The sequence below is a fragment of the Ursus maritimus genome, unplaced genomic scaffold, assembly GCF_017311325.1.
Source record: "Ursus maritimus isolate PB19 unplaced genomic scaffold, ASM1731132v1 scaffold_17, whole genome shotgun sequence".
NCBI classification, from domain to species: domain Eukaryota; kingdom Metazoa; phylum Chordata; class Mammalia; order Carnivora; family Ursidae; genus Ursus; species Ursus maritimus.
In genome coordinates this window covers 28,664,689-28,734,869 of record NW_024424119.1, presented here as the reverse complement: position 1 = coordinate 28,734,869, position 70,181 = coordinate 28,664,689, and the positions used below count along the sequence as shown (strand labels likewise).

At 48.4% G+C, this 70,181-nt stretch overlaps 1 protein-coding gene and 1 non-coding gene across 2 annotated transcripts; one reads left to right on the top strand and one right to left on the bottom strand.

Moving 5' to 3' along the window:
- Nucleotides 1-31,043: 31,043 nt before the first annotated feature.
- On the bottom strand, nt 31,044-67,503 carry GALNT12 (polypeptide N-acetylgalactosaminyltransferase 12). Its single transcript, XM_008708017.2, has 10 exons — nt 67,098-67,503; nt 55,115-55,284; nt 50,505-50,694; nt 47,123-47,308; nt 44,309-44,426; nt 42,757-42,933; nt 40,535-40,666; nt 34,559-34,672; nt 33,460-33,606; nt 31,044-31,470 (listed from the first exon to the last, which is right to left on the bottom strand). The coding sequence occupies exons 1-10, from the start codon at nt 67,466-67,468 to the stop codon at nt 31,333-31,335; spliced, it is 1,743 nt and encodes a 580-aa protein (XP_008706239.2). The 5' UTR covers nt 67,469-67,503; the 3' UTR covers nt 31,044-31,332.
- On the top strand, nt 37,646-37,748 carry LOC121103187. The gene has a single exon (XR_005835342.1). It is a non-coding gene; the product is annotated as a U6 spliceosomal RNA (small nuclear RNA).
- Nucleotides 67,504-70,181: the final 2,678 nt, after the last annotated feature.

Sequence of the window (70,181 nt, the reverse complement as noted above, 5' to 3'; positions counted from 1 at the left end):
CTGATTTATAATGAATCATACCTCACTTAGTAGGTCCTTAGCAGAAGTTTAACAAAGGTTTGTTATAGTGGGGGACATCTAAACAGACAGCGTACATAGAACCAGAGATGTCTGACCCTGTGAATCCAATCTGAAGAATGTAACCTCACTGAAGGCACACATTGCTTTTTAGCATAAAACTGTGGCGAGTGATCTTTACACATGGGTGGTGATCCTTCCCTTGTTATGTATTGGCACAGGCAAAATCTCTGGGTGGACTGGGAGGCCTAAGGATCAAAGACACTTGGCCAAATGTGTCTTGGAGGCCTCCCATGGTCAGCAAATGTGAGTCTGAGGCCTGTGGCTCCCTATTACCGCCAACTGTTAAGTCCTGTCATTCCTCCAACCCTCAGTCCCCGCCTCTGTGAAATGGGCACATTAATGCCTGCTTGCTCTACAGTCTCATGGAATTCTCAGGAAAGACCAAATGACCTACTTTGTGTGGAAAAGCCTTGTAAGGTTTAGAGCCCAATTGTGATGCAAAGGGTTATTATTACTAATAATAAACAAGAAGAATGTGTGACAATGACCAGAACTTCCTGTTGAGACAACAACTCCATGAAACCATTAAGAGAGGTAGGATGTTTGTCAATTCTACAATGAGAGTTATGCGCTGGTATTGTCTCAACATCTCCAGGGAATAAAGGGTTTGACAGCAATAAAGAATGAACCACTTTGTCCTAAAGATTCTTGTTCTCTTTAGAATCATTTCAATAGCTTTCTATGCCTCCCCCAGGCTTTTCCTGCCTATTCTGCCATGACTGATGAGAACTGAGCATTATTCAGTTAATTTTTTCCTTAAAAGAATTTGTCTCTCCTTGTGCTAATACTCTCATAATTCAAGTCTGTAAATACGCCCCCGCCCCCTCTACCCCAGGCAGCCTCAGGCACAATGCTGGGGCCCTGCAGAGCTTCATTTCCTCAATGACCTCACAAGCTGCTTCTACTTACCAAGAAGAGGGAAATGCGTGCCTGACACCAAACCAGTCAGCCAGAACCTCTTCATTCCCTTCTATCAGCTCAGGAGGAGAGGCCTTCTTGGGGATACCAGTTGGCATTTTTAATCTGCTAAAGAAAACCCAAGCCTTCTGGGGGATACACACTGCCCTCAGAAATGCAACAGAAGGATTCTTTCTTGTTGGTCTAATGATGCCTGGTGGTGATTTTGATGACCTTTGGGATGTCGCTTTCATGTCCTGACTTCATACACAACAGCCGACTACCCCTCTCCCCCATATCCTGTCACAAAGAGCCTGTGGGTTCTGGTCCCACATGGTTAATGTGGGAAATAAAGGCAGAAGGAAATGTAGATAAAAGTAAATGTCCTTATAACCTGCAGCCCTTGAAGCAGGCAGAGTATAATGTTCCTCCAGGAAGCTCCCAACTGTCTTAATGTTACTGCCTTGCTAGAGGGAAAACAACCTTGGTTTGACAGAAGCAGGGCCTCTGGTATCCTGTGAGTCTTCTTTAGCAGATGAAAATCCTTTTGAAACTTCCCTTATCTTTACTTCTCCCAACCCCAAAGTATATAATCAGCTGCCCCTCACAATCCCGGAGCAGCATCTCCTTCTGCACATGGGTCTTGTCCCAGTGCTTTAATAAAACCACCTTTTTGCACCGAAGACATGTCAAGAATTCTTTCTTGGCCATCAGCTCTGGACCTCACCCCACCAACACCAACATTCAAAATCTACATCATAGTAATCCAAAGCTTTTTCTTGAACTTCTTCCAAATTGACACATTTAAACTCCTACAATAATGGGGAAAGTCTGCATCACCACCAAAAACCCGAAAAGGGTTCCCTCCAGCTAGCATTTTACAGGACTTCTAAAATTTTAATGGGCCTGCAAATCATCTGGGTATCTTATTAAAATGCAGCTTCTGGCGGTGCCTGGGTGGCTCAGTCAGTTAAGTGTCTACCTTCAGCTCAGGTCATATCTCGCAGGGTCCTGCGATCAAGTCCCACATCAGGCTCTCTGCTCAGCAGGGATTCTGCTTCTCCCTCTCTTTCTGTGTTCTCTCTCTCAAATTAATAAATAAAATCTTAAAAAAAAAAAAAAAAAGCAGATTCTGATTCAGTAGTCCTGGGATGGGGCCAAGAATTTGCATTTCTAACAAACTCCTGGATGATGCTCATACCTCTGGGCCCCGGACCACGCTTTGAAGAGCCAGAAATCAGAAGACAAAATCTGAACAGCTCTCTCAGAACTCAGAGGAAGTGGTTAAAGAGATACACATGGTGAAAGAAAAGTTGAAAAGGGAGCCAAGAGCTACAATGGAGCTTCTACATGTAGAAAAGAACAGAGGAGTTAGAGAAAAAGGACGGAAGTTGCACGTATGCTTCCACTGCAGAAAAGCTCATTTGTCTAATTCAGCGTATTACTCTCGCAAAGCAGAAAGACCACACGATTATTTTGATAGATGACCAAAATCATTTGAGAATATTCGACACTCCATTCTCTTCCTCCTCCTCCTCCTCCTCACTGCCATCAGGTGAGAGCAGAATATTTTCTTAAAGTGACAAATGTACTCTAGGTAAAAACAAGGCCAGCGGGATGCTTTCTGGGGAGATCCTAGAGCTGCTCCCATTCCCATCAGTAACCAAAGAGATGGCCATGCCCATCCGTGTGATTAACCCTGTCCTGTAAATCCTAATCCAGACAGCCAGATACGAGACTGAAATTAGGGGTGATATTAGTGGGGGGTGATGTTCAACTTCACGTCATCATGGCTTGAACAAAATAGAAGTGTCTTCCACTCTTGCCTGAATTGGAGGGAGCAGAGCAGGCTGGTGTAGCCACAATCCCATGACTCCGGAGACCCAGGCCTTCCTGGTTCTCTGTTCAGTCTTCACAGAAGAGCCTCTCCTGCAGCAGCTCTGTGCTGGCTGGCACACATATTTGATATCGCAGAGCTCGTGAATATTTAGTGCTTCCTTGGTCCTTCCAGCTCACAGATGCTCTGCTTACTTTATCTAGAATGTCTCACACAGCTACTTGCTTCTATTGTTCTCTAAGACAGAACATAAATTTTTAAATAATATAGCAATACACGTGACATGAAAGCTATTACCCTAACCGATAAAGCTAAACAAAAACAATGAACATGTAATAGTAACTCGGCATTTTTTAAATGAGTGATAATATAAACTGATCCTAACAAATATGAAATTGTGTCATCAAAGGGCAAGAAAGTTAACAGAAAGCCGTGCTAGCAGCTGAAAAGAAGACAGACAGCTCCATGCAGAAAAGAAAGGTCAGAAATAGTCCTGACTATTTATAGAAAGTAGTAGATGCTTAGGCTATTGTTTTCAAATCAATGAGAAAAAGACGCATTGTGATACAATTTGCTAACTACATGGAAAAGAATAAAATTAGGTGCCTACCTCGCACCATTTACAGATTCCAGATGAATGAAAGCTATAAATGTAAAAATGAGGGTGCCTGGGTGGCTCAGCTTGTTAAGTGTCTGCCTTTGGATTAGGTCATGATTCCGGAGACCAGAGATCAAGTCCCGCCTGGGGCTCCCTGCTCAGCGGGGAGCCTGCTTCTCCCTCTGCCCTTCACCCTGCTCCTGCTCTCTCTCACTCTCTCTCTCTCAAATAAATAAATAAAATCTTTAAAAAAATGTAAAAATGAAACCATGAAAATATGAGGAAAGCTGTATGTCTTTAAATATTAATCTTGGTTGGAAAATGACTTTTAAACCTGCCAGCAAAGACAGAAGAAACAATGAAAATGCCAATCAATTTGATTCTTGATTTTCTTTTTTTTTTTTTTTAAGATTTTATTTTTAAGTTATCTCCACACGCATTGTGGGGCTTGAACTCATGACCCTGAGATGAAGAGTGCATGTTCCACCCACTGAATCAGCCAGGCACCCCAATTCTTTTTTTTTTTTTAAGATTTTATTTATATATTCAAGACAGAGAGAGAGCTTAAGCAGGGGGAAGGGCAGAGGGAGAGGCAGAAGCAGACTCCCCACTGAGCAGGAAGCCCTATAAGGGGCTCCATCCCAGGACCCTGAGATCATGACCTGAGCTGAAGGCAGATGCTTAACCGACTGAGTCACCCAGGTGTCCCTATTCTTAATTTTAAAGGTCTGTGTGGGGGCGCCTGGGTAGCGCAGTCGTTAAGCGTCTGCCTTCGGCTCAGGGCGTGATCCTGGCGTTCCGGGATCAAGTCCCACATCGGGCTCCTCGGCTGGGAGCCTGCTTCTTCCTCTCCCTCTCCCCTGCTGTGTTCCCTCTCTCACTGGCTGTCTCCCTCTCTGTTAAATAAATAAATAAAATCTTTAAAATAAATAAATAAAGGTCTGTGTGATTCTTGTAAAAGGCCAAAATTGAACTGGAGTAAGGATAAAAAGGATCTGAAACAGGCCTAGCTAGACTAGCCTCGTTCTTCATCAGGTCCATGAAGAAGCATTAGTAGGTCACACCAAATGGACACTACGGTTTTGCCTGTAGGCTAGCTGAAAGTTGACACACATATATAATTTTTAATTGTTAAAGTATATGATCAATATTGGTGAACCTTGAAAACAGTATTCTAAATGAAAGTCAGACCTGACGGGCCACGTGTCATGGGATTCTTTTTTGATGAAAATTCCAGAATAAACAAAACCACAGAGACAGAAAGTAGATTAGTGGTTGCCAAGCCTGAGAAAAGCGGGGGATGGGGCGTGATGCTAATGTATATGGGGCGTCTTTTGGGGATGATGAAAACGTTCTGGAATTACTGGTGATGATTACATAACTTTGTGAATATACTAAAAACTATGAATTGTACACTTTAAAAGGGCACATTTTATGGTATGAGAATCGTATCTCAATAAAAAAGAAAAGAAAAGAAAAAAGAAAAAGAAAGCGTATGCTACAGTTCACTACCAAGATTGGATTTAGTTCTTCTCAACTGGTCCTGTGGCCTCTGTAACACAGTGAGTTGAAAGAACTCCCTCAGGTTCATTAAGACTTGGTGCCTGAGCAAGGCTCACAGAAGGGAGCTTTTTGGCCTGATGGCCAGGGTGGGCTAGCTGGGGACATGCCTTCTCACTCAATGATGCAGGCCTCATACAGGATGAGTCAATCCATAAACCCACTACCAGGTTAGATCTAGCCATGCATCCTCTGAACAACTCAAAAAACTCTGCTTTTAGTTTACAAATCAGAGTAAGTATGTCTGAACTTCCACCGGGTGGGTTTGGCCATCTGTGGTTTCAGAGCATTTCTGAGCTTTTGGTTCCAAAACCATGGCCTTGAACTCATGAGGATTGGGATTCTCTCCCAGAACTCCATCCACATCACTTTCCAGCAACTCTGTGTCAGTGAGCCTTTTGTCCATCGGATATTGTGTAAGTTACAGACATGGCTTATCAGAGCCGGAAGGAAACTCAGACATAATCAGTCTGACTACCCTAACTCCTGCCTCCTACAATCACATCTAATGGATGAGGTCCAGAAAGGAGAAGGAGCCATCCACAGTTTACCCCCACAAATAAGTGAAGAAACTGGAATTAAATTAAATTTCTGTGTCCCAGTCCCCAAAGCCCATGTGGTTGTATATCCAATTATTTCTGTTGCAATATTGGCCTTAGTAACTCCAGTCGCAATTAAACAGTCTCCCACACAGTGAAAAGCAAATGGAATGGCAGAAGCCCAGCATCAGCACAAGGGTTTTAACCCTTTCAGGATGCTCCTGACAATATAGCGATTTGAAAGCCCAGGCTCAGGACAGGCCCCTTAGGCAGACACTGTGAGAACACATACCTTCTCCAAATTTCCTAGGATTCAATAAAATTATCCTTGTTCATAGCTACAGATGGAATTAATAGGAGGGACCCAAGTACCTGCAAAGCAAATCTGATAGTCTCATTAAATCCTACAGCAGAAAGGAAGCATCTGTCCTCCTCATCTCCCGTCAATGAAGCAGTTTCTCCTACTATGCCAGATACCCATTCATTCATCCATTCCACCAACAAACACTTGCTAAACATCAACAGCATGCCTGGCCCTGTGTTGGACACTGAGGAAATGGATCAAGCAGAATCCTGCCTTCAGGGAACTCCCAATCTATTGGGAGATGCTCCTTATATGACCAGCCCTGACACAAGGGAAAGATAAGTCAGAGACTTTACACAAAGCACCATGGAGAGACAGGAGACGTCATGATTCTGGCTTATGGGTCTTTCCAATGTTGATGACATTAAAGCTGCATCTTGAAAGTCTTCAAATGGCAGAGTGGGGGGAAAGCTCTTATGGCACAGGGAACAGATGAGCAAAGGCACAAAGCATGAGGAACATGGCATGTTCAGGAAAAGGGAGGAGACCGGGGTCCCTGGAGCTGTGTTATGTTGACCTGTTCCCCATGTTTCTCCATAACTAAAATATGGGTTTCTTGGGGCCAGCTAGGGACTGTGTATTATCCCCTTCCGAATCTTCATCACCTAGCACAGTGCCTAGCACCTAGTCAGAACTCAGCAAACTCCAAGTGAACGAATAAGAGAAAAGAAGAGTTAACATGCATTAGGCACTAACTCCATGGGAGGCATTGTAATAAGTGCTTTACATACATGAAATAAACCTTATGGATTTGGTATTATTATTATTATTATTCCTGTTGTTATAAACACCGCCCCCCCACCTTTAACAGAGGAGATGATGAAGACACAGAGGATTCCAACGACTGGCAAGAGGACTATCTGGTCTTCAGACCCAGGTCTCTGCCAGATGAATGTCCTCTCCTGCTTCGGGTCTGTCTCGCCACAGCCCTAGGGGCTAAGGCTACGTCTAGTTCCTGGACTTTGCTCTCTTAAATGCTGCTGTCTCACTGTAGTGGGGATGAATGCTGGGAGAGGGAGGCAGGAGCCAGGTTGTATTGAACCTTGGCTGCTAGGCATGGGGTCCTGGCCTGGACCTTAGAGACGGTGGAAGGTTCAACACAGGCCAGCACATATGCCCAATCCTTTTAGTACCTAGCATGAGCCTTGCCATGGACTCTGAAGCCAGCACAGATTTCCTAGGAAGAGGGAAATGGAACCCTAAATTCCTTTGTTCTGTGTCAACACAGTACAACCAGTTATCTGAGAAGTGGTGAGTGGGACAAAAGCCCCCATGGGTTAAGGCTTTCTCCGTGTGATAGTCTCAAACATCTGGCTCTTTCCTATGCTCTAAATTTAGAACAACTAGATACCGACTTCCTCTTAATCAAGATAAGCCCAGGGCCGAGAATCCAGACAATTGTGCTAGGTCATTTAATTGCCTTCCTTTTGGAAACCTTGAGCCAGCCATAGGGAAATTCTTCAGCCAAGGCAAAGAATAAAGGTCAACACCATGTCGTATCCTGATGCCTTTTACAGACCCCAGGAGCCACAGGAGAAATCAATTCCAGTCAAAGGAGTAGTGAATTTTTTTTTTTTTTTTTTTTTGAGCAGAGCCAATATTTTAAGATTCTCCAGGTCATGGAAAAATATACACTAAGAACATGAAAACAACACTCAGTGTTTTCAACAGCACAAAACTTACTTCTCATTGTTGTCTAAATAAAACCAGGCCAACTCCATCAGGGGGCTGTGTTCCGTAACCCACCATAAAATGATGTGTTATGAAATATTAATGGAAAAAATAGTATTACAAGTTATTTCTACTTTTCCTGGCTGTCCACAATTTTGTTATTAACCATGCTTTCTTTCTTAAAGGTTTTGTTTGTTTTTTTTCTGACTATGAAAGTAATAGATACTCGTTATTGAAATTCGGGCAAATAGAGAGAAAAAAAAAGAAATAAAAATCACCGCAACCCACTATTAACAAGTGATTTTTCAAACAAAAATTGAGGTCAGGACGCCTGGGTAGCGCAGTCGTTAAGTGTCTGCCTTCGGCTCAGGGCGTGATCCCAGTGTTCCGGGATCGAGTCCCACGTCGGGCTCCTCTGCTGGGAGCCTGCTTCTTCCTCTCCCACTCCCCTGCTTGTGTTCCCTCTCTCGCTGGCTGTCTCTCTGTCACATAAATAAATAAAATCTTAAAAAAACAATTGAGGTCACCCTGTATATAAAATCTGGTTTCTTTTTCATTCATCATTTATAAGAAGCTAACGTATATACCCAGTCTTCTTCAAATACGCCATTTTGATCAGTTACATGAGATTGCTCAGGGCAGAAGTGCCGTAATTAATTTAACTAATTACCAGCCAAGGGATACTCAGGTTGCTGCCAGTCTTTTGATTTTAGAAATAAATGTGTAAATGTTCTTATACAAATGTCTTTATCCTTATCTCTAAGGGTTTCTTTAGGAGGTAGAATTACTAAACCACGGGGTATGAAAAACTTAAGGTCCTTGATAAATATTGCCAAACTGCCTTCCATTTGTGCGACAAATATCCCACTGAGTGCCTACGTGCCAAGCGTGGTTCTGATGCCGTGATGGGAGACAAACTTTCTGTCCTCTGGAGCTATATCCTAGTGATAGTACCAACTTAGCCCCCCCCCCCAGCCATATACGAGCACGCCTGGCTCCTCAGCCCCTCACCCATGTGATGATCTGATCCTGAGTAAAGCTGGGGTCATCTGAGAGTCTACAAATGTTCTTTTTTTAGCGATGGATGGAATCTGCTAGTTTTTGGTTAACATGCTCTTCCATCTAGATAGCGATCATCTCCATTTGTATGTGTGAATTGTGTGCTCACGTTCATTTTTGTATGAAGATGTTTGCCTCCCGCCATCGGCCAAAGCTTGTCCTACATTTTAGATGTTCATTTGTGCCTGCCATCTTGTACAAATACTCTTCACCTGCATTCTGGATATTTATGGTGCTAATTTTCATTCATTTGGCAAATCCTGAGCACCTACCAGCATGGGGGATGGAGAGGTGGACAGAAACAGACATAGTCTCCGTGGGGAAGACAAAGCTGCTTCATGAGAGAATAAGGTGCAGGACTGAGGGCTGGCACGCAAGGGTCCCTCTTATGACTGAGGGCATGAGGCTTGGGGACAACTCCTGAGGAGCAGAAGCTGAGACGGGGAAGTATGCAGGGAGCGCTCTTCGGGAAAAACCTCCAGGGAGTGAGGGAAGAGGAAAGGGAAGAGGAAGCACTGGCAGGAGAATGCATTCTCCCACGAAGTCTCTCTTGGTCCTGATCCCTGCCGGTTCCGTAGCATAACTTGCACAACAGAGATTCTCTCCCTGAGGCCAGGGTGGGTGGTCTCTTGTGAACCCAGTCACCAAGGCAGACACTGGCCATGAGATGCTTCTGAAGGGAGGGGAACGTGGCCTCCCGGGTAGGTAGCTGCCCAGAAGAGGCAGCTACGAGTGTCAGCAGTCAAGCCTGCTGCAGCTGGAGATGGGTGCGGGGCGCCTGGCAAGGGGGATCTGGGTGGGGCACCCTGGTGTGTTCCACATGTGTCAGAGGGGCTGAAAGGCTGGGGTGGCAGGAGGGGTGTGAGGGGGGCAACACGACCAGCATTGCAGTTTGCAGAGATCAGTTTGGCCTCACGTGGAGAACAGTCAATGGGCAGGGAGAGAGGGCAGAGACAGGCTGCAGGATGCAGTGAGTTTGGGCTGTGCACAATACCCGACCCCCCCACCTCCGCTGGAGTCACTGGGCCCATGATTAGCATGCCAAAGCCTCTGAGAAACCCATAGTATGGAAATTTCACTTTGCTCAAACCCCCAATTCTCAAGAAATCCCAGAGGAAGAGAGGAACAGAAAGAAAGGCACGACGATACAAAGGGTCAACCCCAATGTAAGAAGAGACCGGGGCCTGGACTCCAGTAGTCCAGAACTGTGGGGAAGTGGGTGTGGTGACAGCATATCTAGGAATTCAAGACCACAGGACTTAAGTGAAGATTGGATATGGAACGAGAGGGAGGGAAATGTCAAGGACGACTCCTATGTTTCTAATTTGAGCGTCTGGATGGTGACGCATCACTCTTGGAGAAGGATCGGGTCTGAAATCAAGTGGTGGGGGGAGGACCATGCGTTTGCAAATAGATGTTACCCTTAATATTTTGAGTTAGTAAACACCAGCAAAATGTGGCACATGGGCAGTGTCCTGGATGAAAGACCTGGGTTTTCCATCTAGCTCTACCAACAAGTGACTCCATAACCCTGAGCAGGTCCCTTCACCCCCCTGAGCCTCAGTTTCCCCACCTGAAAAATGGAGATGATAAGTCCTATACTAACTACCTCATCTTGCTGTCATTTTGATCAAATAAAATAACAGAAATAAAAATACCTCCTAAATTGTAGAAAGCAACCCAAACACAAGAGTGGTGTTACGATTACTACTAGCAGTCTTTAGAGGTCACCCCAGCCGTTAACACCCCAAGGAATCAAGTCCGAGCAAACCATGAGGTCAACAGAGCCAGAAACATAAATCTAGGAGGTGGCTATGTTATAAAACTAATTACACAGAGTGACTTAGAATCATCCCAATATTTTTTCAGGCAGGAAACAATTTTCTTCTCTGTCATGAACGTCTCTCCCTCTCTCAGTCTCACTCAACCAGGCCTTTCAAACAGGGTTACCCCCACCCCATCAAAACCTGCTGTCAAGGAATCACCCCCAACTGGCATTCAAGAGATAGTGCCAGTAAACCCCAAGGCGTGTTCCCTCGGGATGCTTGCCCCTCTTCAGCAGAGAAGCAAATTCTTTGACAAAGGCAGGATTCTGAATGGCAGCATGGGGCCCCGCCGGGCAGCACACACAGATGTTCTGAGAGTGCGGGAAGCTGGCCACAAAGGACAACCGCTGGAGGAGTCCCCTTCTATGACACACCTGGAGCAATCAGATTCGCAGAGACAGAAGTCGAAGGGGGGATGTCAGGGCGGGGAATGGGAAGAATGGAGGGTCAGTGTTTAACGGGGACAGGGTTCTAGAGAAGGATGGTGGTGATGGTTGCACAGTAATGTGAATGTACCTCATACCGCTGAGCTGTGCACTTAAAAATGGTTAGGACGGTAAATTTCATGTGTATTTTACCATAATAATAATAGTGTACTGAGGAGATTCAGGGTCACATCATTATAAAGTTGTCAAACCCGTAGAATGTGCAATAGCAAGAGAGAAGCCTCATGGGAACTATGGACTTTGGGTGGTGATGCCCCCATGGAGGTCTCTCGGTTGTAAAAAATGTCGCACTGCAGTGCAGGATAGTGGGGGAGGCTGGGCATGCGTGGAGGCAGGAGGTCTCTGGGAAATCTCTAGACCTTCTGCTCAATTGGCTCTGAATCTAAAACTGCTCTAAAAAATAAAAAGTATTTTTAAAATAATAACAAAGAGGTACTGAGGAGGTTTGTCCTAGTACTCAAGCAGTCGTGAGGCAGAGGGAGCCCATTCCCACACACGCACGCCCTCGTCCATACACGCACACAGCCTGCCCAGCCTTCTCCCTCAGCCGGGCGAGGAGAGCTGGTCGCAGTCATTTGGACTCCTTTGGGGTTCACTCTGCAACTTTCAATATTCAAAGGAATCTTTGTTCTCACTGGGAGCCGTTTCTCACCCCATTTAGCACTTACATAAGACATGCTTTGGATCTGATGTATGGGGGGAAAAACATTACCCATTTTACTCATTTTGAATAAACTAAAAATAACGATCCTCCCCATTTCCTGGAGCCAATAAAGACTGCTTGGAAAGAACGGAGGAAAGAAAGACATGGAATACGAAAAAGAACCCAAGTCTGGGCATACAGAAGCCTGGGTTCAAAACGTGGCTGTGCCCCTCCTCTGTTGTGTGACTCGGGCACATCCCTGCCCCTCTCCGGGCCTCGGACACCTCATCTACCAAGCGAGGGGGTTGTGCTGGAACCTCTGGCCTTTGAGGTTCCTTCGGTTCTGACATCCTCTCTTCTGTGAAAAGTAAGACGGGCACTTGAGGCATCTTATTTTGCTAGCCATCCAGTAGATGAATCATTTTTATTATTCAGAACTTTTCCAAATTAATTTTGACATGATCCTGTGTGGTAAGAAACAGCTAATGTCATCTCTCCTCCCATTCCTGTTCTAGTGTCTAGAAATAGTCATTAATACTCACAGTCTCCACTTCCTCGACTCCTGCTACCCACCCTGCAGTCCAGCTTCTGACTCCACAGTCCTTTGTAACTGTTCTTGTCAAGGTCACCACAACCTCCTGTGGTGGAATCAACAGGCATGTGTCCCAGTCCTTCGCTTCCTCCCTCGACTTCTCAGAAACATTTCACCATAAGGGTCCATCCTCTCTTTCTTGAGATACTCTCCTCCCTGGCGCCGAGAGGGAAAATGACTTTGCCCTCCCAGGGCCCTGAGTGCCAACGCCAGGGTTGGTACCCATGATGTTAGTGCCAAAGCCTGGGCCTCAGTGGGGTAGGTACCACATCAGCATCCGTAGGGATTTGCTTTCCCACTGGGATCATTTTACCACCAGATTCTAGATTGTCTAGATCGATCATTCATTCATTCATTCATTCATCAATTACTCATCAAGAGCCAACTCTTTACCAGCCACTGTATAATGCAATGGGGGTAGAGCAAGACCAGCACGACCCCCTCTCAGCATTTATAACACAGTGGAAGAGTCAGGCATTAAACAGCTAAGTACACGGGACATGTATAATTCTAAACATGAGGACTTCTCTGAAGGAAAATGGGAGGTGCTGTGAGAGATGGGAACAAGGGGGACCAACAGGATGTAGGCAAGTGCCACTGGGAGAGAGTGACATTGACAGAAAAAGCTGGCAGAAAGAGTAAAGAGGGTAGGAGTACTCCAGGCAGAGGAAATAGCACATCCCCCCCCCACTGGGGTCTATTTGGGGGTGGCCTCTTGAAAGGGGGACCCAGGGGACTTGGCCTTGTCATGTACCAACAGCCTCCTCCTTTTACTTAGATGGAGGTTTTTGGAGTGGTTTGGGGAAACAGATGAAGACTCTGGAGGACTCAAACCTCCATCCCCACCCCCACCCCTTGGTACTGCCGCTGGGGCCAGGTGTAAAGGAGGCTGCGGCTGGACCATTTCAGGGCCTACAAGGGGCCAGAGTGGCTGAGAGAGCAGAACAATGGGCAGGGGGTCAGGCAGGGCTGGATCCCACAAGGCTCAGAGGACACCCTAAGGAGGCATCCAGTTGGTGCTTCAGAAAAGATACTCTGCTGATCTGTGGAGACTGGGGGAGGAGGCAGTGGACACAGAAGGGTAACTGTGGAGGCCAGTTCTTTTATCCTAATCCTGCTTATTTCCAACAGGTATAGAATCAGCAATTTTTTTAAAGATATTATTTATTTATTTGAGAGACAGAATGAGCAAGGGGGAAGAGCAGAGGGAGAGGGAGAAGCAGACTCCCCACCCAGCAGGGGCTGGATCTCAGGACCCTGGGATTACGACCTGAGCCGAAAGCAGACACTTAACCCACTGAGCCACCCAGGTGCCTCAGAATCAGCAATATTTTGCCACAAAGGAAGGAATAAAACCCTTTTCCTCACTTCCTTGCGGAGGCAAGCACTCGTATCTTTCAGAAGCCCACAGGGCCCTGGGGCTGGGCTGGTCCCCTGCTCAGCGCACAGCTAAGGAAGCCGAGGCTAGCCAGCTGCAGGACGCCCAGGCGGGACCGTGCAGCCAGCAAGCAGCGCAGGCACAACTGCAACTTCGTCTGCCTGTCTCCAAAGTCCTCACCTTGCCCATGCATCACCTTCAGATGCCACCAGGGCCAGCTGGCCTTGCCTTACCGACGAGGAAGTGGACACTCGAGGGCTGGAACCCGACCCCTAGAAGCCTGCCGCTGCTGCTTCCCGGGCTCCAAGCTGCCTCCTTTTGGGTGGCAGAAGAGAAAGTGTCCCCGGAATAAAGGCCATAACCACACGGCTGTGAACGAAACAGCGTCCCAAACAGCTGCCTGTGGCGGGAGCACACGAGGCCCACGCGAGGACGGCCGCCTTCCCGGAGCAGCTGGTGTGGGCGCTGCCGCCGCCCCCTCCGCCAGGAACCGAAAACCCGGGAGCGCGCGCTGCGCAGGAGCCCGTGGGAACCGTCCTGCGCTCTCCTCTCGGAGGCCAGCCCGGCGGATTAGCTCTGCGCCAAGTGCGGCCACCAGGGGCTCACCGCGCGTCCCCGCGGCGGGGGCCGCCACCTCTCGCCCCGGGGAGACCGCGTCGCCCCGGAGCCACGTTCCGCCCCCTGGAAGTCGGCCGCGTGTTGGGGGAATTTGGACAGATGTTGCTCTCCCCGGTTTCCTGTGGACATGCAGCGAGCCCAGCAGGCATCTCGCTCAGGGGAGGAGATGAGCTATGTGAGGAAAACGAAGGAAATAAATACAGGAGGCGTTTGTTTGCAAAGCAGTTGTCCCTCCCTTGCTGGGGGCTCCTCGGAAGGAAGTTCAGCCCCGGCAGGGCACTGGGCAGCGAGCCCCTGGCCAGCCCCAGCTTCCAGCCCCGGCCTCGGGCGCCCAGAGCGGGGGCCTGGCTCCGCACACGCGGTGCTGGCAGCTTCGGAGCCTTTCCGGAGGCCGCTCCTCCGTTGGCAGTGCCCTCCCCTACCTTCTCTGTCTGGAGAACCTCTACTCAACCCTCAGGCGCCAGCCGGGCTCCCCGCCTCCGACCTCGCCAGGCCCCAGCGGTGGCTCCTCCTCTTCCACCCTTCACCCTGGAAACATCCCCGCAGCGGCCATCTTGTTGCGCTACGTGGGTGTGGAAGCCGAGTCGTCATTGCACCTGTCTCCCCCCACGGGAGCCTTCGGCAGGTGCTCCTCCTCAACCCTGTCGTATCCACAGGGCCAAGCAGAGGGCCTGGTGCAGAAGCATCTTGGAGGCTAGATGGGGGGAGAGAGAAGTGGAAGGACGGAAAGAAAGCCAAAGGAAGAAGAAAGGAGAAAATATGGATTTCTTCAGGATATTTGCAAATCCCTAACGCTTCCTGATCGACTTGAGCCAACACCTGCCTCTCAGAACAAACACAGCTCCCGCCATGCCTCCAGAAATCCCTCCATGCGGCTGGACTAAGGCTGAGCTGAGCACCACAAACCTAGAGGCTTCAAGGAGACAGGAGAGCCTGCCTCACTCACGTGAAAGTCGTGCTGAGCATGGAGAGGCTGCTCTTTGAAGTCCTCAAGGGCCCAAGCCCCTCCGTCTTGTGGCTCCGCCGTTCCAGGGGTGTTGTCCTCATACCGGTGGTCAAGGCAGTGCACCAGCCCGGCCCCAGTCGTGGGAGGGGCACAGGGCGAGGAAGGCCCGCTCCTGCCTCGCAGAGCGTGGCTGGATCTTGCCGCTCCCCCCGCTGCCCGGGGCCACGCCCAGCGCAAGGGAGGCTGGGGTTTGTGGTCTTGAGCGAGCCTCTGTGTGCCACGGTGAAAGTTCTATTTCAACGTCAGGGAGGGGAAATGGATTTTGGAAACAACCAGAAATCTTTTCCAAGATAAGGACTGACAGAAAGGGGTTTTTTTTACACATTTCAAAAAATGCCGCACCATGTTCATTGTATGTTTGTCCATCCGGACAAACCTGGGAAGAAACTGAAGCTTAGGCACAGACATGCCTTTGGGAGAGGACACAATGAGCCCTGAAGGAATGGCACAGAAACCCGAATACCTGGTCTAGTATGGCATTTCAGTTTGAAACCGCCCGAATACTAGAAAGAAGACAAGGAAGTTATGGCTGGGCAGTTGTTTATAAGAAGATCTGGGGGTCTGAAGTGAACCCCACTTCAGTGTATCCACTGTTATATGTCTGTCCCCAGAGCTACCTTAATTGAGGCTAATGTCCAGAACAAATGGCTGAGTGGTCCTCCTTCCCCGAGCTGGTCAAACCGTACCTGGAATGCTGTGTTCTGGAGGCCAGCCCTTAACGGGAACACTGAGTAACAGAAAGATGTCTGGGGACTAGATAGGCTGGGAAGGGTCTGGACACCCTGTCCTGTGAAGAAAGAATCACAGCTGAACACCATGGAGAAGGACAAAATCTGGGGGATGTAATTCCTTATCTTCTCATCTCTGTCACAGTGAGGACTAAGTGATCTCTTCTGGGTGGCTCTGAGGAGCAGGACTAGGACCAGTGGGAGAAAGTCACTGGGAGGCAGAGCCAGTGTAAAGAAAAGGAGGCAAAGAGAGTGGAGCAATGATGCTGGTGTGGCAGGTGTGGTAGGTGTGGCCAATGTGGCAGGTGTGGCTGGTGTGGCCAATGTGGCAGGTGTGGCTGGTGTGGCCGGTGTGGCAAGTGTGGCCGATGTGGTAGGTGTGGCAGGAGGTGAGCTCTCACTGTCAGAGAGCTCTCAACCAGGGATGGAGATGCTGCAGAAAGGATTCTTCTAGGACAGAAGTTTCTACCTGGAAGCTCTGGAGGCAGGTGTAGTCAGGTGTGTGGGGCCACAGCTTCCTTGAGATTCTCTAGTCTGTGACCCAAGCAAGATTCAGTGGGCTGGACCACGGGGCACCTCCAGGGTCCCTGCCACTCTAAGATCCCCCCGCCCTCATGTAGGTGCACAAACATCCCCCGTGAGGAGGGATAAAGAAGAATTCAGTGACAGAAGGAAATAGGGGCTCTCTAGGACTGAAGATGGCACTGTGAGTCCCCCTCCCCCGCCAGGAGATGCCATGAAATCCAACTACGCAAACCTCCACTTGGCAAACTTGGAGCAGACATTCTACCCACCCAGGGCAGTTCCATGCTACGCTCGGCTGATGGCACAGGGGTGAGAGACAGCACCAAGAAGAGGGAAGGAGACCCCAAAGACAGGCTCTGGCAACCTCACGATTTCACACCCACTCTGCCCAGAGCCACCGGCAGCAGTCAGAGCCAGGTCATTCTTTACATGACCCAACAGAGCCTGGGGAGTGGTTAAACACTGTCCCGGTCAGATCTGCTTTTAGAAAGACCACACTGCCAAGTGGGGAGAAGAGGAATTGAGACGGGAAGTCTGGAGAGGCCACTTGATGGGCAATGCTGTGGGTCAGGGAAGAGAGGATATGGGTTCGAACTGAGACAACAGACATGGGGAGGGCAGGGAGGAAACTGGCCTGGGAGATGGCCGGCAGGACTGAGGGCCTTTCAGTACTCCCTGGCTGTGGGGAGTGAGCCTGGAGGTGACCCCCGTTTTTCTGGCTTAAGTGGCTGAATAAACAGTACTGCCATTCAGGGAGACAGGTGTAGCAGAACACTTGGTTACAACGGGCTGACCTTGGTGACAATCAAACTGACCTTTACGAAAAGGAATAGGGGAGTGTGCTGGCTCCCGCAACTGAGCAGTGTGAGGGTGGATTTCACTCACTTCAGTCACACCTGGATCCAGAGCCCAACCCATATCATCAGTATATGCGCTCCCCTTCTCTTGCCTCGGGTACTCTGTGCTGACTCCTCCTGATGCCTCTTCTTGAACTGTCACAGGACGGCCACCAGCCTCATGGTCACAAGATGGCTGCCAAGACCTCTCTGGGCTATATCGTTCTAGGTTTAAATCAAATAGAAATAAACACCCGTGTCGTAGCATCTCCGTGAAAGTGCTGAGATTCACTCTGGTTGGACCAGCTTAGGTCACATGCTCACCCCTCTACCAGTCCCTGTGGTTGTGCTCATTGGCTTAGACCTGGTCCATGAGCTCTCGTAGAGCCATGTGAACCACAGAGACCAAGAGGGGAAGGAGTGGATCCCAAAGAAACACTGTGGCTCTTGCCAGAGTAAAGGGAAACAAATGCCAAGGAGACACACCACACCTCCCAGCTTCGCGGACAGCGCGGTTAGAATAGCAGGCTGGAGGAAGACAAGACCCGAGTCCGAGCTCGAATGAGTTGTGTAGCAGCACTGGCACAACCAGAGGGAAATGCTCAGCAGGCAGCAGGGTGGTGGAAAACCCGGGCCGCAGAGACCTGCACGTTGCCGGTGTGTAGGGGGTGAGAGACAAGCTTAAGAGGGCCAATAATGCTGTGGACTGTGCAGTCATTCTGGACTCCCTGCCTCGGGAGCAGCAAGTCCAGCCGAGTGAGAGCCTCTTCCTCCCTTTTCGCGCCAGGATTTGGCCGTGGAGCAGCCCCTGCCATCCTCCCCTGAGCAACACCCCAGCTCTGTCTTCCGACACTAGATTGCTTTGCACCTTCCTCTCCCTTCGTTGTTATCAGGACATGAATATATCTGACAGTGATATGAGCCACTGGTGCTGCAAAGGAACAAGGTCCACGTCAGGCCTTGGTGCCGGCCACGACGAGACAGAGCCAGGGTCCTTCAGGGCTGATGGGTGCGTGCTGGGAATCACAGGCCAACACCCCACTAAGAGTCAGAGACACAACTCCAAAGGCAGACAGTGTTGGTGACTTCTCTTGCCTCCCTTCAGCTGGCAGGTCTGTTGCTCTGGACCTTTCTCCTTCTCCTTGAATGAAGACAAACAGAATGCTTGTGGGGGAAGGGGGGCAGCCATCTTGCAACCACAGTGTGACAAGAACCTACAGAAAGACGGAATGAGCCTCCTTCCCTCATGGCACCGTGAAGCCTCCGTATCAGCCCTGAAATGCCTAACTCTGGACATTCTCTTACGTAAGAAAAATAAAGCCTTTAATTTTGTCACGTCACTGTTTTTCAGCTTGCAGCTGAATACAAATCCTAACTAATAGACCCAAGTCACTGTTGGCATGAAAGCCATGCCTGTGTTTGAGGTCTCCCCGGGAGAACAGGAAGGACTGCGAGAGGGGCCCACGGGATCCTGGGAAACGTGGCTCAAGAAGGCGGAGAGAAAGCCCATAGAAGTGATTGAGATGAGCCTTGGGTGGGTGGGGAACTAAGAATCATGGTGGTGTGGCCAGAACCACCAAGGGGAGAATTCCGACGGGAGACAGGGCTAGAGCAGGCCAAACGTGGTGGTGAGAGGCAGGGACACGTGGAGGAGTTTTCAAGGGATTTCACATATGAGAGGCCCTTGACCTTGGCAGGAGAGGTTCAGTGCAGGGCTGGGGACAGAAGCCAAACCACACAGTGTGATAGATTCCCAGCCCTCTCAGCTCACTCGTGGGGGATGGGTGTTTAGGGAAGGATGATGCAATGTGAGGAAGTGGCTCCTCGGCCAGATGCTGTCCTGTCCTGCCTGCAAAGACCATTTCCCCTCCTTGCCTCCAGGACGAAGTCTAAAGTCAGCTTAGCATCCAAGCCCGCCGAGAGAGGGACCCAGCCAGCACGTGGCTCGCCCTCCCAGCCTCCCTTCCCCAGGTTCCGCCAACACTACCACCCACTCTTGCTGGCCCTGCTACCCTCCCTTCGGACCACCTTCCCCTGCCAATCCATGGCCTGCTTAGCCTTTCAAGATGGCACAGAAGTCACCCTTCTATGATGACGACGATGAGCTCAATCCCTTTTTTTTAGGCTCCTTCCATCTCTCTGTGTCCATCTTGAATCATAATTGCCTGGGTCCAAGTGAGTTTTGCTCCCTGGGGTGGGGGGGACAGTGTCTGGTTGTCTGGTACGTGTGGAAGCCAGCAGCCTTGGTGAGTGGTCCTGGGCCGGTGACAGTATGCCTCCCAGGGAGTTCCCAGGTTCAAGGGGAATATGTGGGCATTCTCAGGTCCACATCTGTCCCTTCCACTCCCACACAGCTGGCTTTGGAGAGCTCGGGCAGGAAGCGGAACAATCAGCAGAGAAGCACGAGGCCCTTCTTCCCTTCTCCTCTGGAGATGTCCCAGAGGGCAGCTGCATCCTCTCTCTCGTTTTAGAACAAGAAGACGCGATGGTGACCAAATTTAGAAAATAACCAAAAATTAAAATAAAATACAACCCATATTTTAAAATCCATTCCGACAGCTCCACCCGCTCAAAGGAGTGTCTCTTCGGAGCCACATGGGTGAGGGATCAGCAGCAGAAGCCGCAGCAGGGCGGGCTGGGATGCCCCGGGCTTGGAGGCTGCTGGGGAGTGGAGGGGTCTTCCCACACAGGCCTGCCCCACCAGCACACAGGTGGGATGGGGAGACCCCCGAGGAAGGTGGGGCCGGGCATGGGGCAGAAGCGCCCCAACTCAAGGAAGCATCATCTTGGCTTCTTATTTCTGCCAATAGCTGGGGAGGAAGGATGCTTCTGGAAGCCACCTCAGAGACCAACCACAGTGGATGGGCCCCTCCTTAGCACAAGGCTACTTTTAGCACATTCTTCTGCTGTGTTTTGTGGGGAGCAGAGGGAAACCCGGGGAACCAAACAAACAGTGTCACCCACCTCATATAATAACCATAGCAACCAGGTGCTGGGGGAGGACTGTGTGCTAGGAGCTGAGCGAGGAGGTTGGTTGACTGTTTTTTGTTTTTAAACATTGTTGCCAGGACTTCTACAGGAGTTATGTTGCCTCAGAGTGATTGCTATAAGGAAGAAAAGGTCTTTGTGAGACAGAATGAAGGAGATGAATTTGTCAGGAACAACTATAAAGGCTTGCTTTGCATGTACAGCATTCAATAAGCGGCTTTAGTAAGGTTGTCAGGAATGCTAGTGTGTCCTCTGGATATATTAATAAAGATAAAGAGGCCAGATGAAGGGAGGTGATAACCTTCTGAACTCAGTTCCCATCAGCCCAAATGAGACCCATAATCTGTGAGCCTCAGTTTCTTCCCCTATAAATTAGAGCTAGAAGATATGTCCTTAGAAAGGTTGTTGTAAAGATTAAATGAAGGAAAGTATGAAAAACAACAAGTGCAAAGCCTTGCAAACAGTGCACACTTAATAAATGGCGATGATGATACTTGTAATGATAAACCCTGGCATTTAAAAATGGAGTTTAGGTTGTCTCCCAGATGTGGGAAGAATCTGGATACATCTTGTCTTCACACATCTGAACCCTGGTGTGGACAGCGGAGGGAGACTTTCCCCAAAGGACAGAACCACGTTCACTTGGCAAAAGCGAATATTGAGCCAATTCCAACCTAGTAAAAGGGATGGTGGTAACAAAAAAAAAGAACTGGAAGGAAAGAATTCCAAATGGTGCTCTCTCTGGGTAGCGAGAATTTAAGTGATTTCTTTCGATTCTTGCATAGTTTCTAAATTTTCAGCTAAGCATCTATCTTTCTAATAACCTGGGAAAAAGGAAGTGTTGGAGGGAAGAGACGAAGTAAGTCAGGTATACGACAGTACAGAGGGAGTCTAGACTTCATTTGAGATCCTACCAAGTATGAATCTCATTTCCAAGCCAATGAAACCTGAAGTTCTCTCCCGGCCGAGGCCATGAGGCAGGGGAGCGTCCTGTGCACGGGCCACCCCTGCCCGCACCCTCAGGGATGGGGACAAAACGGACGGCTGGGCAACTGCCACTGAGTCCGGCTCCAGGAGCGCAAGGACCAGTGGCTCTAAGGGAAGGTCTCAGAGGCCCGTGAGGTGGGGAGGGAGCTCTTTACCCCAGCATTAGGGTCAGCCAGGTCTCTCTCGGGGTAAATCACCATCAGAGTGTGGCCGGGTGGAGCCATCCCTCAACTTGCAATTCAGAAAACGGCTGGAGTTGGGATCTCAAAGGTGAGCAAGCGCTGGTGATGGGACAGACATCGGAACCGGCAGCCACAGATGTGGGTTCTGGCCCCGGTCTCATCTCCCCTCACTATGTGATGCAGGGTAAGCCCCTTCCCTCCCTGGACTTTGGGGTTTCAAGAGGTTGGACACAAAGGGGTCTAAGCTGTTTTCCAGCTCAGGATCGGCAGCTGGAAGCCGCAGGCTCTTGGCCATACTTTCTTGAAGTCTCCACGGTCCAATGGACCTCAGAAAGTCTTTCAACCCCACTGTTCTATCCCTGCCTTTAATAAAGCCACATCTGGAGTGTATCTCCTCCGATCCCTGTTTTGTACAGTTCTTCACAGCTGGATCCCCATAAATCAATTTGTTCTGCAGATGAGTTCCCAGAACTGTCCAGAATCTTACCCAGAAAGGGCAGGTTTATTTCCCTTCAGCTTCTGGTTCCAAAAGGAGTTTGCTGAGCCCATTCCATGTCAGGACAGGCTCCCCAGGTCTCCACAATCCCATGGCCTGCTGGGGTTTTGCAGAGTGGCCCAGGCTCGCACTTCCATCCCCTACCTGTGGGCGCAGAGGATGAACCAGCCTGGGGGCCCCTTCCCAGCCCCTCTTAGGAAGCGGGGCTCTCGCTGTACAGTGAAAAGACTGGACTAAAATGACCCCCCACGTCCCCCGCAGTTCTTGAGTTCAAAGTTTTCCCACAGATGAATAATTATAAGAAGAGACAAGCTGAAAAGTCAACTTCCCTGCAGATGGAGAGGGAAGGAGGCTGGGGAGCCTCCAAGGACTTTTGCTCATTTGTTCAGCCACAAGGCAGCACACAACACAGATCTGACTTTTATGAAGAGCGACTGTTCCACAGGCAGCAGTCTGAGATACTCCTTGTTGTTTCTGGTGGCCGCCCTGCTACCCAGGAGATCTCTGAGTGCAAGCAACTCTGAATCTTTGGGCAGTAAGTGGTCCCCGAGCACCTGTTCTGCTGGGCGCTCTAGGCTCCCAGCTTTGCCCATCTCATCTCATGTAATGCTCATGACCCCTTCGAGTTTGTGGTAGCACTGCCTCGATCTTACAGATAAGGACTTACGGTTCAGAGGGGTTAGGTCACTTGCCCAAAGTCACAGAGCTGGCAAGGGACCAATCAGAATTTATATCCGGATCTGTCCTACAAATTCCAACCTCTTTTAAATCTGGCCTGCTAAATAAAGCCAAATCTAGGTCCCTAATTATTTCCCTATTAACAAGAGTTTGGACTGAGACTCCATTTAGGAAAATTTTTAAAAGATAATTTTTACCAAATGTACTTAGTCAGCTTGAGGACATGTACTGTGCTTTAAAAGCCTTATTGTCCTCAAGGTTTGTAATAAAATCAGCAGGCCCCTGCCCTACCCATCCCCCTCCCATCTAGATCTGGCTCCCAAGTGAGCGTCTACTCAACATTTTAAGCTATTTCCTCCAGTATTTGCCTCTGTATTTCAAATAATATATCAGCCCTGCTTTCTCATGACTTTTCTGTTTTAGATCATTATTATTGACTTCCTATTAGGGAAAATGAAGGTTCCCTTACACCATCTCTTCCAGTCTTGCTGCCACACGCACACACAGACACACACGAGCACACATGCATGCACACACATGCACTGCCCCTCCCTGCCCCACAGCCTCCCTAATGTCATTTTCTTACCCTCAGGGCATCTGGGGCAGCCTAAGCTAGCCTAGACCTCTTTGCAGCGATGGAGAATGGTGTCTTGACCTTTGGTTAAATGGAGCAGATTTAATGCAAACATCTATCTTCCCTGGTCCCAGAACTCCAATGACAAATGAAGCTCTTGGGGGGCAGGAAGAGCAAACACCCTGGGTGGCCTCCTAGGGGGATCCAGAGCAATTTGGGAAACTTCAGGGAGATGGATCTCAGCTTCAAAAGCCATTTGACTAACATAACATAATAAAAAATTTTAAAAAATAAAAATTAAAAAAACAAAATAAAACAAACAAAAGCCATTCAAGAACAGCACAGACCGCCTGAAAAGGGAGGAGCATCCCTCCCAGTGGCAGTGGACAAGCTAGGGTCGCTGACCACAGACTGGGGACCAGGAGGGAGTCCTGCATCGAGAGCAAGTTGAACATATGACTTCTAAAGTCCCTTCAAATTCCATAACCCAGTAGTTTGCTTCCTTTTATAACAGTTGGCAATTAGACTCCAGTGCTGCTTTGCAATCACTCTTGAGTTAATAACCAGAGCTGCCCAATAGACACACCCTTCTGGCAATTTCTTTTGGGGATCCTGAAATAACTGTCTTAATTCTAATGAGCAATCAGTTCCACTGACCCTTGCCTCGTAAAGGAAGGTTTGAGATGATTCACAGAGGAATCATGACACGGCAGATGGGACAAAGCTCTCCGTCCCATGGGCTTCAAACACCCTGAAAGCAGATCAATGCTGGATGGAGCAATTGCAGTTGACCCGGCCATGGACCGCGGGCCTCCCTGCTCCGCAGCAAGAATCCAAAGGGAGACGCTGCAGAGAATCTCCCAAACCCTGCCTTCCCATTCTTGCCTCGTTTGGAAGAGGGGCCAGGCTGTGGGCATGGGCAAAAGGGGATAGTGCCTGGACAGCTGCCCATGAAGGAGCAGGTCGGAACCCTCGGCCACTCTGCACTTGGGGCCCTGACCCGGGTTCTGCACTCGGACGTGGCGCTTTCGCAAGAACTGAGCTTGCGTGGAGAGAGGAATCCACCGTGACCTCCTGCGCTCTCCAAGCGGGGCAGACTCAGTAATCCTCATGCCTCCACTGGCAGCGTGGCGTAACTGGGCCAAGAGTGAAGGGGCGAGGTGGGCAGGGGGTATGCGCTGCAGACTCGGGCGGGTCTTCCCCCCCCCTCCAGGAGGCACAGTGACGGAGCCCTTATGAGACCATCTGCATTCAGATCCCAGCACTGCCATCGATTAGTTGTGTGACCTTAGACCAGTTCCCTACCCTCTATGAGGCTCAGGGTCCTTGCCTTTAAAATGGGGGGTGGGGAGGGGAAAACTAATACCTTCTTCACCAGGTGTTTTGAGAATTAAATTAGATCATTTACATGAATGCCTAGAGCACTGCCCAACTCATGGAATAATAATAATAATAATTATTATTATTATTATTAGCAGCAACGGTTGCAGCAGCAGACACAAGATAGCAATCCTCATCCGGTTGACTTCATAGGATCAAACAAAATAAAACCCTTGAAAACAAAACTCTAAAGTTGTGTAGAAGTGTGAGAGATTTGGTGTGTAGCGCGCTAACCCTCGCAGACATCAGGAGACTGAAGAGGCCAGTATTTCCAACCCCACTTGTTAAATAAATATTGTGACTCTGATACAATGAGCCACGAGGCAAGGTCTTTAAAACTTTCTATCAAGATGGGTAACTCATTTTATTTTATAACTTAACAGAATATGGCAAGGCCAATCTTTGAAGATACAATGTTTTTTAAAAAGAGTACCAATTGAACGCTTTAAGAAAAACACACCCAGACCAGATTTAAAATATGGATGACCCAGTGGAGTGACAGGGATTGGCAAGGAAAATGCGGTCCCTAACTTGCTGTGTGACCTTGGGCAAACCCCTTCCCTCCCTGGCCTCAGTTTCCCCATCAGCTACATTGGGCACAGGATGATCTCTGGGTGCCTTCCAGCTCTGCCTCCTGTGGATCCATGATTTGGAGGATTGCGTAGACCAGTAGACTTGGCCTCAAGGAAAGCCCTGTTACGTTTCCTGAGCTGACAACACCATCTGGCGTGTGTGTGAGGGTAAGACACTAGTGACTAGCCAACCTGGGGCTTTCTGCTCTGCTTTTCCTCACTTGAGTCTCTGGCTACTCAACATAGGGCCCACAGACTCGCAGCACTGGTTTATCCGGGATCTCATGAGAAATGCAGAATCCCAAAGCCCACCCCAGACCTGCTAGACATGAACCTGCCTCTTAACAAGTTGCCAGGTGATCCCGGGCTTGTTCAAGTGTGCGAAGCACTGCTGTCATAGGACGGAAAAAGGAATCTTGTTAGTGCAAGCCATTTAAGTTTAACACATACTCAACCGGTAAGGAAATTCGGAATTGACTCGTATAAATAAAACAAATCCTTCCCTGCTTATGTCTAAGGAGCCCTTCGTGTGGTGACGGTTTCATTTCTTGGAAATATTTACAAGGTTTCAAAAAGGAACCTTCTTTAAAAGAATTTATTTATTTATTTGAGATAGAGCGAGAACGAGTGAGAGAGAGCACAAGCTGGGGGAGGGGCAGAGGGAGAGGGAGAAACAGGCTCCCCACTGAGCAGGGAGCCCGATGTGGGGCTCCATCCCAGGACTCTGGGATCATGACCTGAGCTAAAGGCAGACGCTTAACTGACTCAGCCACCCGGGTGCCCCACTAATACGGGTTTTGGTACGTGAACGTGAGCTGCTGCTGTAACAAATACCTAGCGTGGGGGAGTGGCTTTGGCAATGAACCGGGGGAGAAAGCTGGAGGAATTCTGCAGAACATGATAGGAAGGCTAAATCTCCTTGAACAGACTGTTTGTAGAAATATGGATGTCGAGGACACTGTTGGTGAAGCATTAGAAGGACTGATTAGAAGAAAGTGAGGGCCACGTTACTGGAAACAGGAGCGAGGGGACCCTTGTCATATGTGGCAGAAAGCTTAGCAAAACTGCCCGCAGTTACGTAGACTCGGTAAGGGATGAGCCTGTTACATAGCGAAGGAGGGTTCCAGGCAGTGCTGAAGGTGCTGCCTGCTCTCTTCCCGCCGCTCACAGTAGAACCCAAGAGGGGACAGTAAGTAGAGTTTTACAAAAATGAAGGAGGACTAAATGATTTAGAAAATTCTCAGCCTCTCCAGATGGCAAAAGATGCTAAAACTCAGAAGGGCTGCCGGCCGTGTGGCCCAGAGGGAACCACCTTTCGTTAGATCCTCAGAGCCATCGACAGGTCAGGATGCTCAGCCCCACCGGGGCCCTTTCAGGAGATTATGGGTGTGGGCACCTCACAGGTCTTCTCAGCTGAGCCAGGGGCATCTAGGAAGCTTGAGGGAAAAAGAGAGAGATCTGTGGATGTGGCTTCTGTCTACCGGGCTGTAAAGCAGCGAATTCATACAAAATGCCCGAAGTTCTCAAGAAAATTATTTTAGCAGAAAGCCTGCCAGCTTGGACTAAAAAGGGACAGCGAGAGTATAAAATGAAAGGAGAGGCTTGGACTCCCAACACTCCACTGGGGGAAGCAGACCAGTAGAACTACTCCGTGGCAACCATGTTACCTTTCATAAAAAAGAAGGAAGACAAGAGTTGGGGAGCTGTGTGCCCAGAAGAAAGAGGCAAAAGTTCCTGAGGATTCTCCCAGGTCTTGAAACTGAATCCAGAGAAGCAAAACATTTACCTGGCTTGATTTCAAAAGTGTTATGAACCCATGACTCCTTCCGACTTTCATTTCCCCCTATCTGAGATGGAATGTCTGTAACCATTATCCCATGCCTTCCCACTGCGTGTGCTGGCCGAGGCCGGGCTGTGAACCTGTCCCCTCGGCCTCCCAGGCCCGCGGGTGGAGGGGAAGTGTGTCCTGGCCGCTGCACCTGCTGGGGGACATCCAGGAGCCTCATCTGGACCCGGACCTGACTTAGGTTTTGGAGTTTCAGCTGATGAGATCTAGATTCAGATGATGAAATTTTGGACTTTGAACTCATACCGTAATGAGAGGAGACTGAGGAACCTGGAGGGAGTGAATGTGTTTTTCATGTGGACCGGGTATAAACTACTTGGGGGCCAGAGGGCCAGCTATGATAGGCAGAATGCTTAGATGAGCTCCAAGTTTCCCGCCTCCTGGCAAACATGCTCTGTGTGGTCTCCTCCCCTGGAGTGGGGGCAGGACCTGGGAATGTGATGGGTTACCACTGCGCTGAAGAAGTTTTGTGGATGTAATTAATGTCTTGAATCAGATGACTTTTGAGTTAAGAGATGGGAGATTATCCTGGGTCAACCTGACATAATCAAGCAAGCCCATAAAAGAGCTAAGGATCAGCAACAGGCACTTTCCCACTGGCCTTAAAGAAGCCAACTGTCATGCTGTGGAGCGGGCCACACGGCAGGGAGCAGAAAGTGGCCTTTAAGAGCTGAGGTCCTCAGTCCTGTGGCCCTAGGGAACTGAATTCCACCCACAACCAGGGAGCTTGGAGGACCCTGAATCCCAGATGAGATCACAGGTGGTGGACCCCTCGACTGCAGCCCTGGGAGCCCCTGAGCAGAGAATCTAGTCAAGCCATGCCCCGAACTGGACCTACAGAAACTGTAAGATAACGTATTTGATGTTTTCAGCTGCTACGGTAGAAAGGCTTCAAAGCAGTTATCACAAATCTATTCAAAGAATCTTTTAAAACTATATTCAAAGAACTAAAGGAAAATGTGCTTGTAACAATGAGTCAAATTTCAAACACAGAAACAGATGCTACGAAAAACAACCAAATGGATATTCAGAGGTGAGAAGTATAATAACCAAAATAAAACGACCGTGTCAACTCAGGAGCAGGTTTGAGATGGCAGAAGAAGTCAAATGAACTTAAAGAGGATAGACAGACATTATCCAATTTGAAGAACAGAGGGCAGAAAAAATAATGAGGAAATAATGGCTGTAGACCTTCCCACACTGATTTTAAAAACATTACATTTCCCAAAGCTCAACAAACCCTACGTATGACAAACACAGACATCTAGACATAGCTGCTGGAAGCCAGAGACAGATTTAAGACAAGGACAATTTAGGCCTAAGAGAAAATCGTAAAAGCAGCAAGAGAAACCCGGCTCATGACACACAGCTCACCAAATGAACACCGGATGACCTCTCTCTCAAAACAAAGGCGACACTGAGGTGGTGTGACCTCAGATTCACGGTGCTGCAGTGGGGGGGGGGGGGATCCCTGTCCACTAGCATCTCTAGCCAACCAAACTATCTTCCAAAAAACTGAAGGTAGAATAGAAACATTTCCAAATAAATAAAAACCGAGATTGTGTGGCTAACAGATCCATCCGAGACGAAATACCAAAAAGTCTTGACACTGAAAGAAAACGACAACCAGAGGGGACTCAGATTCACAGGAAGTAATGAACAGCGTGGGAACGATGCATTTGTGGGTAAATATAACAGACTGTGTGTGTGTGCACGCTTATATATATATATATATGTGTGTGTGTGTGTGTGTGCACGTGTGTGTTTATTTTCTTCTCTTATTCTTTAATTAAAATAATTTAGGGGCGCCTTGGTGGCACAGCGGTTAAGCGTCTGCCTTCGGCTCAGGGCGTGATCCCGGAGTCCTGGGATTGAGCCCCACATCGGGCTCCTCCGCTATGAGTCTGCTTCTTCCTCTCCCACTCCCCCTGCTTGTGTTCCCTCTCTCGCTGGCTGTCTGTCAAATAAATAAATAAAATCTTAAAATAACTTAAAGTAGTAATTATGCCATTCGATTGAGTTTATGACATCTACATACATCCACAGAGGAGGGGGTAGGAAATGGAGCTACGCTAATACAAATGTGCTAAATTTTACCGGAATTACCTCGATACTCTGCTGACGAAGATTGTGATAAATTCGGGAAGCATACTGTAATCCTTAGCATAACTAAAAAATGTAGCTAAGAAATCCACATCCTTAAGGACATTCTTATCCCCGTGATGCAGAGGAGGAAATGAGTCCAGGAAGGTGGAATGGCTGCCATAGCTAGAGCTGGCCCCCAGGACTCCTGGCTCCTCGCACCGGGACTGGGGGCCAGTTCACACCTTCCTGTGGGGCAGGTGGACACACCCAGGCTCAGATTCCCCATCCATCAGGGAAGGGAAATGTTCCTCAAAATGTAAATTTCCTCCCAGTTTGTAAAAATATTTCCCTTGACACCCTAAAAAATATTATTTTTATTAGTTCTCTACCCTAGAAATCACCACATGTAAGTCGATACCAGGAGTAAGAGGGGTGATTTCTCAAGCCAAACTAATTAGTGGCCGTGCCCAGCGAGCGCGCACCAAAATGCATGTGTAGCCTCCTTGCGCTCTTTTATGGGTTTGGTCAGCATCCATTTTACGCCTGCCTGCACGGTCTTCCCACGCTCTGGGGGGCTGACACCCCTTCGCCCGGCTCAGACTGACACGCAGAAAGGATAAAATATGCAGAACATAAAATTTCTCACTTTAACCACTTACGAGAGACCTGAGCGGCGCTGGAAGGAGTTCATACCACAGCCCCGCCTGCCAATGGGCTATGTAATCCCAAAAGGTAAAATAACTAAATTACTTAACATTTATTTTTGAATAAACACCCACTGATGTTTATTGTGCTTCACGAATTATAACGTGTTATTTATGAAACTAGAAACTCAATGAGCCCATACTGCATGCCAGGGAGTAAACTAAGCCCACGTCTGCTCTGTTATTTCATTCTCATGACTCCCCTCCACGCTTGGTTTCATTATTCTCATTTCACAGAAGAAGAAACTGAAGTTCAGAGTGGCATCAGACTCATGCTAGCCAGGTCAGTTGGAGTCGTTCTGGGTGATTGTGAAACTGGACCCCCCAGAGAAGGCAAGGGTGCTTTAAAAAAGAGTCCGAGGGCACACAGGTTGATAGTCTTTAATCCACTGCACCTGTGTCTTCATTGCTCACATCTGATTGGCTACAAAAATAAAGATCTGCAATGTCCTCCTATTTTTTTTTTCAATAGTTCATCGTGATGTCATCAGGTTGACAAGATCCCAGAAGTGGATCCACGATAGTTCACAAATCAGAACTGCTGACAGAAACGTCAGCAGCAGCTGCCACAGCACAGAACCGAACACAGCTTTAAGGACCAAATACTATTAATGAACACTTCGAAAACTGCGTTTCATATAGCTCAGGGCATTTCTCCCTGATGTGATTAAAACGTAAAATGACACGAACGCGGGGCACCTGGGTGGCTCAGTCGGTTAAGCGACTGCCTTCGGCTCAGGTCATGATCTCAGGGTCCCGGGACTGAGTCCCACATCAGGCTCCCTGCTCAGCGGGGAGCCTGTCTCTCCCCCTGCCCCTCCCCCTGCTTGTGTGCCCTTTCTCTCTCTCTCTGTCAAATAAAATAAAAAAAAAAAAAAAACATGAACGTGTTTTAAAGTCACAGAGGTGGTTCCTGAAAGCAGCCAGCCACGACGACACAGCGAGGCACTGTCCAGAGGCCACCGTGTGTGCTGGAAGCTGACAGGGGCTAAGTCGCACTGTTCCTTTGAGAGCTCAGCTTTGGTCAGTCCTCTTTAGCTAACAGAGACGTTCGCTGGAGTCTATGGTAGCGACAAACAACCAAATAGCATTCTTCATCTAAATAAACCTGGAATACCTCAACGATGTGAAGGAATCAACACAACGTTCCTGGTGTCCATCTGTCTACACTGAGAAAAACCTAACCCAATGTTTGAGGTGTTGTCTGTTTATGTTGAGTACGCTACATGAGTCTAATTTCCACACATGCAAACATGTTAATACCTGGAATCCTTGCAAACACCAAAAATAGAGTATTTACCTTTTTGCTAGGGATTGTAATAGAAAGGCATGACAGTAGTACGTACATCTTGATAGAAAAATACTTAAAGGTTTTAATTCTCTGAATACCAAGAGTTAACATTTTATGATTACCCTTTGAAAATAGGGTATTTGGGAGCAATTTTGAAGTTTTCAAAATCAGTACAAAGCTTATTAAATCCAACATCACTTTCGCAGGTTGTAAAGTGACTTCCTCATCAAAGTAGAGCAGCCAGCTTTGGGGTGGGTCTGTCCCCGGACTCCACTAAGTCTCTGTTGGGCAGAGGCCAGGGGCCCTCCCGCTCCTCCCGTGAGCTCCTTGTACGGCGACACTTTATTACATGTGTTCCTTGAAGAGCCATTTCTGATGTTCTGAGTCGGTGCAGTCCCGCAAGAGGGGTACGAAACTGTCACTGAACGCCTTCCTCTCAGCCTGAACGCATTTATTGGACTGTGCGTGAAACAGAGAACCATCCTACAAGAGATAATAAACTACAGATATTTAAGAGAAATACAAATAATTCCCCAGAAAAAATCTTTTTCCTTACAAGGTGTTAAGAGCTCAGGTGATTTTTATCATTTCAGAAACATTTATTGAGCAACATATATATTATTAAGTGTCTTCCCTGTGCAAGGGCGACTCGGGACTGTGTGTGCAGAGGGAGGGCGAGGCCTGTACAGGTGTGGCAGGCTCGCCTCCCCAGGCAGCTCGGATCCCTGACTCCACCGTCAGGGCCAGTGGTGCCACCTGCTGGCCGCTCTGGGGATCTGTCAGACCTCTGTCTCCTCCCTACTGCTATTCTTTTTCTTCAGGGAAATCAGGATCAAAGATCCCTTAACTTCTTTCACTTTCCAACTAATTCCATCCCTGGTGATCGCTTTCTCTTAGGTTTTTAAATGCAGACTCAGGAAACTTGGCTGTAGTCCCAGCTCAGCCAGAGAACAGCTGGGTAAGGGGGTAAGAACCCACCTGCGAGGACATGGGTTCTGTGAGACCGTGCCCATTTCCCCAAGCCCAGAGATCATGGTCCTCTTTCATGCCTTCTCTTCTTTCTCCCAACTGTTGCTGAGTTAACTCAGCAAGCCTCTCCCGTGGTCCTGGAGTTTGTTTTTTCCCTCCACCTCTCTTTGTCGTAAGCTGTATACCCCCAGGGAACTTCATACTTCTTCGTGGGCAGAAGTACGTGACAAATGGGCAGAATGAGTGACATACATTTTCCAGGGAAAGAGAGACCTTGGAAATAAAATTATATGCAGAAGAATCTCAAAAATATTAACCTTTAAAACCCTTAAGAGATCTCCTAAGTTGCCTTCAAAGTACCATGAAAGGAAATGATTACAGACCCCCTTCTCCCACCCTTCTAAAGAAACTTACTTTTCCTTAAATGGTCACTGAAATTTAAGATGAAATTTTAATGACATTTCAAACCAATTTTTATGATTTCTAGCGTGCATGACTCTTCTTTGAGGGCTTACAAACAGGTTCCAGGTAGAAGAAAGAAGAGAAGGAGATGGGGGCGGGTGTTGCAGAGAACCACAGACTGGGAGTATCTTCCCTCTTGCTTTTTATATCAGATGGATAGCACCATGTGGCGCAAGGCTTGTGCAGGTAGCCTGCAAAATTCACTGCTGATCATAATACCGTCTACAGCAAAGAGGACTCCACTTCTAATCATACTTAGAATTAACCCATTTATAAGCAACAGAGACCAATCTTTCCACCCCTGGGGCCAGGCTGGGAATGAAAGCTTCCTATGGAGATAAAAGAGAACTAATATTCTCCTTTGAATTATTTTCTTTGGCTTAATTCCCTCAAGTGCTTTTTCCTGAGTCAAAGGATTTGACAGATTCACGAGTCCCCTCACGGCTGTGTGGTGGGGCTAGTGCCTTTCACGCCTGAAGTAATACCCAGTTGCAAATCAACAATAACTGTTCTGATGGAGAGCCAACTCCCGGAGAGGGATGTTTTCTTGGTGATTATCCTGCAAGTAACAACTGATCTCTGCAGAGCTTTGTGGTTTCCAAGGACGACTTCTGCCACACGTCTTATCTGCACGAGGGGTACACAGGCTGCCATTATTGCTCCCATTGTACAGCTGGGGAAAATGAGGCTTACAGACATGGAGTAGCTTATACCTGGGTCTAACCTCACATCCTTACACTTGGGCTATTTGTTCCACGCATTTAAACCCCATCTCATCTTCGAATGCGTTTGCGACAGCTCCTCTTTCCATGACCGTGCTCCAGGTCGAAGGAGAGTTGGATGACTGTAGGGGAGCCAAAGTGCTACTGATGCTGGAAGCTGGACCCCAAGCACACCGCTAGCACCTTGGGCGAAGTCCCCCATCTCCTGTACGTGGCTGCACCCATGAGACCAGCGAGGACAAGGCCAGGGAGCTCTACTTCTAGTCCCCGCTCTGCAGCCCGTGGACCGACAGAGGAAGGCAGGAGACAGCTGGCTTACCTCCTGCAAGGTGAACTTCTGATTCTCTGGGGCCGTTTCCTGGCAGAGACTCATGATGAGAACATCCTTTCCTGCTTCCACGGCTATGCAGGCCTCTGGCTGGTGGGTGTTATAGCGGATTTCCTCCTGGGACGTGTACTCGAAAAACTAAAAACGGAGCAGCCAACGTGCACCAGTTACTGTCTGATGTGCAAAGAGGGAAATTGCTGGAGGAGAACCTGGGGAGACTCCAGGTTGGAAGAAACTCTAATCCCACCCCTTCGTCTCTAGGTGTCTCAATACCTCGTCTCCTCCGTCCTCCACGGGCCCCGCTCTGGTGCTGTACCTGCCTGCTTGGGCTGGGACCCTGTTCCAGGCCACAGACCTTCCTGGCCTCCCCACCCGGCCCAGCCTGAAGCTCAGCACTCCACCCAGACAGACCTGCCCAGGCCACCGGCAATTGGCCTAAACACCGCTTTGCAGGGCACTCTGCACCAAAATGTGTAATTCTGTTTAAGCATTAATTCTAAGGAAGTCATCCGCAACGCAGATCTGTTGTTTTCTTCCTTCTTTTCTTTTTTTTTTTTCTGGTAAGGAGTTAGTGTCAGGGTCACTTACAATCTTAACGACAGGCAGGCAGGGACTCAGTTATAACTAAATAGTAATACGGCCGCATGAAGGATTATCAAGAGGCCCTTAGGAATGATATTCTCAAAGGATGTCTAATAACACAAGAAAAGTATGATGAAGTAAGTGGAAATAATGGGATAGAAAATGTATGGACATTATGATAATAACGATTTCAAACAATAATCCAAAGGCCTTGCAGGGAAGTAAATATGTCTTCATTCTAATAGCGGTTGCTGGGGCCATCATTCACTTACTGCTTCTATTTTTTTGTATTTTCCAAATGTTCTGTAATAAGCATATGTTACCTGGATCATGCAAAAATATATCAAATGTTGAATTTTTAAATTTTTTTTACTCTGATCTTTATTATCAAGCGTTTAATTTTTTAAAAACAGAGAGATGCATACCCATAGTCCCTTGAGCATAGAGCCTCCTGCTGTCTGCTGTCCCCAGGCCCAAGAAGGTCAAGCTAGAGAGAAGCAGCACCTACCTGATTCTGACCCAGTCCGTGACAGAGGTACAGAAGGACCTGGTGTCCCACGATTTGGTTTTCATTGGGAGGGTTATAGTCAAAGCAGTAATCTTTCAGTCCTTTGTTCTGGAGCTAAACAAAACATAAAGGTGGCATTTGGGTTCAGATTTATACACAACAACAGATCCCACCCAAGGCTCTGAGGGTAATGGCTCCATCAGAGAGGAGTGCCTGCCTCAAGAACTGGACTCAATGGTCAGAGCCCCTTACATTTCAAGTTCTGAAAGTGCTTTCCCATTCTTTACCATAGGCAAGAAGCATAATCCCCGTTTTAAGATGATAAATCTGAATTGCAGACAGTTTAACTCTTTATGGCCTGAAAGCTCATATCTCTCCAGTTCTCATTAGTGCAGCCTTATTGCTGCACTGTTCCAAACATAGCTGCGTTGTTGCGTCACACATGTACCAAAGACTCCTGCGAATATGCATCTGCAAAAAGATATCCCAAATGAGAGACTCACCAGTCCCCAGATCAGAAGTTCACCATTCTAGACAAGAACAGAGTACAGAGCCAATGACTTGCCCAAGGTCACACAAGTGAAGACACCTGAGTCTGAATCCAGGACCTCAGCTCCAAGTCCAGTGCTCACTCCATCACTCAATGCTGTCTAATCTAATGTCATCTCTAAGGTTTTAGATCTAAAACCCTTCAAACATTCTAAGAGCAAAAAACCATGCTCCCTCTTCCCTTTCAGAAGCCTCTAGAGAAAGACACACACCCTTCCAAATCCCTTTCTGGAGAGTTCAAAGACCCCTCAATGAACTCCTTGTGAACCCCATTCCTGCCCTGGCCCTTGTCCACCCTTGACTAGTCTGTTTCTGAAGACAAGATTCAGCCATATAGAAAGAAGTTTCCACAATCCACTAGCTCATAGAGCACAGACTTCAGTGTTCTTGGAATCTCTTTGTTTTGTGAAGGAATCTGGAACAGGCGATGCTGAGAATAATCAGAGCATATTAGACTTGGAATGGTTCAAATGTCATCTAGTCATGTCCTGACCACCGAAGGACTTTGACCTCAAATGAGCTCCTTATGTTCAGAAAGATTTGAAAGAAACTACAAAAACACTAAAGGAGAGGTGGGAACCTCTAAAGATTAAAACTGAGATTAACTAAGCTAGCTGTATCGAGTTGGTGAGACACAGAAAAAATGATATTAAATGACTTTAGAACATTCCATGGTTTTTTTAAAGAATATCCCATATTTGATTACATTTCCTTAGTGAACTATATTCTACAAACAAAGAAATCTTAAACCTCATTCAGTATCACACTGTCAGTGGTAATGGTGTGTTATTATTATTATTATTATTTTTAAAGATTTTATTTATTTATTTGACAGAGAGAGACAGCCAGCAAGAGAGGGAACACAAGCAGGGGGAGTAGGAGAGGAAGAAGCAGGCTCCCAGGAGAGGAGCCTGACGTGGGGCTCGATCCTGGGATTCCAGGATCACGCCCTGAGCCGAAGGCAGACGCTTAACGACTGCGCTACCCAGGCGCCCCTGGTGTGTTATTATTTTGAAACTACTTTAAATATAGTTTAAGATAAAGCAAATAAGTAATACGTAAATATTTTTTGACACTGAGATTTTCAATGTAAGACAAAAGAAATACAAGTATCGGAGCGCCTGGGTGGGTCAGTTGGTTAAGCGTCTGCCTTTGGCTCAGGTCATGATCCCAGGGTCCTGGGATTGAGCCCCACATCAGGCTCCCCGCTCAGCAGGGAGCCTGCTTCTCCCTCTCCCGCTCCCCCTGCTGTGCGTTCTCTCTCTCTCTGTCAAACAAATAAATAAAATCGTAAAAGAAAAAGGAAAAAGAAATACAAGTAAATATCAAAGAAGAAAAAAATCCTGTAAGATTACATTTGAATTTGAGATATCAGTATGCGCTCACGATTTGTTTCTCAAAAATATGCATTTCCTTTCTTGGCCCACTGAAAAGCTATAGTGTCGTGCTGTTCCACGTGGTACCCCGTGGCAGCGTGCGGCCACGGGGCACCTGAAATGGGACTAAGTCCACAGTGAGACATGCTGTATGTCAAGACAGCAGATTTCAAGACTCAGTATGGAATAAAGAAGTAACGTATCTCAACAAATTTTTATATTAACCGCATGTTGAAATGCTAATATCAGGGATATACTGAATTAAATAAAATATATTATAAAATTCACTTGCTCACTTTTTAAATACGGTTACTTTAAAAAGTGTTCCATTACTGATGTGGCTAGCATTATGTTTCCCCAGAGCGTGCTCTAGAGACGAAGACCGCCGCTGGCGTCCGGACTGCGGGCTCTGACCACTGCTCCCCACGGAAAGGGTCGGGGCTGCTGGGAGGGATGGCAGCAGATGTAAAAGATGAACGGGGCCAGAACCAAGGAGGCGATCAAACCAATATAAGGGGTCAAGATCATACAAGCCAGAATAAAGAGATCCTCACTAGCCAAAGATGGGCAACCTGAAGAGTTAAAAGAAAAAAAAAAAATACAACAGGCTAACTGACTGAAACCCATGGGCCATACAAAAACCCACTGGTTTACAGATGCTCAAGAAAAGAAAAAGCCAAAAGCAAACGAACCAACCAACAAACAAAAGCTACCCATTCCGCCCAATTGGAGGAAAATGGGGCACCAAATCTTACCCCGAGAACAGGCAAGTAAAGAGAAAGGCTTAAAAATGTGTTATGCCGGGGGCGCCTGGGTGGCACAGTGGTTAAGCGTCTGCCTTCGGCTCAGGGCGTGATCCCGGCGTTGTGGGATCGAGCCCCACATCAGGCTCCTCCACTATGAGCCTGCTTCTTCCTCTCCCACTCCCCCTGCTTGTGTTCCCTCTCGCTGGCTGTCTCTATCTCTGTCGAATAAATAAATAAAATCTTTAAAAAAATGTGTTATGCCTTTTCTGAATGAACTCTAAATTTCATGGATACCAAACTGTCCCGGCTAACAAGGGAACATTCTTCTTTACAGAAGAATCTCAGCTAATGATGCAGAAGAAATGAAAGAACTAAGAGAAGCACCGTTGGGCAACGCCATTTGAAATACGGGTCTAGGGCTCGCTTTGGTAGCACGTATGCTGAAATTGGAAGGGTACAGAGATCAGCAGGGCCCCTGCTAAGGATGACACGCAAATGTGTGAAGCCTTCCATATTAAAAAGAAATAGGAGTCTAGGCGAAGATTATCAATGGCCACCAAGAACACTGGCGCGGCCCCTGACAGCAGCTGGTCCAGGAGAGGCTCTCTCATCACTAGAGGCAGGACGACCAGAGGTCAGGTGCTCTGCTGTGACGCCAAGGAACACAGAGCACACCCGTGAAGTGTTCTCGCCATAAAAGGTCGATTCCCACTGCAATCAAACCTTTAGACCTCATTTCCAGTTTAAGAACTGTGGCCGAGAGAGGCACAATTTAAAAGACACCACGGGGAAACAATGAGGTAACCCCAAGGCTGAGACGCTCTGTGGGACAACGGATGCTGTTTTTTCAACAGGTATTAGCGAAAGGGGGGAAGAAAGGGAAGAGGTCTGCGTTGGCTGAAAGAGCCGTGGGAGGAAAGACACGGCAGCCAAACGCAATGGGTGGACCGGGTTTGGATCCCGGTTGGAATGAGCCAACTACACCCAGAAAGATGTGAAAAATCGGGGGGATCTGAATAAGGGCTAGATAGTAAAGGACATGAAGAAATGGCTGCTCCTCTGATCGGGCGTGATAATGGTCTGTGGTGCTCTGAGATCACGTCCGTACAGACGTGCATGTGGCAGAGTGAAAGGACATGATGCCTGAGCAAAGAAAAACGTGAGAACATGGAGCAGAGGCAACAGAAAGCGAGAGGCAAAATCAGGATGATTCCAGAATCTTGGGGACAGGGTTCCTTACACCATGCTCTCTGCTTGGACATTTTCACGATGAAAATGGAATTTAATGCATTAACGGCCTGCTTTGTATTTATTTGGTGTGTGTGATCATGTATTAACGTCCATCTCCCTGACGTACACTTCTTGAAGGTGGGATAGTGGCTGTCCTTGCACCTCAAAGCCCCACGCCCAGAGCAGTGCGAGCACAGGGTAAATTCCACGTAAATATTAAAGTTGGAGTATTCTGAAAATTTCAGATACTCTTGAGAAGCACAAATACGTAGGGTAAGTGAAAATTTCATCAAAAGAGGCAGAGATTTAAAAATAATCATGAGACCCCACATATTAGGGAGATAGTTATTTATGGTGTTTACTTTTTAAAATTTTTTTTTTAAAGATTTTATTTATTTATTTGACAGAGGGACAGCCAGCGAGAGAGGGAACACAGCAGGGGAGTGGGAGAGGAAGAAGCAGGCTCATAGCGGAGGAGCCTGATGTGGGGCTCGATCCCAGAACGCCAGGATCACGCCCTGAGCCAAAGGCAGACGCTTAATGACTGAGCCACCCAGGCGCCCCTACTTTTTTTTTTTTAGATGACTGAAGATGTAATTGGTTCTGACTTTATTCATAGTTGTAGAGAACTTATGTTCCATGTAATGTGCTTGTAATTCTCTCTCTTTTTTTTTAGTTTCAGAGGTAGAATTTAGTGATTCATCAGTTGTATACAATACGCAGTGCTCATGACATCACGTGCCCTCCTTAATGCCCGTCATCCAGGGATCCCATCCCCCCACTCCCACCCCTCCAGCACCCCTGTTTGTTTTCTGGAGTTAAGAGTCTCTTATGGTTTGCCTCCCTCTCTGTTTTCATCTTATTTTATTTTTCCTTCCTTTCCCCTATGTTCATGTGTTTTGTTTCTTAAATTCCACATATGAGTGAAATCATATGGTATTTGTCTTTCTCCGACTTATTTTGCTTAGCATAATACCCTCTAGTTCCATCCACATCATTGCAAAAGGCAAGATTTCATTCTTTTTGATGGCTGAGTAATATTCCATTTTATATATATTCCACATCTTCTTTATTCATTCATCTGTCAATGGACATCTGGGCTCTTTCCACAGTTTAGCTATTGTGGACATTGCTGTTATAAACATCGGGGTGCATGTGCCCCTTCGAATCACTGTGTTTATATCTTTTGGATAAATACCTAGTAGTGTAATTGCTGGGTCATAGAGTAGTTCTATTTTCAACCTTTTGAGGAACCTCCATGCTGTTTTCCAGAGTGGCTGCACCAGCTTGCATTCCTACCAATAGCATAAGAGGGCTCCCCTCTCTTGCCAACATCTGTTGTTTCCTAGGATTTTGATGGATTCCTGACTCACATTTAGGTCTTTCATCCATTTTGAGTTTATTTTTGTGTATGGTGTAAAAAGTCGTCCAGTTTTATTCTGCACGTGGCTGTCCAATTTTCCCAACACCATTCATTGAAGAGAATAGCTTTTTTTCCATTGGATATTCTTTCCTGCTTTGTCAAAGATTAGTTGACCAGAGAGTGTCCTGCTTTGTATTATCAAAGACTTCCCGAATGGAACACGGGCACTTCTGATCAACATGGCACAGCAGACGAGACCTCTCTAAGTTGGTGCAGTTTCTCCCAAAACCCAAAGGCACTGGACATTTTACCTGACTTCATCCCAGAAACATTTCTTTCTGTTTCTTTAAAACACCAGAAATGACTCATCTCCCTCCACTGCTGCCTTTACGAATCTGAGTAGGGAACTGTTAACTGGTCCAGCCATTGAAGACTGGAGTAATGAAGTAATGCGACACTGAACATGGAAGCACTAAGGGAGCCTCAGGTTCCTTGTCTATGAAATGGGAGGCTTACACTCACCAATCTGGTGATGGCTTCTAATGCCGAGACATGGAGAGAAGGAAAGACAGTGCGTGGATGCAGGGAGGGGAGGGAGAGGGAGGGAGAGGGAGGGAGGGAGAGGAAGGCCAGCAGTTCCATAAAGGGCCTTTCTTGGCCAGGATTTGTGGATCAGGAAAGCCCCCGCCCGCCACAGGCCCGCGTCACGCACCATCCCGAAGAAGCCAGGCCTGTCTTCAGGCACGTGCAGCTCCGGGTACACGTTCTCCAAGAACCACCTGAAGTCCTTACACTGGAGCCTCGCCCGGAGCTGCTTCCTCTCGGTCACATCCCCAAAGGGTTCCTGAGAAAACAGCAAAAACAGTGAGTCCCCGCGTGTCACGTACTTCCTGTCAAAGCCCCATCTCCACGGATGCTCCCTTCCTCAACAGCGTTTATTGAGCACCTACTGTGCGCCACGCCCTGGACAGGCTCAGAGGGTCAAACCAGCCCCAGACTCAGCTACAGCACCCTGGCAGCAGAGACTGTCCCACAAACGACTGCTTTCTTGGGTGTTCTCGCTACAGGCAGGTGCAGCCAGGTGCCCCAGGGAAGGACACAAAGCGCACGGTGATGGAGTCAGGGAGGCGCCGCGTCCTGGGGCCGCACTGGATCCCGGGTCCCGAGAGTCGGTGAGTGCGGGATCACAGACCAGCGAGCATCAGCAGAGCACGTACACCACGACGCTCTGAATTCCTGTCGATACCCGAGCATTCCCTTTCCAACACAGGCTGAGTGTCCGCGACGTAATCACGCTCAAAGACCTTCCATGCTCGACATACTGAAGTCTGAATATATACTTAGAGCGGTGAGCGCAAAGTGCCGCGATAGTAACTACTGGCAGAAAGTTAGTTTTCTGGACAGTGATTAAGAACTTCCAAATAACTGAATCAAAGCAAGCATCTACTCAGCACGGCCAGAGGCGCAGTGCTGAGTGCTGACATGTTACTGTCCCTGCACCACGACGCTAAAGAATTAAGATGTCGCGAGCTAAGTGTGTAACAAAATGGTAACGCTAGGAACACGGCTGAGTAAAACTTCAGATTCTTTACTTATTTCCCAGCAGTTCTTTCTTTGGTGAGTCACGGTGCCCTCACCTTCAACCAAATACCCATTTTAACACCGGACCCCGGGCACCTGGACAAAAGGTGTACGCAGTGGGCCTCTAACACGTTATTCTTTGGGAACCCTCAGGAAGAGGGAACGTGGCTTCCAGACTGGGTAACGGGAAGGGGCACATGTTTCCACCCTGCAGCCTTGGCAGGACAGAGGATGCCACGACCCTGGAGCCCAGAGGTGGAGAGGGGCCAAGGGGGGAGGTCAGGGGCAGGCCCACAGGGCTCTGCAGAGCAGGGAGAGGAGTCCGCAGGTGGGTCCATGCCCCAGGCTCAGCACTGCCTGCATCACTACTAAGGCCTGGGTCAAGCTCTCTGAGCTTCGGTTCTGTCATCTAAAAAATGAGAATTTCACAGCTATCCTGAAGGGCTGCTGAGGATTCAGAAGAAGAGATTTTCATCAAGCAGCCGGACTATAGAGGTCTTAGAGCACACCTCGTCTGGCCAAGCGGCCCTCTTAGTTACGCAGATGCAGGGTGGGCACCCTGTCCTGGGGCCTGCAGAGCTGGCCCGTGCAGAGCGGGCGGACCTACTTGCTGAAGGTTATTTGCAACCCCAAAATCAGCATGTGTGGTTCCACGCCGTCACCATCACTGGCAGCCATGCGCAGAGGGGCCGAAAATGGAGCCACCTAAGGGGACGCTCCTCACTGAGGTCACGTCTCAGTTCCCGTACTATCAACAGGTGTCCGGTTCAGGGTCTGCCTAGTGCCACATTTTCCAGGTTTTGTAGCTCTGTGGTGGCGACTTCACTGTTCGAAAGCCCCCCGAGCACTGTGCTGAAGGGCTGGCTAGTGTTCCTATGTGCAAGAAGCCGCACTGGGCCGACGGAGAAAATACGTGGCTGAGATGGGCTTCGTTTAGGCACGTGTTACAGTGCTGTCGGCCATGAGTCCGGTGTAAAGAATCAACACTACGTACGTCGTAATGTCTTTCAACAGAAATACACATGAAACCAAGTTACGTATTGATCAGTTGGCAAAAATGTCAGGCTGCGGGAGGCGTGCAGGAACCCAGCCCCGTCGTCCCCCAGGAGCAGTGGTTCGGTAGTCTGGAATTCAGGGTTGGCGATGGTCGCACAGACCATAATTACTGCGAATAATGAGGAACAACTGTAGGTATTATTATAAGTGGAGGAATAAAGGTTTCCCATACTTGGATCACTGGTGTCCGATTTATTCTCTATTTCTGGAACCAGGTCTGCTAGTGTGGGGAGGCCAGAACCGGCTTCATTTGTTCGGAGGTGGCCAGCCGGGGTGCAGGCGGGCCGGGGAACTCACCAAGCGGGCATGCGGGTTGCGATGGTAGTAGAGCTCTTTAAATTCATCCATCCACACTTCAGCGGCTCGGACGCTGTTGGCCAGAGCCTTGCTGCGGGAGTAGGGAGCTTGCTTGGGGAAAACGTGGCCAACGTGAGAGCAGGGGTGTGTCTCCAGGGTCCCACCGCACTGCCAGATCTGTGCACAGAGCAGGGAGGAGGCCGGTGGGTGAGCGGGGGGCGGGCTGCTGGTCCACACTGCCCGCAGCCAGGAGGCCGGGCACACAGACGTCACGATGAACACCGCCAGGGCCTCGCCCTCCAGGGGACGGGAGGCCACCTCCCCAGCACACGCAGAACACAGAATGCAGTCAAAGAGCAAGAACATAGCCCGGAAGACGAAGACGCCATCGGAAGCGAGACCCTGAGTCCATGCACGGAAGCTCATGCACTTGACCCCCAGGAGCGCCCACAGCTGACCTCACCAGGAACCCATTTACTCATCGTGTAAAACACAGGCTCTTTACCTGGTCTCCTAGCCACAGAAGAGAGGAAAGCGGCAAGTAAGAAGAGAGGTTTGGAAGGGGGAAAGGAAGAGCTTCTAGAGGCAGGCAGGACAGACTGACACCTAGGGAAGAGGCAGAGAGACATTAAAAGCACACCCTGCACCTCAAAGTCTGAGTTGTCTGAGACCATTTCATGCTGGGGCAGAGGGCTGGGAACACGCCGTGGTCCCCGGGATGTGTGACCAGGGACAGGCTCTGGTACTTAGAATGGGGGTGTGAGTCTGCAGTGGAGAGCCAATTCATACTAACTCTTTCTAAGCAGGAAACCATATGAAACATCATGGAAATCTAAAATGTTCTATTAAAAAGTACAGATATTGACAGAAATTTTTGATACTTAAAATGCAGGATTTGGTGAGGTGGAAACCACGCTGAAATGCTAGAGGCCTCTCCAAGGGGCATCTGTGGGCCACAGGCAGCAGGATCAGTAGGTGGGCTTGTTCCAGAAAGCAGAGTCTGGTCCCTACTGCAAATCCATCACACCCGACTTTCTGGAGACTGTACGTATAAACCTGTGTTTTTAGCAGGTCTCCCGAACAATTCTGACATGTGGCAAGGCTGGAAGTCACTGTCCTAAACAGGGTACTTCGTGAGTAATTATGCAAATCAAGGCTCGGAAAGATGGGATCGGGAGGCAGGGGCCTGTGTTTGAGCCCAGTGTCCGCCACTGACTGTTTGGGTGACCCCGACCCAGTCACCTCCCCTGTCCGGGCCCCAGCTCCTCCCTGTTGTAGTGAGAGAAAAGAGCTAGGTGACTTGGAAGGCGCTTCCCTGCCCCAAATCTATGAAAAGCACATTTTTTTCAAGGTTCAAACAAGTAGACAAGCATGTTTATCGGATGTGTGTGCCAATACTATCATCTTTCAGGACTGTTAGATAAAATCTGCCAACATGAAGGAAAAGTCCACCAGGGTCTCCTGGCAAATCCCATCATTCTGAGATAGAGAGAGAGAGACAGACAAGAGAACAGGTTAAGAATGAGTCCGAAGAGAAGACTGGGACACTTACCCTAAAGGAGAACTCGAGGTTTTCTCCGCCCCAAACTTCCATTCCTGTATCATAAGACCCCAGATATTCAAAATATTTCTTACTCACAGCAAACAGCCCTCCAGCCATTGTTGGAGACCTAGAAGAGTGAGAACCACATTGCGATGTGAGCAGCAGGAAGCCATCACAGTTGAACGCCTGCCCGCCCCGAGCCCTCCGGCCTGCCCATCCATCTCTAAGCACATCCTGAGTTCACGTTCCGTGCCAGGTGCTAAGCTGGGCCTGGAGGCATGGATGTTCCCCTAGGTCCCTGCCCTGGGGAAGCTCATGAACACCTCAACCAGCACTGTGTGCGAGATGACTCAGGTCAAGCCAGAGCCCCGGGGGCACACAGAAGGAGGCCTGAGGCAGGTGCGTAGGGCTCAGCCTGAAGAACACAGGGGAGCTGGCAGAGAAGAGGAATGGGATGGTTCTCCAAGAAGACACTAGCATGAGCAAAGGCCTGAGGGTGAGAGAAAACCTCATCCTTCTAGAAGCACAGACAACAAGGACAGTCAAGGAGAGAGACGTGCTCCCTAAGAGGACAGCTAGCACCAGGCTGTGGTGGCTTTGGCCGTGTGGTCACAGGGTGGGCAAGCACGGATGCCTACAGAAGACCACGAAAGGCAACTCGGTCATCTTAAAGCTGCCCCAGGGCCCGTTCCTCTCCTGCATGAGTGGCTTCCCCTCCAGGACCCAGACGGCCAGCACTGGCCACTTCTGCAGCCGGCCCGATATTCTCCACACCAGGCACCTCTAGAACCAGTAGTGGTTCCAGAAAGGGCCCAAGGCTGCCGTCCTACCACAGCAGAAGGCTGTAGGATCAACACACCAGGAGATGCAGATGTTAAATAATGGAGAACTATACATCATTAGGAGCCTGTTTTCAAATGTTAAGGTCTTCCAACTGCGCTTCAAGCCTTTGACAAAGTGTCAGCTTTCCCTGCGCTCCAAGCTCTGGGCCAATGAGAACAGCACAGCAAGATTCCTTGTGGAAGGGAAGGCTCTCGACTACAAAGCACTTCCATGTGTGTTCATCCTAAAAGTCTAAGGAGGAGGCCAGGTGGATATGCTAGGCCCTATTTCACAGGTGAGGAAACTGAGGCCCATGGATATTACAGGAAGAGAAGGAGAGTTGGCCATGACATCCCTGAGTGCATGTGTGTGTATGGGAGGACCATGAGAGTTCATGTCAGCGTCCCAAGCTGGAGATGTGACCTTGGATAGGATCCTTCCTACTCTGAGCCTCGGTTTACAAATCTGGTCAGTGAAAGGTTAGATAGGATGTCCCTTAAGATTCCTATCAAAGCCTGGACATCACCCACTCTCTCCCGTCCCCATTCTTCACTCTTCCTTCAATTCCTCCACTGCCACATCTCTGGAGTCCTCCATTTCGCTCCATCTTCTCCTGCACCACCCTTCCTGACTGGAAGACTACGATGCCTCCTAATGATGTCCCTGCCCCCCGCCCCACCTCTTACAGGCCCCTCACCGCATGGCATCTAGCAACCTTTAAAGAATGCAACAGGCAATGGTCATTTCCAGCTCAAATCCCTTCAGTGGCTTCTACCCTCTCGGAGTAAAGTCCAAAGCCCTGTCCTTGGCCTTCCAGGCTGGACATGACTTGGCCCCGTTCATCTCTCTTCCCCCCATCTCTCAACACTGTCCCTACAGGTGTTTCCCTCTGGCCAGGAGTGAGTCATCTCAGGGTCAGAACTCAGGTGGAAGACCTAGAAGCCCACCTGCCAAACACGGTGCCGATCTGAGACACCATTTCCAGCTCAGTACGCCAGCAATAACGCTGATGCTTGACTTCCATCTGCCTGATTCCCATATTTACCTCTCACTTGGTCCTGAACTTGGAAGGGGAGGAAGAAGCTATACTCTTACTTCAACACCTCAAAGAATGAGAGCAACTGAGCCCCCTTTGAGCCCACTCTACTCAGATCCAGGCTCACTCACTAGTCAAAGGTGGCCCATTCAGCCGCAGGTCCACCTATCCCCCAGCTGAGGGCCTGACAGCACATCCTCAAAATGTTAAGCTTGAAATTACCATATGACCCACCAATTGTGGTGCGCTCCTAGGTGCTCTCCTACACCCCAAAAAACTGATAACGGGGACTCAAACAAATAATAGTATCCCAATATTCACAGCAGCACTGTTTACAATAACCCAATGGTAGATACAACCCAAGTGTCCATCAGCAGGTGAACGGATAAACAAACATGGATGTATATAGAGTGGAATATTATTCAGCCACAAAAAAGGAACGGGCTTCTAGAAGAACCTTGAGAACATTATGTTAAGTAAAAGAAGCCAGACACAAAAGGACGGGTACTGTGTGATTCTACTTATGTGAGCAATCTGGACCAGGGAATTCTGTAGAGACAGAAAGTACAACAGTAGTTACCAGGGGCTGGAGAGCGAGAGAAAGGGGAGTCGTTGCTTGAGTTTCTGGAGAGAATGATGAAAAAGTTCTGGAAGTATGTAGAGGTGACGGTTATACAATATTGTGAATGTGCTTGATGGCACCGAACTGAACACTTACAAATGGTGAAAGTAGGAATTTTTATGTTAGGCACATTTTACCACAGTGTTTTAAGTAAGTAAATCAATAAAATATACCAATATAAAATTCATGTGTGTAGCAAAGGTTTTTAATAAAAGTAAACAAATGCTCTGGAGAAAATGAGGGAGCAACAGTAACCAGCCGTCCCAAGGGCCCTCCCTGACACGGTAGCGAGGTGCAACGAGGCACGCTCAAAGACTGAGCGGCCTGGAAGTCACGCCCTCACCTGATGACATCAACGGGGGACCGCATCCGCATCCTCTCCCTCTCGGGGACCACGTGCCACGTGAACACCAGCCTCCAGTCGAAGCCGCCGATCTGAGGCTCCCCGGGGTTGCCCAGGTACTCAAATGTGTTCCAGTCAATCACATCGATCACAGGGCACACCACGGCTGACTCCTCTTCGTGGATCCTGCGAACACCAGGACGCCCCGTGTGCCTCTCTGCACAGACAGGTGGCAGGAGGACGAGAAGGGAACTTGGGGATGAAATCTTCTCCTCCTTCCACTAGGAAGGAGGAGCACCTGAGCCTTTTCTTGCAGGAGTCTGGCCCTGGCAGGCGGTGATCAGAGGGAATGCTCAGGTGATGAGGGGAAGCTGAGGAAGGAAGGACTTCGGCCTGAAGATGGAAGGTCCCGCAGCTTTCAGGTTCTGACGCAATCTATGGCAATTCTGGATAAACCTGAATCCCTCTTTGAAAGTCGAGACATGTGAAAATCAAAGGTCACTTTTAAAACAGAAAACAGATTTTCAGTTTCTGAAGACTGCAAGAGGTTTTCTTCATGTAATCGCAATGAAACATCTTCCTGTCAAGAAATAATTATCCCCCTTCAAAACAGAGAAGCACCCAGACCAGAGGATCAGCTTTGGAGTTAGAACAAAAATTCAAATCCTGCTCCTTATTTGCTGTGTGATGTTAGCCAAGTCACCTAACCTCTCAGAGCCTGTTGCCTGTGGGTAACACGGGCGCAGTGATACCTACTCTGAGGGTTAATGTGAGGACACCCTGAAGGAACGTTTGTAAAGGGCAGCTGACAGAGAACCTGGAACTATTGCTATTCTTTTCTTTCTTATTATTGTGAAATGTTATACGGTATTATAGCGAAAAACACTGTGACCTCCCGCCGCTGATATCAGCCCATGTGCCTGCTTCAGCTGTTGTCCAGTCATGACTGCAGACCCAAGCACCCTTCAGCACGCTGCCATATCGTGCCGGTATTTGGCATTTGACGACACACCAGGAAAGACGAACCGAGACTGGGCTGTGTGTGAACACTGGATTTCTCTGGGTTACATTTCGGGGCATTTTATCTGGAATTTGAGATTTAAAAATCCTAAGTCACACAGAGCAACAGTGTGAAGAAACAGAGATCAAGCAGACTTGAGCTGTAAGAGCCCTTAGAATAATACCAGGAAGTCGGGGGTGGGGGATGATGTGAATACCACACTTAGGTACGAATTACACTATTAGCTGAAATTGACTGTTTGGGATAGACTGTACGAATAAAACCTGGGAATTCTCTAAAGTGAGGAAAACACAGACAAAGTACCTACCAACACCCAATTCTTTAAATAAACTGAGGGCGCTCTTAAAAGGTTTGAGGGGACCAATGGCAGACCCAATGGGCAGGTTCCAAGAAGCTGCTTAGCCCCTGGCAGAGACAAGGACTTGTGACTTGCAATCAAGCTGGTTGGAACCATGGGGAGACTAATTTTTATAGGAAAAGGAAAACTAGGGGGAGCAAGCATTGGAGTAAAGGCCCCTGGAGCATGGTTACACAATGATCAGGCCCAGTAGCAGCGTGCCCCACAGAGGGGGGCGGGGCAGGGGTGCCGCTGGCATCTGGGGCAAAACCATTCTTTGTTGTGCAGGGCTGAGCTGCACACCGTGGGCTGTCCAGCATCCCTAGTCCACGGCTCATAAGACGCCAGGAGAACGACTCACCTGACTTGGGAACCAACGAACATCTTCTACTTCCAAAAGCCCCTGGAGGAACGGGGTTACTGTTCCTGTTGGACCGTCTAAGGGACCAGTGTGTGCCCACCTAGGTCCCTGGGGAGCTTTGGAAACATCCAGAAGCCCAGGCCCACCCCCAGAGACTCAGATCCAAAGAGTCTGCCATGAGCACAGGAGTTGGTATATTTTACAAGTTCCCCAGTTGGGGTGCTTCTGTCTAGAAATACGGAATAAGGATTTGTCTGTGGAAAGGACTGCCTTGCTGCCTCCAGAGGACGGGCTGGAATGGAATTCTGGGCAGTGTTAGCACATCAGCTGCCTTTAGACCAGCCTACAGGCAGCCAGCTGTGTGCACCGTGGGGAGGGGGCGAAGGGCAGACCCACCGCTTCAGGTTCCAGAGGGAACTCCTCGCTGTCACCATGTTCTACATAACCTCAGATCCACCGCAGGCTTGAGGAACCCCAGGTCCTTGTTGCTAGTGAAGCTCAGCAGAGCTCAGGGGAGAAAGAGGCAGCTGTGGCACCGCCAGGGGACAGGACCGAGGATAGCAGAAGTGGCAGAGGAGGGGGCAGTCTGGTCTCACACAGGAAGGTAGGCAAGTGGGTCCCTAGTTCTTCCGGATAGACTCTGTCAACCCAAGTGCTAGAGGCCACGGGAAAGCAGTTTGCCAACTGCAGAGACCCTGGTCCTCCGACCCTTCACCTGCTTCACACGGAGGGACCAGACGCAGACCCCCCCACCTTGACCCCGACCTGGAGGAGCTCCGAATGGGCCAGCCCAGCTCCTGACTGCTATGATGCAGCATTGGGAGAACAGGGAGCAAAAGAGGGAAGAGAACAAAAGTGGGGGCCTGGTGACAGTAGTTTTGGAGGACAGGCAGCTTGGGAGGGTCAGGGTGAGACGCTGTGGGACAGCAGGAGACATGCCCTATGACTTTTCATGGCTCCATAAAATATATATATATATAATTTATATATAAAAATATATATATAATTTATATATAAATTATATATATAATCATAAATATAAAAATATATATTTATATATAATTATAAATATAAAATATATATTAAAATAAATTTTATATATTATATATATAAAATCATATTTTATGACTATATTGGTATAAGGACAAACACCATCCAGGATAAATTCATTATTGTACAGTCATTATTGATACCCATTTTTTTCCTTCTGATTGAAAAAAAATTAATGTAAATACATTTTTATGGGTCTGTTAAAGGTTCATGGGTCCTAAGCACTGTAGGCACTGGGTATCATGGATAAGCCAGCCTTACTTGAAGGAAATATGCCAAAATATATATTCTTTAGCAGTGTGATTCTATCTGATTGATTTTTTTCCTTGGTTGATGGTACTTTCTAAGTGTTCCACAGTAAACACGTAAAATAAGTAGGAATAAAAGCGAACACTAATAGGACCTCCTACATGCTAGCACGTTCTAAGGACTGCATGTGTATTAACTCATTGAATGGCCTCCCCAGCCCTGTGGGGCACGGACTGTTATCACGCCCAGTGACAGAGGACCGCCCAAGGAGCACCTGAGCCCAGGCGCCCGGCAGCTTCTGATGCCCAGGTAACAAGTCTCTGCTTTTGCACCACATGGGGCCCTCGCCCGCACGCCCACTCACCTCTGCAGCAGCGGCTCGAGCCACCCCTCGTGGCACTCACAGTGGCAGTCCAGGAAGGTCAACACTTCGCCCTTCGCCGCGGAAGCACCCAGAAGCCGGGCTCGCACCAGGCCCTCCCTCCTGTTGGCACGGATCAGACGCACCTTGGGCAGCCCAGACAGCTCACTGGCCAAGCGCTCCTTCAGGTGTTCTGGGGAGGCAAGCAAGACAAGCAGGGTCACCGCCACGCATCCCGAGCCATGTCCTTCTGGGGCCTCGCTATCCCCAAAAAGAGAACTGAATAGATAGAAGCCTCCTTTGTTCTGCACCTGGATGGCCTCGCCTCACCCAGAACCAAGGCTGGAAGTGCAGGAAGGGCAGGGGAGTACCGGGACGTAGAGGTGGGTGGGAACCCACCAAGCAAAATAAAAGTGAGAGAATCTCCCCAAGTCAACGTGGGCTTTGTCTGAAAGCCTTCAATCATCAGCAAGGAAAATTTCATGAACTGTCCTGGGTTGCTTCATAGTTTGTAAAAATGTTTCCCTAGGGGCGCCTGGGTGGCACAGCGGTTAAGCGTCTGCCTTCGGCTCAGGGCGTGATCCCGGCGTTATGGGATCGAGCCCCGCATCAGGTTCCTCTGCTATAAGCCTGCTTTTTCCTCTCCCCTTCCCCCTACTTGTGTTCCCTCTCTCGCTGGCTGTCTCTATCTCTGTAGAAAAAATAAATAAAATCTTTAAAAAAAATGTTTCCCTAAATATTCCTGACACTAAAAAAAAAAAAAAAGCATTCATTGGTTGATTTTCTTTTTTCAATCCTAAACATAACTGCAAAAGCTGACAGCATGAATAAGGGAGGTGACTTCCCAAGCAAAGCTAATTAGTGGCAGTGCCAGTAAACATACACAAAAGTGCAGGTGAAAAAAAAAGGAAGGAAGGAAGGAAGGAAAGAAAGAAAGAAAGAAAGAAAAAAGAAAGAAAGAAAGAAAGAAAGAGAGAGAGAGAAAGAAAAGGCATGTATAGCCTTGTACTCTTTATGGATTTGGTCAGCATCAATTTTATGTCTGTCTGAACTGTCTTCCCACGCTCTGGGGGCTGACACCCCTTCATCCAGCTCAGACTGACATGCAGAGAGGGCGGCGGGGAGGAGGGGCAGGGCAGGGCTCCTATCTCATTACAGGCTGAGCGGGCACGTCGCCCACTCGACAAGTTAGCACGATGGGGAGGGAAGCCTCAGCCCCACGGCGCCTTACACTGCCATCTGCGAGAGACCAGAGCTGCGTGGGGCTGCGTGGGGAGGGCTTCATACCGTAGCCCTGCCCACTGAGGAGCTGTTCCATCCCATGAGGATAAAATAAATAATCTGATCTCTGCTTCTGAACAAATACATTTCTTTTTTTTTTTTTTTAAAGATTTTATTTATTTATTTGACAGAGAGAGACAGCCAGCGAGAGAGGGAACACAAGCAGGGGGAGTGGGAGAGGAAGAAGCAGGCTCATAGCAGAAGAGCCTGATGTGGGGCTCGATCCCAGATCGCCGGGATCACGCCCTGAGCCAAAGGCAGACGCCCAACCGCTGTGCCACCCAGGCGCCCCTGAACAAATACATTTCTGAAATGTTTTCAGCACTCTATAATTTTTGAGTATTTCATTAAAGTACAAGTTATCATTTAATAAACACTAACAATATGCCGGGCACTGATCTAGCACGTGACCCGCCCTTATCTCAATCCTCACAATGACCCCACGAGGTAGGAACTGTTTCCGGGGGCTAAGGCCAAAGCTGACACTGGACTTGCTCAACATGGCATAGCTGCAAAGTGGTGGAGCTGGGATGCCCGTGCGTGCCAACGCGGATTTAAAACAGCCCTGGGAGGAAAGGACCAGATGAAACGGAGATGCGTGCCTACTACGTGCCGGCCGACATGGAGCTCTGTCCTGTGCACAATCTCATTTATTCCTTGCCTCTCTGTGATATAAGTGTGGATAAACCCATTCACAAATGGGAAACTAAGGCTCAGAAGAGACAAGTGACTTGTCCCAGGTGCCATGACAGGTTCACGGTAAAGCTCACCTCAGACCCAGCTGCCCTGACCCCAGAACTCAGTGCTCAGTGGGCATCACTCAGCATCAAGCCCCAGCCTGGCTTGCGTGATGTCATGGAGAAGGCCAGCTGTCACCAAACACTCACTCTCCCTGTGGGTGCACACAGCCACCCGTCATATAGGCTACCGTTCCCAGCCTCCCTTGCAGCTAGGTGCAGCCAAGTGACTCCGTTCTGCTCGGTGGGATATGAGGGCAACTTCCAGGTCTGGCTCCCCAGCCCCCTGAAACGCTTCTGCCAACAGGAGCGAGCGGAAGGTGAAGAACCAGCCTGGGCCATGCAGACAAGGCAGCACGCTATCCTGGAGAATGTGGAGCTATAGGGCAGCAGGAGCTGGGGCCCTGACACGGTGAGGCCGCCACACCAGCCCTAGACTGTTACGTAAGATGTGTGATGTGAGAGACATCAATTTTTATCCCGTGTAAATCACTGTTATTTTGAGTCTCTGTGAGAACAGCCAAACACACCCACCAATTAGGACACATACTCCAGGCTTTGAAGTCGCACAGCCCAGGTCCGGAGCCTGAAGCAGCAGATGCCCAGGAAGCCATAGCTGCTACCCTTAGACGTGGCCCAGGGGTGGTCATCTGGCTTGAAACGGGCTCTCACATCTAAGCGCACGGCTCTCCCTATTGCTATGGCCTTGACATTTCCCCCCAGTTGAGCTTAGCTGCCCTCACTTCAGCACATGGCATGTGGCATGACCGAAGCAGCCCCTACACCCCACCCCTCCATCCACGATGCCCCACAGGGCAGCACAGTGAGCCCGAGACCGAGTGACCTTTCTGTTCCCCCAGCAGCCCTCAGACAGCGCCCATCAGGCTTCTGTTTAAGCCTAAACCCCTTATAGTGGCCTCCAGGGCCCTACTGGCCTGACCCTGCCCACCCTCGCACCTGTGTCTCCCATGTCGCCTCCTCACTGGCCGATGGTCGGCTCCGAAGAACGCCTGCTCCCCCAGCTCCTTCCTGCACCTGCAGCTGCTGCGCTGCCTCTTTCACTACATCCGAGTTTTTGGCTTAAAAGCAGCTCCTCAAGGGAGGCTTCCTGCCCTCCACCTGCTAGAGGAGGGCCTGTGCCCAAACTCCACTTACTCGCCTGCTCCCATGTCTGTTTCACAGCACTTTCTACCTTGCTGTATTACATTTGCTATATTATTATGTTATGCTAGGCTATTTTACATTGTGTTGTATTATATTGTTCTGTACACGTTCATTGACCACGTCCACCCACAACTCCACACACCAGAATGTGAGTTTTATGAGAGTAGGGACTTGTGTTTCCCACAGAATCCGTGGTGCCTAGAACAGTGCCTGGCACACAGCAGAAACTCAAAAAGTGTTTACTGAATAAATAAGGGCCATCCCTGGACTGCATGTGAATTGCTGGACCCCAGGTTACTGGTCAGGCCTAGAGGGATGCCAGCCACCCTCTCAATGGACTGTCTCTCCCTGGCTTCAGTTCTCCTGTCTGGGATGCCCCCCGCCTTTTTAAAGATTTATTTATTTGAGAGAGAGAGAGTGGGACAAGGGGGAGAGGGAGAGAGAAAATCTCAAGGAGACACCCTGCTGAGCACAGAGCCTGACACCGGGCTTGATCCCAGGACCCTGAGATCATGACCTGAGCCGAAATCAAGAGTCAGACGCCCAACAGCCTGAGCCACCCAAGCACCCCTGTGCTGCCCCTTTTTAATCTCATCCCAAACTCAACACATCCAAAGCTGAACGCCCCCCTTCCTCTCCCAGACCTATCACTCCTGCCCTGGGTGGCTTTTCCAGCTCTGGGACAGCACCACCACTCACCCAGAGACCCAAGCCGGAAGCCTACAGGTCCTGCAGATGTCATGTCTCAAATGTCCCTCCTCCCTCTCCCCACCCCTCCCTTCTACTCCCACCTGGCTCCAAGCCTCCGTCTCTCACCCGGGCCACCTCTACGGCCCCTGGCCTCCCCGCAGAGCTCCCCCGCACACCATTCTCCACCCACAGGTATCTTGGGCCTAGAGGGATCCCTCAAAGGGCAAAACTGCTCTTCCGTTCAAAATCCCTCCTGTTTAAAATCTCCCTGAGGGCAGGAGAACCCTCAGGACAAAGTCCCAGTCTGACCTCCCGTCTAATGCCTGCACCCTTCCCCACGTCTCATGTCCTTCCTCTGCCTGCCCACCCTGAAGCAGCCGCTCCTCGGGCCTTCCCAAACCACTTGCAGATGATACCCAGTCCATGCGACACTGTGCCTCCGAGCCTCCCCCCTTTGTGCCTCCACTTACAACACCCTCCCTCCACTTTCGCTGCCCACAAACCACTCACCCTTCAAGACGTAAGGTCAGCCCCTATCCCCGAGTGCCCTGTCTCCTGTAGCACCATGTGCCAAAGCTGTCAGCACCCCAGCATCTCCAGCAGACTCTGAGCCCCCTGAGGGCAGGGGCCGGGCCCCGGGGGACACAGGAAGCCCGTCCTACCGCTCTGAAGTCACGCTTTTGCCTCCCAGGCCCTGCCCTGGAAAGCCAGGCCCCTCCAAGAGCCTGTGCGGGGTCTCACCTCTATCGCTGTAGTCATCTACAAGGATGACTTCTTCCAGCAGGATGTCCGGGGACGTCTCGAGGACACTGTAAACTGTCCTGAGGAGGGTTGACCAGGCTTCATTATAAAATGCTATGATGACAGATGTCGTGGGCAGATTATTGTAATCATATTTCTTCTCTTTGCACCTGCAAATACAAGACAGCTTTAGGAATCGAGAACCCGCTGCTGACTCTGTGTACCGGGCCCAGGCTGGTGCTGGGGAGGGAGGCGAGAAGGGGACACAGGTCACGGTCTTGAACCTCCTCCTGGGGAATGGAAAATCATCTGCTGGCATCATCCAGAGACCCCTGTGCTCCACTAGAAGTCCTAGCGGATTCCAAGAAAGACTCTAAAATGACACCCACTAAGCTTGAACTGTGGGACACTGTTTTTAAGCTTTAGAGCAATTTTCAGATTTGCGTGACAGACAAGCTAAGCCGACTCAGAAGGGAGGGAGACTGCTACTTCTCCCTCATCAACAGCTCTCTCACCCACCCGCTCCCTTCCGACCCCGCTGCTAACTGCCAGGCCTGTGCTCAGACACTGCCCTCTGCCTGGAGCAGCCCTTCCCCATTTCTCTACCCAGCAAAGTCTCTGTCCTCTGTCCCCTGGGCCCACAGGTGCAGGCAGCTGCTGGCTGCAGGAGGGGCCCCCAGCCACGCGGCCGTCTCAGCAGGTGTCACTCACCATGCTCTGGCCGCTGGCTGGAGTCTCACGGCCCTCCCTAGCACCACCCCAGCGGCGCTCTCTGCTTACAAAGGTGGTGTGCCGAACGCAGAAACCAGAGAACGCTAGAACAGTCTGGAAGGGCTCCAGAGAGGACCCTGACTACCCCCTTCCAGTACCCACACCCACCCCTCACTCCACTCTGTGGCCACCTTGGGGTCGGGGTGAGGGGATGTGCCTTGACTGGCAGTGGTAGGAACCAATAAGCTTCCTCTTTCTTTAACAGGGTTTCCTGTTACTTTACAGGGAAGTTTCCCTACTTGACAGAGAATTCTTTCCTCAGAGTAGCTGATGACAAACTCCCAGGGTCATCCCAGGGACTGGGCCGGGCCTGGAAACCATCAGCAAGAAATGCCCAGAGAGGGGCAGGAACAGAAGTCCAAGAGGGGCACCCACAGGACTCCAGGGCTGGAAGGGTGGGCTGGCAATGCAAGAGGGGCCTGCGGGCTGAAGACCGGCCAGGCTGCGGGGGAGGGGGGGTGCAGAAAGGGAAGGCCTTACAGACAGGCTGGGGGGCATATCAAAGAGACGCAGAACCTAGCAGAATTAGGAGTGAGGCCAGTTCTGCGGACTGACTGCCATGGGCCAGGCGATGTACCGGTGGGCCCTTACCAGTCAGTCACCAAATAGTTCCTGATCGCCTACTGTGTGCTGGATTAAAAAAAAACAAAAAACCCCTCCCTGCTCCCACAGAGCTTACATGCAAGGGGACAATGATCAAATAAGCAAACATTATCAGTAAGTTCAGTAGGCGATGGTGCTAGAAGAAAAGCAGGATGCAAAAAAAGCAGGAGCAACTGGTGAGGGGAGTGGGAAGGGGAGTAACCACATAATAGGTAATCAGGGAGGGCCTCTTAGAGGGGGTGACATCCAGGATGAGACCTGAATAATGATGGACCTGGTCCTGCAAAAAGCACAGAAAAAGCCCTTTAGGTATGCACTTTATTTCTTTGTGGTTTTTCTCCTTTTATTTCATTATAAAAATTTTCAAACACAGAAACAATAGAGAAAATATTATAAGTATATATAATATATATATAAGAACATATATAATATATATAAGAATATATATATGATATATATAAGAATATATATATGATATATATATAAGAATATATATATATCATATATATATATATATATAATATATAAGAAACTCCTGGGACCATTTGCCTGACATCAACAGTCCTCAATGCATGGTCAGCCTTGCTTCATCTAAGCCCTCACCCACTGCCTCCATCCCAGACTAGTGTTAAGCAAAACCCAGCATACCACAGCATCTATAAATATTTCAATAGACCTAAGAGATAAGGACAATTTTTTATAATAAAACACAATAAAACTGAAACACCTTAAAAAACTAGTGATTCCTTAGTGCTACCATATCTCCAGTCTACAATATTTCATAAAAATTAAGAAGCCAACAGTTGGAAGACATACCATTCTTTTAAGAGTCTCTATGAAGGACACGTGTCGCCTAACTGTAGGATGTGTTGATTTTATAATGTCTCCAAATCTCAGAAATGTTTAAACATGAAAAAAAATGACTGAAAATTAATGACATGTAATACTCTCAAAAAATACTTGCTATGTTGGCATTTATTGAGACTAGGCTCAGGGAGGTGGATAACTTGGGCAGTTCACAGAATGCCCACGAGTGTGTGCCTGGCCGAGGTCCTTTGGGCCCAGAGCCCTTGTCTTAGGATTCTGGCTTGCTCCCGCCCCCGCCCCCCACCTCCCGGGACATTCAGGTAAGGATCCCAACCATCTCTCCCCGCCCAGCCCTCCTTCCTACAAGTCATGGGCGATTTCTTCTGTCCTTCCTCTTAGGGTCCAGCTCCAGGCTCTCTTCCTAAACACCAGGACAGCTTCTGCCGAGAGCTCTGCGGTCACTGGGATGGCTCTCACACACAAACAGGCTTTTCCCGAAGACTCTGTGAGAGGCCGGCTCTTCTCACCCACCTTTACATTCTTGTTCCTGCTGCGTTTGCAGGCCCTGTTCTGGACACTTGAGGAAAGTCAGCTGAGGCTGGTTAAGCACGACAGCTCTGGTGTCCTGAAGCGACAGGGCACCCCCAGCAGCCTGAGTCCTTGGACACCACGGGCTTCCAGCCCAACGCACAGATGCTGTCACTTAGCGCTGCGCCCCACAGAGGGGAGTCCCAGCCCACACTCCAGGGGAGAAGGAGGCTCCATCCTTTGTGGATATGTTTTAAAACCACCGTGCAGGGTCAGAATGCTGCAGAAGTGAAAGCATGAGTCTTCCAAGATCAGGTCCTAAAGACATGGAGCTTTCCTCTTTGTTCCCGCCCACAGACCACCCATTCTGGGGGAAGCCAGCTCCATGCAGTGAAGCAAGGAGACTCAAGCATCCCATGGGGAGGTGTCTGTGGCAAGGGCCTCCGGCCAACAGCCAGCCCCAACTGTCCAGCATGGAATGAGCCCTCTTGATGAAGCCTTGAGATGATGAAAGCCCCAGGCAGCATTTTTTTGACTGTGATCTCATGAGAGATCCAGAGCCAGAACCACCCAGCTAAGCCACTCCCAAATTCTTGACCCACAGACATGATGTGAAATCACAAATGTTTATTGATGCTTTAAGTCACTAAGTTTATGGCACTGCATACACCGAAATAAATCACAAGGAATCTTCAGCTAAGCCCAAACAGAGACGTTTTATAAACCAATAGGCCTGTACTCTAAAAAATGCCAGTGTCCTAAGAGACACAGACAGGCCTAAAGAGACACAACAACTGAATGTCAGCCTTGATTCCTGATTAGATACCGGGTCAGGAAGAAAGAGCTCCTCCCAAAATTGGCACAGTTGAAAAAATCCAGTATTGTATAAATTTCCTCAATTCGGTAACTACGTCATGATGTGACGAGAGAATGTCCCCGTTCCCAGAAAATGCATGTAGAAGTAACAAAGGATAAAGGGTGTTTATCACTGAAATTTACTCTCAGATGTGTATAATATTATAGCACAGAAGGAGAGAGAGGGAAAAATGACGTAAATGGGGCAAAAGAATGAAGGGATCTGGGTAAAGGACCAACAGGAGTTTCTTACGCTATTCTTAAATTTTCTCTGATTTTGAATTTTTTCAAAGTCAAAAATGTAATACAATAAGAAGGAAAAAAATGTTAATGTTGCCAAGGGTCTATCCAAATACCAAGCCAATTCTGGTTCTAAAAATATGTATCTCAGCCTTAGTGGCCCTGACGAAGGCCCTCTCCTAGTTCACTCTTTCCCACTTCCACCAAAATCGCTGCCCTCCTCCAAATAGATGTTACAACAAATGGAAAACATATACATGTATAAACATATTAATAAGTGTATCTGCATTTTAAAAGTCCCTGACTAATAGCCAGGGTGCATGGAAAAGCTGAGCCAGAGCCCAGTAGAAGCTTTGGAAAGAATTAATTACTTATATTCCATGAAAAAAATGTGTTTCTGTGCAACCTAAAAATAAAGATTTTTTTCATTAAAAAAAAAAGCTAAAATTTAGTTTCAAATGTACACAGATCCAAGGAGAAATGAACAGAAATACGGACAGTAGGGGCGCCTGGGTGGCACAGCGGTTAAGCGTCTGCCTTCGGCTCAGGGCGTGATCCCGGTGTTCTGGGATCGAGCCCCACATCAGGCTCCTCCGCTATGAGCCTGCTTCTTCCTCTCCCACTCCCCCTGCTTGTGTTCCCTCTCTCGCTGGCTGTCTCTATCTCTGTCGAATAAATAAATAAAATCTTTAAAAAAAAAAAAAAGAAATACGGACAGTAAACTGAGGTTTTCAAAATGAAGTTTATTCAATTTAAACAACTGTCCTTTTGTGTGAAATCACATCCTTACTGTTCAGTATTAAAATGTATTTCTTCTAGAATGAGGGTAGGTAGGAGGGTAGAAAAAGCTCTGCTTGACCAAGTAACGCCAGGACCAGATGGCTGTCCTTCCTCGGTGTTTTTGTTTATGTGTTTTTGCTGCTCTGCAAAACCCCAAAGCCCAAGGCCACTGTTCTAGAATGTCTAGGTACACTCTCTCTTTGTGTCCCTTTAAATCACAAGAGTGCTGGGTACCAGTCGGCAAAACATACACAGAGCTTCAAAATGCGCCTCTTCTCTTTTATCTCATATCAATATATGGAAGAACTTCTCAGCTCAGGGAATCATCAGATACCCTGACGGAAGCCTGCGGTAACAATTTTTCTTTGTAATGCTATTTATAACAGCAAAAAGCTATAAACAATTCCAAGGGTCCAACAAGAAAATGTGGAACACGGGGCCGCTGGGTGAAGAAAGGCTACGCGACCGTCCCAAACCACGTTTTCAGAGACTCTTTAACAGTAAAGGAGAATAACCTCACTGCAACGGTAAATCAAAAAGCAGGGTACAAATCTATAAAGGGCAGCATGCGGGCCCGCACACGCTCCCACACAAACAATACACAGTAGAAAGAAATATGCCAAAAATGTTAACAATGGAGATCTCTGAGCAGCGGGATTATCGCGGACTCTTACTTCTTTGCAGTTTTCTGCATTCTAATACTGTTCTCCACTGAACACGCGTCATTTTTATAATCACAAAGAAAGATTAGTTTTAAAAGGCTGGATCCTATTTCTTTAGCTTCCCATAGCAAATGTCCTCCTCATTGGGCAATAATATCACACTCCGACCGCTCCTTCTCTCTTGGCCTGAGAGAGTTTCTCCTTCTTTCTTTAAACATACCTTAAAGGCATTCTCCCTCATGAAGTTCAATATATCCTTCTGAATGTCTAAGTTTGTTTCCAAGAAAAATACTTTCCCCTTTTCCTTTTTTTTTTTTTAAAAGCAAGTTCCCAAGAGTTTAGATTGCAACACAAACGCTGCTGGAAAAAAAATATGCAATTCACTCTCATTGCATGATCCAAACAAGTTGAAAGACTTTTACAAATGTAGAAGTCTAACCTAGAATTGTGAATTAACTGTCTTTGGTTCAATTACCCAACTTTTCAGTTTAAATCAATTAACCAGAAAAAATTATTAACAACTCCTATGTGCCAATCCTATCCTAAGCACTATGATGGAATATAAAAGAATTATATGGTACTGCTCATTCTCCCTCTCCTGACTGATAAAAAGTGGTACATCCTCTAATTAGACAAGAACAGCTATGCACACGTCAGTCAGGGTTCCACTTTTGCCTGGGCGACAAAAGGAAGCTCAGAGCCAAATTCACTGCTAAATCAGAGTGAGCCGTCCTCTCCTTAACTTTCTGGTATAATCCATGTGCTTTGTAAGGGCAGTGGCTGAATTCTGGTTTTTGCGGTACTTTCAGTGTGCTTTGTACTGCACCTGGTAATAATAACATGTATTGAGTGCTGACCACATCGTGGGCAGTGTGCTAAGCATTTCACATGCATTACTCCACCTTCCCTCCATAACAACCCTATTGGGTAGGGACCATGATCTCCACTAGCACAATACAGGTCTATGTATTATAAAGTTGTGAATGAATGGGTGCAGCAAATGCCTCCTCATCTTCTTTTATGTTAATATTCATATTATCACATAAATGTCCTTTTAAAAAAGGAAAACCCATACCCTTTGCTGAACAGACCAAGAGGTCATAGTGTACCTTGGTGTGTTTTGCCCACCCAAAATCCTTTTTCTTCACATTACTGCATTTTCATTTCTCTTTCAGGAACCATGTCTCCCGGACTCTCGGTGTGCATGGTCTGTGCAAGGCTATAAACACACACACACACACACACACACACACATACACACACCCCTCTGGGAAGGTCACATGCTCCCCAGGTCTGACCAATCAATGCACATTTTCCTGATGACATCAGGTGAGTCCCAGAATCCAGGGCCCAGAATAATCTGAACCCAGTTCTCATCCCAGACTTTTCTGTGATAGAAGTCGGTATATTTTCTTTTATATTCAAGCCAGTTTGCATTGGATTTTCAGTCACTTTCAACCAAAAGCACTATGACTAATAGAGAAATAGGTCTCTTTTTTTTTAAGTGAATGTAGGATTTCCACTACTGGCAATATGGAAGACTACAATGCCTGGTGAAACCCTGTTGGAAAAAATTCTTGATAAAATACTTTTTAAAAAATCTTTTAAATGCGTGGCTCAGCTTACAGGAAAAGGAAAAAAAAAAAGTCCTCAGAGTCCAGGGACAACAAGAAAATACAAATCTAGATATTAGAGTTATGAGACACAAAGCACCAGATAAGTATGCTTAAGATGCTTAAATAGGGACGCCTGGGTGGCACAGCGGTTAAGCGTCTGCCTTCGGCTCAGGGCGTGATCCCGGCGTTATGGGATCGAGCCCCACATCAGGCTCCTCCGCTATGAGCCTGCTTCTTCCTCTCCCACTCCCCCTGCTTGTGTTCCCTCTCTCGCTGGCTGTCTCTATCTCTGTCAAATAAATAAATAAAATCTTAAAAAAAAAAAGATGCTTAAATAAATAAAAGATGCCCTCAAACGAATGACAAAGAAACAAGAATGACAGGCAAATCTCACTAAGGATTGACATCTCAAGGTCATGGTGCAAGTCAGGGGACAATGGAATATTCTCTTCAAATGCCAAACTACCAATCCAGAATTACATACCCAAATAAAATTATCTTTCAAGAACAAGAGCAAAATAAGAACATTTTCAGATAAGTAAAACTGAATTTACAACATGGCTTTCTCTACAGTAATGAATACATGACATGCTTCAAGAAGGAAAAGAACCCCAGAAAGTTCTCTGAGATCCAAAGACCACCTAGCATTCAGGAATGAATGAAGGGCAGAGAAAAATGATAACCTTGTGGGTAAACATAAACAAAAAAAATACTGCATTTTTTAAATGTTTTAATGTGTTGGTTTAAAAGGCAAGGCAGAATTAAAATCCTGGAGTAAAAAAGGATGTAAACCAGGAAGGAAGGTGACCAATGTTAAAACACCTGAAGGCCTATAGCCAGCGATTAACTTTAGATCCTACTAAAGTAACTTTAGTACTTTCAAACTGACCACTAAAGATAAGAATAAACCATGGAACTACCAAATTAATAGAGAAGAAAAAGTGGAATAAGAAGGGGAGAGAAAAACTTCTATCGACTCAAAAAGCAGCATTTAAAAAAAAAAGGGAAAAAAGCATAGAAAAAGCAAAACAATTAGAAAGTATAGAATAAGATGGCCAAAGTAATCAAACCCAAAGTGTCTTGTAAGCACGAGAAATATATATATGTATATGGACATACTAGTTAAAAGTCAAAGATTGTCAGTCTGGATGTTTTCTTTAATGACCACAGAAAATCTAGCAACATGCTATTTAGAGACACGCCGACAACATAAGGACACAGAATGAATGAGAGTAAAAGGATGGAAAAAGGTATCATGAAAATACTAACTAAATCATGTTCTGCAGACTGAAAACACTGATTCAAAGAGAGGATGCCACTCTGACAACCACAGATGGGTCTGGTAAAAATTAATAAAATAACCTGCGGTTTACAATCTTGTTGCGGAAGCAAAGAAACATCAGTCTAATCTCCGCACCACGTGTGATGTTGGTCCAAGGACACTGTTGTTATGAGAACGATCAAGCAGGCTACCTGTCTGCAAGAAGAGGAATCCTAACCGATTCCCTCCCTCCTGCCAACCCCAGCAAAACACACTTTCTTTTGCGGGATTACCTATTTAGAGCTATTTTGAAACTCTTCACCATCCCAGCACCCAACTCAGATACACATCTGCTAATGAGGCTGACACCAGAGAAAGCATTCAAAGAACACCTATGTATTGCTGGCACGCTTCCCTAAACCACTGTTCAAACTTCCTCTGCTACGGCAGAGAACATCTGATGTTTACGTACGGCACCCTCATCCACGTACCTGTGGAAATGTACAGCCCCAAGGGCACTGTCCCTCTACAGTGTCTTTCTCACCTGCTAAACAGGTCAGAATGCAAACAAGAATGACATTATAGTGATTATCCCAAGGCTTCTCTGATCTATAAAAACTGAAACTCTTTGCAAATATTGGTACAACATTAGCAATCATTTACTCGTGACACACCTTACAATTGGCTGTGATGTCATTGCTAATTTCAACAGAAGGCGATCTGTTTTGAATCCCTACTTTGTCTAATTCTGGTATTCTCCCACTTGCTCAAAAGCACCCACCTTAATCTTCTGAGTAATTTAAACCCCACAGACCCTAAGACAGTAGCTTTCAACCCTCGTTGCACATCAGCCTCAGCCTAGGTCCTACCTACAGAAATTCTATTTAATTATTCTGGGGAAGGTCCTTGGCATCAGTATTTCTCAAAGTTCCCCAAGGCCAGAAATCCAGCTTTCTGGCTCCCCACTTTGGCCTGCTGCCCTCTCAAAGTGAAAGTTCCATCTCCTTGCCTGGTTCAAAGGAGACAGTGTTTGTGAGTTTTGCAACAGAAATAAACAGAAATAGCAGAAACAGAAATAAAGCCGTGCTCTAATCCACTGGCATGTGAATTATCAGACTACACCAAGTTTCAAGGAATTAAAGCCAACGCTGAAGCATCTCTACGGGTCTGGCCTGTCCAAGAGAGCGGACACAGTCTCAAGGTTTGCCGACGCCAAGAAGAACCAAGCCAGAGTCCCTTGGTAGTTCCCATCTCCTTGCCTATGGTAACAGGCTGTAGTTTAAAGACCAGTTAAGGGGCGCCTGGGTGGCTCAGTCATTAAGTGTCTGCCTTCGGCTCAGGACCTGATCCCAACAGTCTGGGATCGAACCCCACATCAGGCTCCTCTGCTGGGAGCCTGTGTCTTCCTCTCCCACTCCCCCCGCTTGTGTTCCCTCTCTCGCTGGCTGTGTCTCTCTCTGTCAAATAAATAAATAAAATCTTTTTAAAAAATAAATAAATAAAGACCAGTTAAAAATGTGTGTGAACCTATGTACATAATCATGTTTGAATATGTTCTCGTTCACATACCCAATAGGTATATTTTTCAAAATCTATTTCTATACCTGGAAAAGTCTAGAAGGATACACAGCAAAATATTAACAGTGGTTCTCCTGGGGCAGTAGATTTATAGATGATTATTTATTTATTTATTTAATTTTGCTTCTCTGTATATGCTAAAATTTCTAGAGTGAACATGTATTGCTTTTATAATTAAAATAAACAGATAAATAATTGCCTGTATCCCAAAAGGGAGGAGAGAATAAAAGATCTGGCTTTTAGATCAGCTCTGCCCCAGATCTGCATGTTACTTTGGGGGCATGGCTCCTCCTCTCTGGTTAGACTGGATCTCCCTCAGGGCCTTTCTCTTTGTGACATTCAAGGATCTCTGCTTGTCAGTTAAAGTCCCAAGGGACTCCCCCACATGCACCGCCACTCCAATTATACATTTATATTCTGCCATTCTGGTTTCTCAGGCTAAAACCACAGACCTCGATCAGGCACTCACCTTTCTATGAACTACAGTAAAAGCTGAGTCTTCATTAAAGGCCCTGACCTTACTGGCCAAACTGAAGTTAGGCCTCACCGCCTGGCCTGGCTGAGAGCAACACAGATAAGCTCACCTTTCCTTCCTTCACGGATCCAGCAGGCCTTGCTGCAGGAGTTAAAGGCAGGAGGCATTCATACTTCTTACCACGCTGGGTTTGGATTAACTTCCCAGAGTCAACGCAACAGCAGGATCTATAAGCAGATCCTGATAGGACACAGGGCAGCTGTGTCACCATGGAGACGGGATACCATAAGCCCCACAGGTTATCCACAGTGTTTGAAAGAGATTTCTCAACCTGGGATAATGAAGGAAAGCTGGAACCCGGAAAAGAAAAACTTTACAACCAATCCCTGGATGACTCTTAAAAGCGACCTCCTGAGTATCTCGTTGGCAACAGGGAAGGGGATGAAACTAGTAAGAATTGAGTGCATGGTGTGTTCAATGTTTTATTAATTCCTAGGCTGTGTTATTTCTACTCATTCCTTATTTTGCAGATGGGGAAAGTGGGGGGAATGCTACCAACACTAACACAGCTCTACTCAAAAAGATTAACAGTGAAAATGCCTCAGGCAAAAGCATGAGGCTAGACATGAACAGACAGAGGAAAATAGGGAGGCCTGTGAAGCCCAAGTTCTTCCCAGCTTTGTCAAAGGGGGCTGGGGAACAACTCCTTGAGCAGGTAGTCATGCTTTCTCTAGCCAAGGATTCACGGATGCCCAAATCCCGAAATCAGCACAATGCCAAGGGGGCCAGGAGGGTCCCATCCCCCACAGCCAGTTCCACCACTTTCCAGCTGTGGGGCCTTAGGTGAGTCACTTGTCCTCCCCGAGATCTTTGCCACACCTCTAAAGCAGGCATGCCAGGGAACAGGGAGGAGCGACAGGTGCCCAGTGCACACAGGAGGCCGCTGCACTGGCTACTCCCTGTCAGAATCCTCTTTTCCTCAAAGTCTTTAAGAACCGGGCTCAAGTGGGGATCTGGAAGATCCCCACCAACGGAGGGACGGAGAGAGAAGGCCAGGAGGTCTGTCCTTTTACCAGCTTGCTCCCTTCTTACTTAGGCAGTGAGCACAACCCACCCAGCCAGCAGCTCCCACAGGAATTAGGCCTCTGACCACACCGGCTCGGAGCCTGCACCACCCACAGCAGTGAGCTGAGCTGGACCTCGGCCAGAATGAGCCTTTCCCACCACCTCCTTCCTGCCTTCTTCTGCCTAATGCTCAGGAATCCAGGGGGAAGCCTCGTACTTGGCCTCCCAGCGACCTTTTACCTCTCCTGCTGGAGCGCCCTCCCATCCTGGTTCATTCAAGGGCCTGGCACGCACAGATAAGTGAAAGTGGAGCCTATCTCGAACCTAAGAGCCCTTAGTTTCACCAAGGTAGGGCCACAGTGGCAGAGCTGGACTGGGGGTGCTGTGAAACCAGGAAGAGCACCCAAAGGAGGTCTCATCTTACACTTGTCTGCTTAGCCCGGACCCTCCCGTCACTTTTTCAGAGCCAAATGACAGACCTAATGGGGGAAGGAGGCAAGAGACCACCCAGTAAAAGAGTCGTCAATTTCTGAGATTTTTTTCTATTTTCATTTTTTAAAACTTTCTTGCGTCCCCCCATCCCATATGACTCCTTCCATTACCCACTTCTGAGAAAGACTCAGTAAGACGCGCGATCCCCAGGTATTTCGAGACCCCGGTTCCACCCCGCCACTTGACAGATGCAGAAACTGAGGCCCGGGGACCCCGCGGGCAGTGCTGCCCACGCCACCTGCGGACTCACAGCGGGTTCCAGCGCTCGGGCAGGCGACGGTGCAGCGAGATGCGGTCGCTAAGGTAGATGTTGATCTGGTGCAGCCGCACGCTCTCCTCCTGCAGCCGCAGCTCCTCGCCCTGCAGCTGCAGCCGCACCGCCTCGCCCTGGGCGCCCAGAGCGTCGTCGGATACCGGCGGCCGCGGCAGGACCGGGTCTCGCCGTCCCTGGCGCGGGGCGCTCAGGGGTCCCGGCTCGGCCGCCCTGGCCCTGGCCCCGCGCCGCTCCCGCAGCACGGAGCTCAGCCCGGCCAGCACCAGCAGCGCCAGCAGCGTCAGCAGCGCCTCCCGGCCGCGCCGCAGCCCCCGAGGGCAGCGCCTCCAGGCCGCGCGCCCCCACATGCGCCCGCCAGCTGGGCCAGCGCTCGGCTGCCCGGAGGCGGCGGCGCAGACCCGGACCCGGATCCCGGAACCGCAGCGCCGCGCCGCCCCGCCCCCGGCCCGCCCCACCTGCGCACCGCCCCCTTCCCGCCCACCCCGCCCGCAGGAGCGCGGCCCCCACGCCGCGGACGGTGGCCGGTCTTCACTGGGTCGCCCGGCGGGCTGGCTGGTACTCACACCTCCCTCGTTGGGCTGTGTGCATTAGGAACAGGGTGACAACCCTCAGCTCAGCGCCTGACACATAGTAAGCGCTCAGCAAATACCGGCTAAGTGCGCCCTGCGGGCTGCTGTGAATTCTACTTCCTTATCTCATCTGACCCTTAAGCAGTCCAGTAAAAGGAGTAGTAGGATTATCAGCCCCATTTTACAGATGAGGGGACTGAGGCACAGTGAGGCTAATACACACCGGGCTGTGTCACTGAGGCCTGCAGGCCGAGGGAAGATGTAATCCTGTTTTAAATCCCTGGAATAACATACCTTCCCCTGGCTCCCTGTCAGTCAATCTCTCTGTTTCTTCTTCCTCACTTTACAAAGGCCTCCAAGAAACGGATCAAAGAAATGAACCCCCTCAGAGAAACACATGCACAGGCACCGGTAATAATGATCGCACACGTCCCAGGCCATCCATTCACCTGACCTTAGCCAGAGGTTTCCTTTGAGGGGACTGAACAAATGAAGGAGCCATGAGGGTGCTGGAAATAATTTAGCAGAGTCAAGACTAGAGCAAGGCATGAGGCTGTCTCCAAGGCAGAAGGTATAGGATGGGCAAAACAAAACAAAATCAGTATTCAAAAATAAACAATACTTTTAAAAATCAAAATGAAAGCAAAAAAATCCCTGAACAAACCACCAAAATTTTAAATAAAGGCAGAATCTGACCTGTGCTTGCACAGCTCACCTCACTGGCCTCATTCACCCTAATCCCAGCCCTGATTCCATGTCTTGATTTCAGTGGGGATTACATGGACATATAAGTACAAAATCATCAAGTTCTTCTTTTCAAATTATGCACTTGACTTATGAAAGTTATATCTCAATTCAAAACACAAAAAAAATAAATAAAAAGAACTAAGAGAAAAATAAAAGCAAAACGAGAAGCCCTGGCCTCCAGCACCAACGCTCAAGTCTTCAACTTACAGGAAGAGGCCCTCAGAATGTGACTCCAAACTCTGCAAGGACTACCCCCATGCCACTGGGGCCGAGGGGAGTGGGGTCTCACCCCACCTTTGCACATGCTGTTCTCCCTACTTGAAATGCCCTGCTCCACCTGGCAAACCCCTCTCTATCCTTCAAGGCCCTGCCAAAAGCCACCTCTTCTGTGAAGCCTTGGGCAACCCCACAGCCTTTTAGGCAAATGCGTTTCAAGATTGCATCATCCTTTTGTGTATTAGTCAGGGTTCCACCAGAGAAACAGAACCAAGAGGAGATATAGTAAGAGATCCATGGCGGGGAGTTGACCTACACAATTGCAGGGACTGGTTAAGCGAGTCCGAAATCTTTAGGGCAGGCCATCAGGAAGGGAAGGCTGAAACTCTCTGGTGTGAGCTGAAGCTGCTGTCCACAGGCAGAATTTCTTCTTTTTTAAGGCAACCTCAGTTCTGCTCTTAAAGACTTTCAACTGATTGAATCAGCCCACCTAGATAATCTCCATTTGTTAAAGTCAACTGGTTATAGACGCCACTTATATCTACAAAATATCTTCATGGCAACATCTGAGTTAGTGTTTAATTGCATACACTGGGGATTACGACCTAGCTAAGCTGACACGTCAAACTGACCATCTCTCTTAGTTTCCTAGGGCTGCCATAACAAAGTGCTCTAATCTGGGTGGCTGACAACAACAGAAATGTATTCCCTCTCAGGTCTGGAGGCTAGAAATCCAAAGTCAATTAGTCCTGTCAGCAAGGCCGTGCTTTCTCAGAAGGCTTTAGGAGAGAATCCATTCCATACTTTTCTCTTAGTTTCTGGTGTTGCTTGAAATCCTTGCCATTGCTTGGCTTATGCACGCGTCACTCCCATCTCTGCCCCCACTGTCATTCTTCTGATGTGCGTCTGTCTCTGTGTCTCTTCACCGCTTCTTCTAAGGACACCAGCAAACTGGATTTGGGCCCACTCTAATGATCTCATCTTGACTTGATTATGTCTGTGAAGACCCTATTTCTAAAGAAGGTCACATTCATAGGTACCAAGGATTAGGACTTCAACGTATCTTGTTGTGGGGGCTCGATTCAATCCATAAAGCATCATACTTTGTGACAAAGCTTGGATCGTATTTAATTTAACCCTAGCCTTGTAACAACAGCAACAAAAATGTAAGGGACTTAGAGTATGAGCTGTGGTCCCCTCATGATCACAGAGCTTAGTGTAGGGTCAGACACACGGAAAGTGCTCAGTTCATGGCTGGCTTTGTGTCTCAACACTGCCTTCTGTCGGCATCTGTTGGAACTCACTGGGGAGGTATCTGATGGAAGGCACAACCTGGTTAAGAGCAGGGAGGAGCTACCCCCAAAATGTAACCAACATGTATTCTTGAGGTCTCGTTGCTAGAAGGGCCTCAGTGGTAACCCAATACGGGAGTTTTCAAACATCTGCTCCCAGAAACCCCAGGGAGCCACCCAGGAAAGTAAAAAGAGGCTGGCTGGGTGGGGCTCCAGTTCCCTTCCCTAAAACCAGA

Bases quoted from the DNA above. Each gene is read 5' to 3' on its own strand.
- GALNT12 (XM_008708017.2), bottom strand. From the start codon at position 67,468: ATGTGGGGGCGCGCGGCCTGGAGGCGCTGCCCTCGGGGGCTGCGGCGC. The intron at 44,427-47,122 runs GTGAGGGCGTGA...TCACTCTTCTAG, and splicing joins TCCCCCGTTGATGTCATCAG to GTCTCCAACAATGGCTGGAG. The intron at 31,471-33,459 runs GTAAGCCAGCTG...TATCTCTTGTAG, and splicing joins AGAAGTTCACCTTGCAGGAG to GATGGTTCTCTGTTTCACGC.